The 58,154-nt window shown below is 41.3% G+C and overlaps 1 protein-coding gene across 1 annotated transcript; it reads left to right on the top strand.

Annotated features, from left to right (window-relative positions):
- Positions 1-5,020: 5,020 nt before the first annotated feature.
- On the top strand, positions 5,021-51,288 carry DSG2 (desmoglein 2). Its single transcript, XM_054017493.1, has 15 exons — positions 5,021-5,998; positions 25,961-25,996; positions 27,369-27,503; positions 31,585-31,746; positions 31,932-32,076; positions 35,271-35,425; positions 37,937-38,071; positions 38,224-38,409; positions 39,340-39,599; positions 40,082-40,224; positions 41,976-42,203; positions 43,778-44,008; positions 44,884-45,012; positions 46,968-47,497; positions 48,955-51,288. Exons 1-15 carry the CDS (start codon positions 5,954-5,956, stop codon positions 49,396-49,398), a joined length of 2,964 nt encoding a protein of 987 aa, XP_053873468.1. The 5' UTR covers positions 5,021-5,953; the 3' UTR covers positions 49,399-51,288.
- The last annotated feature ends 6,866 nt before the right edge of the window (positions 51,289-58,154 follow it).

The following is a 58,154-nucleotide window of genomic DNA, read 5'->3' as shown; positions in this document are numbered from 1 at the left end:
AACACTGCCTTTCCTATATCCATGCTGCCCAAGCAAAAGCCCAATTCAAAATTCATTAAAATCAATGGGAATCTTTCCAGTGGGCTTTGGATCATGCCATGAAAGCCAAGTTCTGCATTTGGCACCCTGTCCCGTAGTATCTCCCTACAGCTTCTCCCTGAATTAGAGGTAAAATTTTCTAGAATCATCAGCAGCATTCCCTTTGCAGCCTGCCGTAATCACTGAGCCCAAAGGATCAGAGTATGGCACAGCTGCTGACATCTAGCTACTCCACTCTATCCATCAGTGCCACAAAATACAAGGGTGACAAAGAAAAGGGTGAGGAAACGGACCGTAATTATGACAGAGAGAACATAAAATAGGAATGGGAAGGAAGATAAGTGGGAGAGAAAAGAGACAGAGATTGAGTTTGAGAAGAGGTAGAACAGGAGGAGGAGGGAAATTATTTCAGCCAGTGAAAGAGAAATAAATACCCTGAATTTATAAAAAAGATCTGAACAGAGGAGAGACAGACAGGATCAATCAAATACAGTTTACGAACACAGAAGAATCAGAAGCATTTCTGTATGTGTCCAATTATAATCTGTTTAGTAGAAAGTAATGACAGTGAACCACTCTTCCCTGTCTGTACTTTATACTTCTCAACCAACATTCTCACATGGGCCCCAACACACAGGTATAACTTTGTAATTAATGGGATTACGCCTGCTTAAAGTTAAACATGCTTAATGGATCAGGGCCTTAATATGAAAAGTTTTTCTCCTAATCCTTGATATCAATTATACCTTTAAAAACTGATAATAATAATAAGAATTAATTTTATACTTAGCCCTTATATACCATTTTCTATTAGTAACTCTCAAAGCACTTTACAAAGGAGATCAGTATCATTATCCCATTTTACAGCTGGGGAATCTGAGGCACAGAGATGTAATATTTAAACTCAATAGGTGTTAAAATTAGTGGCAGTTAGAAGCGAATTCTTGTGCAACCCTGTGAAATCTGGCCAATATCCTTTAATTGCAAATTCTTGGACAGATCATTGACAATAGTTACAAGAATAGTGCGGTAAGAATTTTAAAACAATGGAAGTGGAGTGTGATTTTAAGACAATGAAAAATATTCTCATATTACCTTAATATGACATACAATGAGCTTGGAGCATTTCATCACAGCTATACACTGGATTTTCTGCTGCAGCAGCACTTGTTAAATACTGTATCTGTTCCATTTAATTTCTTGATTTTAAAAAAATCACAGATGATTGTCGAGTCTTTGGTTTCAACACTTTAAAGGCATTATAACAAATTTTCATTGATTTCATAAGGAAGTGGGTTGGACCCGGGATGTTTTAATCTACCCCACCCTCCCTCATCCCCATCGCCAAAAAAGAAATTAATCATATAATAGAATTGTTACTGTAGCTTTACTCAGCATAAAATGGGAGAGGCACTTATGGGTGATCACATGAGAATGTTTCACTGGAAGTACACAGGTCTCATTACTGTCACTCATAAGATGGCAGTGGATGTGCTCATAATAAATAATACTGTGACTTATTACAAAAATAATTTTTTTAATGAAATTGTGTATTTGTTGTTAAATCCGTATCAGGAAAATTATATGGATGTTTAAACTTTTAGAAAAGAATAGCAATCTAGGGCCTGCTCCCATGCTCATTGAAGTAAAGTAGAACCTCAGCGTTATGAACACCTCGGAAATGGAAGCTGTTCGTAATTGAAATGTTCATAACCCTGAACAAAACGTTATGGGTGTTCTTTCAAAAGTTTACAACTGAACATTGACTTAATACAGCTTTGAAACTTTACTATGCAGATGAAAAATGCTGCTTTTAACCACATTAAATTAAATGGAACAAGCACAGAAACAATTTCCTTACCTTGCAAATCTTTTTTTTTTTTTCAACTTTCCCTTTATCTTTTTAGTAGTTTGTTTAACAAGGTACTGTACAGTATTTCCTTTTTTAATTTTAATTTTATTTTTATTTTTGTCTGAGCTGCTGCTTGATTGTGTACTTACAGTTCCAAATGACTGGTCTGTTTGTTACTCTGCAGTTCTACTGTAATTGGAAAGACTTTCACTGGCTTCCATGGGCTGTGGATGGGGCTTGGTCATTTGTAGATTTCAATAATGAACAGGGTGTTATGCAAAGGAACTCAGCCTGAGCTGAGCTCAGCTTTGGAGCTATTTCCTTATTGTTTTTTCAGCATGTTTGAACTTTGAGCTTATACCAGATAGCGGAAGGATACAAACACCTGTATCCTTGTATAGTTTACCTGTATCATGTATAAACTGATTTCCTGGGCCATAATTGCAGACCAGTTTTAGGGCTAATGTTAGTAAAAGTGCTGAGATCCTATTGTAAACATTTGTCATTCTTGAATGGAAGAAGCAAAATAAGTGCAAATTATTATATTTTTTAAGGTGTATACCATGTCTTGGAGAACAGGACTGAAGCCCTTAATATTATCTGTATTTTTAATTGGGTGAGTTAAAGGTAGATTCAAAGCTCTGGGTATATTATGATTGACAGCCTAAGAGCTCCAGCATCATTACAACGTAGATGAAAGTATCTCATTATGTCAAAGATATGTATGGAAAGCTGGGAGAGCGAGTTTACAGCTTTCAGAGTAGCAGCCGTGTTAGTCTGTATCCGCAAAAAGCACAGGAGTACTTGTGGCACCTTAGAGACTAACAAATGTATTAGAGCATAAGCTTTCGTGGACTACAGCCCACTTCTTCGGATGCAGCATAAATCAGTGAAATTGAGTGGATGGTCATGTGGTGAAGGGACTAGGTTGGAAACAGATAAATGTGGATTCAGCTCCTTGATCTGCCAGATGTCAAATGTGAACTTGGGCAAGTTACCTCCATACAATAGGGATAATATTTCCCTATCTTAAAAGGAAGTTGCTATACAGTTAAATTCATAAACATGTTTAGGTATGTCAATAATGAATGCTATAAAAATGATAAACAAGAAATCAGGAAGTTCAGCATTAGTGGTAACTGGAAGTATTTGCAGGAGCTTTGACTGACCTATGTGAATGTTCTAAGCATCACAAGGGCAGGTTCAGCAGAGGGAAGTTTCCGGGAGCACAGCTTCTGCATGCTCCCTGGCTCTAGCGGCTGATCTTTCTCTGGCTGGACTCAGGGGGACAAGAGTTACTGCTGCTCCCTGGCACCTCACTATTCCTGCATCTGGCCCTACTCCTACAAACACTCATGCATGTGATGTCAGTGAGATTACGCAAATGAATAAAGTTACACACTTGCCTAAGTGTTTGTAGGATTGGGGCCTCAATACTATACATGGAACTATTATTTTTAAATGATTTTAAATGGAAATGAAAAGGTTTCACTTTATTTTAACTTAGAAATTATTTTGATTAGTTGTAGAAATGTATTCCACTAACAAATGGTCCCAACAAATAATTAGCAGTTGCATCAAGGTTCCGCTTGGCTACATTAGAGAGCACAAAAAAAAATCACCAAAACATTTTGTAATAGTCTATTATTCAGCAAATGAAAAAGTTTTCCTTACAGATCTTTGACGTGAGACACATTCATTTACATTGTAATGATGCTGGAACTCTTAGGCCATCAGTCATAATATACCCAGAGCTTTAAATCTCGGTATAACTCACCAAAATAAAAACACTGTATATAGATCATATTAAGGACTTCAGTCCTATTCTCCACTGCAAATCTTAAAAATTATAAGAATTTCCACTTATATTGCTTCTTTCATTCAAGAATTACAAAACTTTAAAATAGGATCCCAGCCTTTTAGTAACATTAGGTAAGCCTCAAAGCATATTTGTGAGGAACAAAACTATTAATACACCCATTCACAAGTAGCTACACTTTGGCATAGAGAAGTTATGTTCCTTGACAAGTGAGACTGTTACTCAGTGGCAGAGCAAGGAATATAACACTGCATCCACTGCTCTTGGACATGTGGTATCACTGATTTTTTTCTAAGTAGCAAAATGATGTGCATAGAAAGGCAGCACATCTTTCTATATCACTATTTCCTAAATCAACAAATGTAAAGACATTTTGAGATAATGCTCAATTTATGCTCTGGCCTCAATTTACCATTTTGTGTCTAGCTATTGCAGTTGTTTCAAATGGAGTTATTTAGGAGATGCTGCATGTATAATGCAAAATGCTCCTGGGTGGCTATTCCTTGGAAAGAGTCCTAATTCTGTTCATGATATTACAATTGGTTGCTTCAGAAATGATGTGAAAAGATATTTACCACAGTTGAATCTGACCTGATCAACACTAATTAATCACCATCTAGTCACATAAAGGTGTTCCAATCCTTGTAAAAGTAGGAAGCATGCTTACCTTAATCTTTCCCCCTCATTGGGTATCATTAGGTTCTGGACTGGTCAGTGCTAATTAATCAGGTGGTATTGAGCAGACAGCAGTATCCGAAATGGATACAAAGGAAATGGCTTTCAGGTTATGGAACACAGATTAGGAGTATCAACATTGGCAGGTTGTGTTGGAGCAATTCTTTCTACTTCCCATGAGTCCAGGTTTTTACTGGGAAGCCACATTACTCATTAATGAAGTCTGCCTCTTTGTGAAAGGATTATCTGTAAAGCATACTCTGCTTGCTATGACTTGTGGTGCTCTTTCAATGGAAGGAGTCTTCCTTATATTTGAAATCCTCATACAAACACATGTTCAGCCAAAAGCTGCCCAGGGACAAAAGCATGACTCTGTATGAAGAATCCTTTATGAAAGATACCCTGCAGCGAGTGGGCAAAAGACTTGTGGTGTGAGAAGCAGATACAGGAAACAATCAAATAGATCAACATAGAAAACAAGTAACATGGCCTGTTTTATTAGAGAAACTCAGTACTGACCATGGTGGGGATTTTTTTTTGCCCAGATCCTAATTGGGAAAAAAAGTGGCTGCAATATATAAAAAAAAAAAAAAAAGAAGAAAAAAAAAAGAAAAGAAAAGAAAGAAAAAGAAAAAAAATGAAAAGTTCTCGTCCTAGAAAATCCCAGGAGCGACCAGACCTAGAGGATAAACAACCCCCTGATCCCTGTAAGTGGTCCCTCCAGGACGGGACGGAGGTATTGCCCCTGCCAGTGCTGTTGCTGTTGGGTGAAGGAACAGAGTCGGTCAGTGTCCAGGGCTGGCCAAGGCTATTCCCTTCCACGAGCTCCGCTGTGTGTGTTGTAATATACCGAGGAGCATCCCTGGAAACGAGCCCGGGCTTGCTGGGACAGCAGGGCCTTCCCAGGTAAGTGGCTGCGTTGTATATGGCTGGCGCTTCCACCCAGGCACAAAACATCCCCTTCATTCTTCGCTCCGTGTCTCGCTGTAGGGAACAAGGGGCAGCTGTGGCACAGCCAGTGTTTGAGTTGGACTTTGTCTCCCCTCCCCTATTTGTGTCTTCCCCCGACAGAAGCCCGAGCGAGGAGCGGTCCCACCAGGCTCAGCCGCGCCACGCGGGGGAGAGAAACACGTTCCCACACGACGCTGCTGTCTCTGGGAGCAGAGGCAGCGGCTGCTGCTGATGGGGTCCGGCAGCTTCCAACCCCAGGCTCTGGTTAGCTCGCAGCCAGGAGGGAAGCAGGGCGGCCTCTGCCCCTCCCCTTTCTTGAAGGGCCCTGGGAGATATCACCCCCCCCCCTCCCCTTCTTCCAGCCCTGCCTCGGAGGAAGGCGGGATTCACCTGTCCCCTCCCCCCAGGTGTACAAATATCAGGCCAGCCTCCCGGCGCGGCACACTCCACCCCTCCAGGCTGTCTCCTTCCGCACACCGCGGCCCCAGTGTCTCGGCTGCCGCAGCTGACGGGGGAAGGAATCCCGCCCCGGACTGAGTCTCGCCCGGGGGCGGCTGCTTTGGGCACAGGACAGTCGGGCAGCGGGCGCCGGGGGAAAGCGGGCGAGCGACTCGGCCATGGCGCGGGTCCCGGGAGGGCTGGCGGCGCTGCTGCTTGTCACGGTGAGTCCCGGGGAGGCGGAGCGGGAGCCTGCTGCCGGAGCGGCTCGGCGGGGGCAGAGGGAAGTGTAGCTCCTGTGCGATAAGAGCCTCGCAGGATTGCACGGGGCCGAGCGGGACTTGGACCGCTTCCCTCCCGTCACGCCCGGCCCGCAGCCGCACCTCGCCCCGGCGGGCTGTACCTGCCTTCCGCCAGCAGCGGTGGGAATGGGGGGCTGGGAACAGCCGGGCGCGAGCCCCGCTGCGTGTGGGGCGTTCTCAGCACTTCGTTCCTGGCGGGTTTGCACTGGTGCTGAACTGCGTTGAAACAAAAATAGTTGCCGAGCAGCCTGGGGTGCGTCTAGGAATGTGCCTGGCTGGCCGGAGCGGTTATTTTACTCCGTTTTCCAGCTGGTAAATGTGACCATTCCCACCAGTCCGAACACCTCACCCTGGCTGCTCTGCCTTCAGTGTTTGGACAGGACTCTTAACCCACTGAGGCTTCCGTAACCTTGCCAGTCCTGGTGGTTTTGTTTTCACTTATCTTGAAGGGATACTGCTAAGTTAAACAAAACTTTCCAAAGAAAGAACTCATTTTACTGACGTTATTAATAGCTTAGTTTTTTTAAAAAATCTCTTTTAATAAGCTAATTTACTTTTCAGTGGTTTTGCTGGCTGTTTATAGTCAGAGCTGGTTAGAAACATAATTTCCATCCTATGGAACCTTTTGGGGAGGGGAAGCTTGGGGGGGGGGGGAGAGAGGAGGATTTCGAAAATAATCCTGAATTGGGATGAAAAGTCAAAATTTCAAACAATGTCATGGGACTGCGCAGCCCATCAGGTGCGGAACTGGTTCAACTGGCCTGACTGCCTGCCTTCCATTGAAAGTTTTGATGAAATTGACACATTCCCATGGAAGATTTTGCTTCCACTGAAATCTCCATTTTCAAATGGAAAACTGTTCAGCTGAAATTTTTTTGACCCACTCCATTTATAGTTTCCTAAGCTTTAGACAGTAACAGCAAACTATAGGGATATCATCAACTTAAGTCACCTTTGTTGGAAAACGTTTTACTCATTGTAGTAAGAGTTACAATGGGTGAGCTTACAAATTTTAACTGGTTTGAAGTTTCCACTAGTTTTACCATTATTCCTGATCCTGGCAGGACAGACCATTGGCCTTTGCTAGACTACGAAAAAGGTGCCTTTTCTCAGTTGTTCACTCAAGCCATAGGCTATAACTAGGGTGACCAGATGTCCCGATTTTGGGGACTTTTTCTTATATAGGTGCCTATAGCCCCATCCCGATTTTTTTACACTTGCTATCTGGTCACCCTAGCTATAACCCAACTTGTTAAAATCAAGCTAATGGTGTTAAACGGTGCCTACATTAGTGTTAGATGGGATATTCCATCAAATAAAGCTAGCTCGATTGAAAAAAGCACCTTTTTTCCTAGTGGTCCATCTGAGCAAGTCAGATTGGAAGATCAGGGTCATTTTATAATATTATTTAAAATTTATTATGTATCAAGAAGGCATTGAAAGGTTTAGAAACAATAATATATATTTAAATTCTACATGTCCTCTACCTTAGAAATATCAGGAATGTGATCTCTTCTCTTCCCTGTGTTTGCTGAAGGTATCTTTGGAAAACTTGGCGCTTAGTGGAAGGGGCTGGTGTGTTGAATCTGTAACAAAGAAATCTCTTATTTTCTTTCGACATTTTGTCTCTCATCTGAGTCAGTGAGGACTAAACAAAAATAAGAGTTTTAAGGAGTGGCTAAATTATGTTCCCAAAACATTTGTTCAAGTTTCACTTCCTTGATACCTGTGATGTCATGATTGTAAGAGACATCCAGGTATCCATAGAGGGGGTTTGTTTGTTTACAAAAAAACAGGATGACAAGATGTGACTCTCCAATGTGAAAACATTTGGTGGGGCAAACTTTCAGGCTTTCTTCATACGTCCCAAGGAAGCAAATATGAGCTCTTTCCTTCCCCGCCTTTTGTTTTGTTTTTGTTTGTTATAACTTTGCAGGGCGAAAAGAGAGTTTTTACAGATTTTAAATTTGGCCCCATGCTGTCTCTTTAATAATATTAGTTCCTGTCACAGTGACTTGTAATGGGAATAAAACATGGTGACTAGGTTGTCCCCTTCTGTGTTGAAAGCCATGAGAGGAAACTATTTGCAAAGAAATCCTTGTGGTGATTTTTTCCAACAGCATCCTGTCAGGAGGGCAGTGTTTTCTCCCCAAACCCAGAGAAAAGCATCACCCAGCCTGATGGATTTCCCCAAGTTTTTCCCAGTTGTAGAGTGATATGTGGAGTGGAGTGTAAGCAGAGCCAAGGCTTCACACACACTAGTCAGCAGAGTGTGCTAGCTATGCAGCAGGGAGAGGAGTTCTCTAAACCCACACAAGAATGTAGCAAAGAGAACATTCCACTTATATGGCATAGATCTTGCTCTGGTTTGCTCTGCATCATCTCATCCCCAATAAAGGGCTGCACCTAGCTGGCCCTTTGTATGTCGAAAGTTGAGGCTAGATTCTGATCTTACAAACATCAGTGTGAATGGGGAGTAACTTCACCACAGTTAAGTATATTGGCACTTCCACCCAAGTAACTTTGGAGGAGTTGGTCTGTATTCACACCAGTGTAAGTGTATCTCTACACTCGAGCTAGAGGTGTAATTTCCAGCTCAGGTAGATTTATGCACACTAGCTTTGATTGAGCTAGCATGCTAAAACTAGAAGTGTAGATGCAGAGAGGTGTGCGGTTAGCCCATACACAAGTAAGTACCTAGGGTTCCATGCAGGATTGTACTCAGGGCAGCTAGTCACCTGCACTGCTATGGCCACACTTCTGTTTTAAGTGTACTAGCTGGATCAAAGCTAGTGTGTGTATTTCCACCCAAGCTATAAATCACACTTTCAGCTCCAGACATACAGTAAATGAGATCAGACTCTGATTCACGGTGTTTAAATAGAGGGCTTTGTTACAAGGGTGGAGTGTACTCATTCTCATCCTCCTGAATAGGTAATTTTTCTGTTAGCAATTCCCCGGAAAATAATTCTGAGCTTCTGAGTCCTTTAAGTGAAAGCCCTTCAGGGGTTTCCCTAGAAAATATGCTTAATTTAAGATTTCTTTAACAGAACACTGAAGAGGCCTGTGTACTGTGATTTTAATTTTAGATGCTTATGTGAAAACAGAGCAGTACATTACATTTTTTACTACTGAAAAATCTTTATGCTCTACCTTGTGATGTATACAGTTTCCTAATCCTCTGAATGCCTTTAATGCAAAGCAATACATTGATGTGAAAACAGAAATTCAGAAGTCAATACCTATTTGGAAACATCACTCTTCACTAACAAAGGAAGTGCCAATATTAAATCAACAGCCCTTTAAAAGTTTCTACCAATAAAAAACAAACAACAAAACAACAAAAGATCAGTCAATCGGATCAAATCTGTGCTTTCGGCTCTTTAAATGAAAAGATGTCAATCCCACTTAGCATATTTAACTGTCTGGTGTTTTGTTTCTATTTTACTGCAATCCATTGTTTTAAAAGTATCAAGAGAGGGCACATGGTTATTTATACACTTCAGACATTTTATATAATACAATGGTTTGCAAAGGTTCCCTATCAGGGCACACCCTGCCCTGAGCTTCCAATCTAGTCAAAATCGACACAGGACTCCTCTCACCTCCCACTTAAAAATATGGGTTAGAGCAGGGTAATTTCCCTCTTGACACCTATTTGTGATTTCCCTGGTAGGTTGCAACCTCCACGGGGAAAACCAATGGCCAGGTTCTGTTCTCAGTGCATCCGTGCTGTTTCACTGATTTATAAATAAACTTGTTCAGCGAAGATGCAAAAAGTTTAAGGAAGCAAATTGTCATACAGTTTAAGATTCTGTAGCTTCCATAATATGCATCCTTCATAGAACTTGTTCTCTCACTGCGCGTAACTCCATTGGCATGAACGGTAGTTACGCTGGCCTGTCAAATTTCAGAATATACTTTTTAAATATGTTAATATAAATGAGCCATGACAGTTCACCTGAAATCAGAGTGACTAGTTCATTTGTGAACTCAAAGCTGTGATTCTCTGGAGGAGCCCCTGGGGGTCTTCGTTAAAAGTTTGCTACCAAATGGAAGAGATTCTTTGGTTGAGTTTCCTACCTTTTAATGAAGTTCATTCACCTTGTCTTTAGTTACAGCAAAATTACTCCTGCCATAGATGTTGCCCACTTACTTGAGTGCCGTTCTGAGAAAGTGATATTGTTTAAATGGAAATTAATAGTTTCTTCAGTCCTGCATTGCTGGGAAATAGTTAATCACAGGGAAATTTTGTGGGAGTCCTACATTAAAATATTGTTGTATCACTAACTCAATGGAAATAACACAGGTATTTTAATCTGATATGATAGATAATGTCCGCATTAGCAAACAAGAATATGCAATGTATTTGGCTAGATTTCTAGCAAGATATTTCATATTATCACTACCTATAATTGACATGTTGCCTTTTGCTTTGAGTTCTGTTACAGTACCTAATAGTCTGAATGGTAATGTTTGTATGTCATTCAAAGTAATAGTGTGAATAATAAATTACAAACTAGGGCTCCAATCCAGCATCAGGCTTCATGCAGGCAGACCTCCTGAACCCATGTGGATGCCCACAGGCATAGAACTCCATTTGTATAGAACAAACTTCAGGATTGGGGCTTAGAATGGTCAGTATGTTGATTAAAAATTGTAATTGTAACAATTACAAGAATATTGAGAGTTCTGGAGATGAATTTCAAATATAGAATCTGGTTTCATTTATTTTTGATAAAAGTTGGCTTAATATTCGTATCAGAGGGGTAGCCGTGTTAGTCTGAATCTGTAAAAAGCAACAGAGGGTCCTGTGGCACCTTTGAGGCTAACAGAAGTATTGGGAGCATAAGCTTTCGTGGGTAAGAACCTCATGCTCCCAATACTTCTGTTAGCCTCAAAGGTGCCACAGGACCCTCTGTTGCTTAATATTAGTGTTACTTGAAACAACACTTTTCTGTTTGTGATTGTGAAATAGGCAAATGGTGTCTGTGGAGGATTGTTTCCTGTAAAACAAAGATCCATCCTGGAACAGACACTTCCTTGGGGTGGATACGCATCTTTCTTCAAACATGCTGGGGCTTGAGAGAGACAATGGGTCCATGGACACACTGGCCATGGTGCTAAGCGCAGGGAGACCACAACGGAAAGTGCTTTTAGGTAATGTCAGTTTCCTTAAACAATAGCCTGTAACTAAGTCTTGGCCACTTAGGGTATATGTACCCTGCATGTCCGCAGACTCATGCTAGTGGAGCTCTCACTAGTGTGCTAGAAATAGCTGAGTAGATGACCCTTTGACATTGTGGCTTGGGTTCTGAAGGCCTCCCCCACCCAGTCTTCAGAGCCCAAGCTCTAGTCCGAGCCGCAATGTCTAAACAGCTATTTTTAGCATATTAGCTGAAGCCCTGCTAGTACGAGTCTGTGAACGTGGGCTGGGAGGCTCGCTCCCAGATGCAGTATAGACCTACCCATAGGGGCATTTTTTGTAGTGACCTGCCAGATTTGATTTTAATTCTAATTTAATAAAAATATTTTGTTTAACCAGCTTTGATTTTCTTTTGTCTTTTTTTCCTCTATGCTGCCAATAAAACCTGATCTAATTTGTAATGACTGGAATTGGGTGTGGTGACAAATTTAAGACAGTGCCAGGTGGAGCACCTCAGAGATAGAACGTGAAGTCTGACTACCAGGGAGGCCGAAGGCTTATCTACATTTGAAGCGCAGCGTCTATATGAGCATTACCTACGCCAATAGGAGGGTTCTTGCATCAGCATAGGTAATCCACCTCCCGAGAGGCAGTAGCTAGGTTGACAAGAGTTCTTTTGTTGACTAGCGTATCTATATGGGGACATAGGTCAACTTTACTATATCGCTCAGGGTTGTGGATTTTTCACACCTCTGAGCAATGTAGTTGGGTCGGTCTAATTTTCTAGTGCAGACCAGCCCTGGGTCAGGAATAGCATAACAATGTATGCACCTACTCGAAGGTAACAGAGGTTGTGATCTCCGTCACCCAACAGTGCCAAAAAGGGGCTTGTGTAAACCATCAGATTCACAGGGAGAACTAAAACTCTCTCTACACTCAGAAAACCTCACCAAAACATTTAAAATGGTAACAAAAATGAAAAGGTGTATGCTTTAAAAGGTTTATTAATGAAGAAATACATAAACGAGTTAAGATTCTTAATCATTATTGGCTTGATTCACCTAGGTAGTAAGTGGCTTCAACTCTTCTACTGGTTTCAGTGGAAACTGAGTATGCAGCAATTCTCAGAATCCATCCTTACACACACATGTGGGTAGATATAAACTTCACATTGACTTAAATGCAGTTTTAAAACAATCTGTGCTCATTGGTATGAGAACTTAGCACATTGGTGTTTGTTTGGTTTTTTTTGTTTGGTTTTTTTATTTATTTATTTATTTTTACTTAGTCTTTAAAATGTATTGATTTAAAAAAAATCCTGTGGTGGGGATATTCTCAACCCTTCCCCCATTCCAAAAACATAAAGGCCAAACTTCAAAAAAATAAGACATCTGAGGCAAACCTATGGTTATATACATGGGTTGAGTTTCACTTTACTTGCACAAAGCCCAAGCATTCAGGCTCTATGGAAATAGAATATAGAGCAGTTAAGGAGGAAAAAATCACATGAAGAGCACAGTGTGGATGATCTGCTGCTGATGTGGCAGCTATTCCATGTGGCTGCAGCCACTTTGTATCAGTTTTGCAGGGTACTGGGGCTACTGGAACACTGTAAGCTCACCTCTCTCATTCATTCACATTATAGCCAATGCAGAGACTCTGTCTACAGGGTGTAGGAGATGCCCTCAACCTGAGGAGTTCTCATTCAGCCCTTCGGGGGGCGGCTGTAGATTTTAGAAGGCCTGGCACTGGCCCCAAGTCCAGGTTTCTCAAACTGGGGGTCAGGATCCCTCAGGGGCTCATGAGGTTATTATGTGGGGGGTTGCAAGCTGTCAGCCTCCACTCCAAACTCCACTTTGCCTCCAGCATTTATAATGGTGTTAAATATATTTTAAAAGTGTTTTTAATTTATAAGGGGAGGTCGCACTCAGAGGCTTGCTGTGTGAAAGGGGTCAACACTACAAAAGTTTGAGAATCACTGCCCTAAGTTGTACTTGTCAATTTCGTTATTAGTTGTCGTGCTAGTGAAAGCATCGGCAAATGGCTAGCTAGGCAGCTGATCTGGAAATGCCTGCAAAATCTTATATGTGGACCTCAAGCCTTCTTAAAAATAAAAAGTGGATCCAAAAGATTTTTTTCTGTTTTGTTATGCAATGGACAAGAAGAAGGTTAAATTTCTCATTTTAGTTCTTGGATAATCTCTCTATCAAAGGATTTTTACAGCCCCCTCTTGGCACCATCCAATACGCTGACACATGGAGCACAGATTTCACAGCACTAAGTAAAATCCTGTAAACACTTATGCATATGCATATCTTTATATGGCTAAATAGTCCCTTTGACTCTGATCCTGAGCCCAAGCCCAGCGAAAGCAAGCCCTCCATGCACAAAGTTAAGAACATGTGTATGTGTTTAGCATTATAGTAAAAAATTTGGACATATAAGAAAGAGAATTTTTGTGTTTGGAAAGGTCTCTAATCACAATGAGACTTAACTTCATTATGTCACAAGCTTAATTTTTTCTCGGTGATACTTGTAACACAAAGCAAATATGAAATATCTAAGTTTTAGAAATGCTGGAATTCTAGATTAATTTAATCCCTTTAGGAAAGCGCATAGGACTAATCTTAGTTTGATAAAACTCAATAGGAATTTTGCCTTTGAGATCAATGGGACTAAGTTCTCCCCCATAAAGCAGTCATATTCTTCCCTTCAAACTGCTTCCTTGACAAAAAGCCAGTGATATGGCTTTTGATAATGGATGCTATTTGTACTAGAGGTAGTCTAAAGGCTCCAGTTGAAGATCAAGATCCCATGGTGCTAGGCATTCTGCATACATAAAGTAAAAATACAGTTTCTAACTCAAAAAGTTTACAATCTAAACTTATGAGACAGATTTCTGGAGGCTTTGTATGCATTTTTAATGAAAGAAAATACAGTCATGATTGAGGCATGCATTTAATTTTACTTTGTAACAGCCTACTCATGTATCCTTCCAAGTGTACATTTTCTACTCATTGGGTGAAATTGTGACCTTACTGAAACCCGTGGAAAAACTCCTATTGACTTCACTGAGGCTAGGATTTCATCCATCAAGTTTGTTTGTATGTTTCATATTCTGTCAGTGAAGTGTGATTTCCATGGGCTGCATGCTCATTTGTGCTGCAGCAGATTCTTTTCTTTGCAAACTAAACTGAAATTAGCAGAGGGGGTAAAAGGTTTTGCTCTACTAAGCATTGTCTTGGGTTCCTGATCAAGCTCCCGTTGAACACATTGGAAAGACTTAAGAATAACCAGATCAGGGCCTTATGGCTCCAATCCGCAGCCCTCTACATAACCAGAATGCTATTTGTTTGCTGTGTGTCGTGACCAAGGAGCAAGGAAGTTACACAAAGGGGAACTCTGCATCTCCATCCCTGTCACAGAGCTGAGGCTCCACACCAATCTCTCCGTTGCAGTAGGGGATTAGTTGGGAGGGTAGTAACCTAGCCAATGTGTCCACAAGATGGTTGGATATGTTAGATGATATGTAGGGTGAGTTACAGCAGGCCTTTGTAGGCTACTCTAGTGCTATGGGCACTGCCTTCCAATCATGGGAGAGAATGCCATTTCCTGACTCAGCTGCATAGTTCCCAACTTTTATTCACTTCCAGTCTTTTGTTCCTGTATTTAAAGTTTTTGTGGGGTTTTAAAGCGTAGGGAGATGTTCAGCTCTCTCTGTAGGTCCTGCCAGCATTTTTGTCACTGTTCAGGTATTGCAATTGCATCTTCTGTTACCGTTTAATAAATGCATTGGTTGTTGCACCTCTCCCGATATCAGACTTCAGGTTCTTTCTTGGGGTGGCCACCCTGAATTTATACCCAATTTATGTTTCTGCATCCAGTTAGCACAAATTAAACCAGATTTCACTGGCAGAATTATCCTTCAGGATACATATGCCAGAAAAGCCCTCTTCAGGAACAGATTTTTGGTTCTTAACCTGAGACAACATTCAGTCCAATCTCCCAACAGCACCCACTAAATAATGTGGGGAAAGAAATAAAGCTTCCTACAGAAGTTGAAAGAATAGTTGTAGAGAAACCGAGAGCAACTAATTCTGAATCAGAGGAGAAATGAACTTGCAGAGCTCAGTCACAGTCTAGATCCCAGTTGAAGAGAAGACCAAGAACTCACTGAATGAATTGAATCTGAAATCATGCCTGTGATTGTCATATCATGGGTACTAACAAAGCCAAAAATTATTCCAGGGTGCCAAATCTAGGGGGCTAGAGGAAAAGAGTTAATCTAATCGCCCTCTTTAATAAAAAAAAAAAAAAAAAAAACTCAAATTTTCAGGGTCCAAAATCTAAATAATCTCAGTATCTCCAACAATTTAACTCCTTTGCCCTTAATTTCCAAATATCTAACATTGTTGCACCTTTTGAGGACTTTTGATGTCAAAATCTTTGGGACAGTGAGATAAATCTGGAAAAAAGGGTCAGGTGAACATAAGATCAGTGGTCTTTTTGACTTAATCTATTAACACCAGAAAAATACTCGGCTGTCTTCAGAAATGGAAGAAAAAAGTTCTCTAAAGTGTCAGTTTAAACATGAGGGGCCACATCCACAGCTGGTAAAACAGTGTAGCTCCATTCCCTTCAGTAACTCCTCACTTAGTCATCCCGGTTAATGTTGCTGATCAATTAGGGAACATGCTCGTTTAAAGTTGCGCAATGCTCCCTTATAACGTTGTTTGGCAGTCGCCTGCTTTGTCCACTGCTTGCAGGAAGAGCAGTCTGTTGGAGCTAGCCTGTAATCAGGATGGACCGGCAGCCCCGCATCAGCTCCACGCTCCCCTAAGTTCCCTGTGTGGCAGCTGCCCAGCAGGCTATCAACTGCTGGGCAGTTCAGCTGTCCCTCCCCCCACTGCCATGTGCTGCTCCTGCCCTCTGCCTTGGAACTGTTCCCAGGAGCCTTCTGTGTGGGAGGTGGCAGCGGTTGGGGAGGGGGGCTAATGTCAGGGTGTCCCCCTCCCTCTGCTCTTGCTCCCCACTCCTGCCCTCCCTCTCCACAGAGTGGGGGGGGGAGGGGAGATACACAACAGGGCTCAGAATGGAGGGAGCTTGCTGGCAGCAGCTGCTGTCTCAACTTGCTGATCTACTTAAAAAGGCAGTGTACTTAGAGTGGAGTCAGTGTACTTAAAGGGACAATGCGCATCTCTCTCTCTCTCACACACACGGTATGTGTCTCTGTCTGCCATGCTGTCTCCCCTCCCTCCATTTCTGCTGCCTTGGAGAGTGTGAGGCTACATTAACAACGATGCGTTAACCCTTGAGGGCTCAGCTGAGTGCTAGTTCATCATTTAGTAGTAAGGCATTCCCTGGGAAATATCCCACCCCCTTCCACCCTCTGACTTCACCACCTCAACCAAGCTTCACAATCACCATTGCTGTGTACAGTATTAAATTGTTTGATTAAAACTTATAGTGTGTGTGTGTAGTCTTTTGTCTGGTAAAAACATTTTCCCTGGAACCTAATCCCGCCTATTTACATTAATTCTTATGGGGAAATTGGATTTGTTTAACATCGTTTCGCTTAAAGTAGCATTTTTCAGGAACATAACTACAACATTAAGCGAGGAGTTACAGTACAATAGCTCTTAAATAACACCCTACACCCACTTGAAATCCATTATGTCTGTGTAGACAAGTATGTAAGGTGGATTTAAAACCAGAAGAGAAACTACATTATATCACTATTGGAAAAACATAATTTCAGAGATACTTAAGACCCTAGAATCTGTTGAATAATTGAAAGGGAAGAATATGTGTGGACATCATTGATCTTTCCATGTCTTTTGGGTAAACTTGATCTTTGGGTAAACTGTGACAGCTATAGTAGTTTCCTGTAACTATCCTTGAAAAATCTTATTGTATTAAGTGCAAAGTTTGTGTTGTTTTGGGCCAGGATTGTTTGTAACCCGGAAGATGTGATATGAGGCCTGAGAGTTCAAAGGAATTTTGAAAATGTGCCAGATAATAATGGACATTGGGACAATAAGTGTAAAGTGAATTTCTTGAGAAATACCTAGGAAGAGACTAATGCAAATTTTCCCCCACCTCTGGAAATGCAAAAATGCCATCTTTTGAAGCTTCACCCTGAGGAGTGAGTCGTCTGCTGATTACCTGTTTCCAGAGGCAAGATCAAAGGCTCAAGCTGTGTAAAGAACAGCTGAACTTCCTGGCCTGGCTTCTCATTCTAAATCTGAGACAGTTATGAACTTGCCAGAGGACGATGTGAAGGCCAAGACTATAACAGAGTTCAAAAAAGAACTCAAATTCATGGAGGAGAGGTCTGTGACTGGTTTCCCCTGGGGTGCCACCTGGAACTAGGTTTACCACTAAGCCCCCTGACCCACTAGCCTGGGCTACATTTAACACTGTACTGCTCTGACAAGCTACAAAGTCTTCCAGCCTGCACTTTCACCAGCATACATACAGGTAGGCATACACCCAGCTGCAGTTATATGCAGATGCTCTGACCAGCCCCTGCATGGGAGGGCTCCAGCTAGGGTACCTCCCAGATCCTCAGGCACTTACCATCTCTGGAGTATGAACCCAAAATTATACCGTCTTGCACTGCACAGGGAACCGTACAGCCTAAGCTTATAAAATTCGCCCCCTCCCTCAATGTGGAGAGGCATACGCAACAAGCTTTCTGCCCCCCAGTTATGATTCCCCCCCACACTGGTTTAGATAAAGCAAAAACAAGTTATTAACTACAAAGGTAGATATTAAGTGATTATAAGGGATAGAAAACAGATCAAAGTAGATTACCTAACAAATAAAAAAGGCAAACTAAGCTTAATATGCTAAATAGAGAGGGTGAGAATATGCTATTCATAACCAAAGAGATGATACAGGCATGATGCAGATTCTTAAGGGGCAAGCTGTACTTGCTTCCAGTTTAAAATCCCCAGCGTGTTCCATTCACAGACTAAAAATCACTTTAGCCTGGGTCCAGCACTTCCCCCAGTTCAGTCTTTGTTCCTCAGGTGTTTCCAGGAGTCTTCTTGGGTGGGGAGTCAATGAAGAACCCAGATGATGTCACTCTATTGCTCTGTATAGCTTTTGCATATGGTGGGAACTCTTTGTTTTAAAGCTTGGTTCCCATGCCAGTCAGTGGAAAAATGGAGTCCAAGCATCAGGTGACCTGGTCATGTGTCCCTGTAGAGTCACAGCAGCCATCCCCCATGGGCTGTTTGGAGTGTTCACAGGAAGGCACACTAGGTAGGAGCTAAGCTTCTCCTACCGCCTGTTATTTCTTCCTAATGGCTCATTAACCTAAATGGGCCCTTCCCAGCCAACCATCTAGACTGAGAGCATTTTGCCTAATGTTCACAGGAATAGCTACATGTGAAAAAGATATATAGTCAATATTCATAACTTTGGATACAAATATGATACATGTGTACTGTGACGGGTTCCCTCTGGGGTGCCACATGGAACTGGGGTACCACTGAGCCCCCCCGACCCACCAGCCTGGGCTCCCTTTACATTGTACTGCTGTGACAAACTGCCCATCCCACATGTAGCTAGGGACACACCCAGTTGCAGTTATATGCAGATGCTGTGACCAGCCCTGCAATGGGAAGGCTCCAGCTAGGGAACTTCCCAGCTCCTCAGGCACTCACACCCGCTGGAGTGTAAACCCAAAATTATACTGTCTTGTGTTGCACAGGGAACTGTATAGTGTAAGCTCATAAAATTTGCCCCCTCCCTCAATGTGGAGAGGAATACATAACTGCTTTCTACCCCGAGTTATGACTCCCACACACTGGTTTTAAACAAAGGAAAAACAAATGTATTAACTACAAAAGATAGATTTTAAGTGATAGCAAACAGATCAAAGCAGATTACCTAGCAAATAAACAAAAACACAATCTAAGCTTAATATACTACAGATCGGATATGAATAGCAAACCTTCACCCTAATTGATGATACAAGCAGGCTGCAGCTTCTTAAGGGGCAAGCTGCACTTGCTTATAGCTTGGAATCCCTAGGGTGTTCCATTTTCAGGCTAAAAGGATTTTTAGCACTTCCTTCCAGTTCAGTCTTTGTTCCTCAGGTGTTTCCAGGAGTGTCTTTGGGTGGGGAGTTAGTGAAGACCCATGATGATGTCGCTCCCCTGCCTTGTATAGCTTTTGAATGGGATGGGAACCCTTCGTTTTAAAGCTTGGTTCCCACGCCAGCCAGTGGAAAAATACTAATATCCCAAGATGGAGTCTAGCACAAGGTGACCTAGTCACATGTCCCTGTAGTGTCATAGCACCCATTACTTGGAGGTTATCTGCAGCATCCTCAGGAAGGCCCCCAGGTGGTAGATAAGCTTCTTCAAAGGCCTATTGTTCTCCCTAATGGTTCATTAACTTGAATGGGCCCTTCCCAGCCAGCCATCTAGACTGAGAGCCTTTTGTCTAGTGGGCATTCCCTAGGATAAACACATTCATAATACAGATACATAGTCAATATTCCTAACTTCACATACAAAAATGATACATGCATACAAATAGGATAATCATATTCAGCAAACCATAACCTTTCCGATGACACTTCATGTGCCTTATGTTGCATATCATATGAAGAATATGGGGTGCAGTGTCACAAGGTCCATCAATGGCTCTTAGCCAGGATAGGCAGGGATGGTTTCCCTATCCTCTGTTTGCCAGAAGCTGGGAGTGGGCGACAGGGAATGGATCACTTGATGATTACCTGTTCTGTTCATTCCCTCTGAAGCACCTGGCATTGGCCACTGTTGGAAGACAGATACTGAGCTAGATGGACCTTTGGTCTGACCCAGTATGGCTGTTCTTATGTTCTTACAGGCAAAACCCAGTTGTGGGTTTTGGAGAACTGACATCTGCCACAGCCTGAAGTTTGAGATGGGGTGACCTCTGATAAGCTTTTTAGCATGTATGTAGTTTCTTTATTGTTTTTAAGATGTTTTCTCGTCAATGCTTTCCTTTTAAGAATAATTGTGTTTGCTTAGAAAGAGTTGTGTGGTGACTTGTAACTGTGGGCAATTATACTGTTCACAGCCTTCAGAAGGAAAGCAAAGATGCTGGCCTGTTTAGGCAGTCTGACTTTCTGGGATTATCACAATGTAATGCAGGGAGCTGCCTTTAATAAAAAAAAAAAAAAAAAAAAAAAAGAGGGAGAGAGATGGGGTCTTAGCCCAAGAGAGGAGCTGGGAGTCTTCAGTGGGTGCCCTTAAGGGACCACAGAGGGGGAATGCAGGTGCAGTTCCCCTGAACTGTGCACACACTATTGACATATGTGTTTGGAAAAAATATCTAATACATTTTAGAGTATAGGATTTGGAGTTGAAGGCTATTATTGTAAAGGTTTCTAGGCACAGAATTACCTCTTTCACTTCATAAGTATAAATGAAGAAGTTATTTTGATATATCCTTGCCTTAAGACATTACTTGAAACCTTTTTGATGCTCCTACGTGATCCCTGGCCTAACAGGGCAGAGGTACTCCAGAAGAGACAAAGGTTCACCCTAATACTGCTGGCTTCAGCATTATGGCCCTGATCCTACACCCTTCTAAGTCAATGGAAGGCTCCCATTGACTTATTGTTGAACCAAGAGGTGATCACTTATACATAAGAAGAAGAGAATTAATGAATTCTTGCTTGCTTCCTGCTTCTCTTAAAAGAGAGGCTTGCAAAGATCCTAACCTTATTTAATTTTCTAATTATAAAATATTTGTATACTTTATAGACTGTGAGTAAAATTTTCAAAAGCACCTACATGACTTGCAATCAGGATGGATAAAAATCAATTATTTTTTTTAAAAATCATTTTTTTTAAATTTTTTTATTTAAATTGGATTTTTTTTGATAAAAGGTTTTTTCCTCAAAAAGCATATCTAAAGATAGATACATTATAGCTCAAAGATATCTCAATATGGAATAGGGATTATAAATTCTAATTATAATTAATGGAGATATCCCATCTCCTAGAACTGGAAGGGACCTTGAAAGGTCATCTAGTCCAGCCCCCTGCCTTCACTAGCAGGACCAAGTAATGATTTTTGCCCCAGATCCCTAAGTGGCCCCCTCAAGGATTGAACTCACAAGCCTGGGTTTAGCAGGCCAATGCTCAAACCACTGAGCTATCCCTCCCCCGATATAATATAATTCTATAGTATGAGACAATATAGTCATGTAATATTTAAGAAAAGTTTTGTAAAGGAGTTCCAATAATTCATGGATTAGGGATCCAATCTTATGGGGCTCCAAAGGCTTCTGTATAGATGACTTAGGTTAATCTTTCTATCTACCCATTGGGTCTGTCTAGAAGCTACCATCAGAGATGCTTAGTTTTGCAGTTCTCAAACTGGATTTGTGTCTCTAGAGATAACATGCTTGTTAACAGCAAAAATGTTTTTAAATCAATAAATAATATATAGAGGTGAGAAATAACTGATATCAACCCTATTGTCCCTATGCAAATTTATGTACACAGAGTCAATCCCTTACCTCTCTCTAAAAGTACAAAGTTTCAAAAAGTTCAGTGAATAGAAGATTGTTGGGGGTGGAATAGATCTGGACAAGGAGAAGAAGTCTGGAGATAAATGTGAGAAGCATGGGATAGGCAGTAGAAACAAAAGTGAAACTGTTTGAGCAGCATATTCCAGAAGTCTTGAGGTCTTTCTGAGTATAGCCTTCATTGATTTGAGATCTACCAGACCATTCTCTTGCTAGAAGGGAAAACCTATAATGGCAGCAGGCAAGGTAAAAGAGACCCTCTACCTGTGGGTAAGACAGGCATGTGTGCAAAATGCAAACAGTGCAACAAAGAAATGCAAAACCTGGTTGCCTGAATGAAACAACATCATGAGAAGTGTTCCTTCTCAGGAAGAAGCTGCGTTGAAGATGATGAAAGGAACATGTCTGAACATGCAGGATCTTCAGGTTGGTAAACTTTTTTTATTTCATACTTCTTTCTTAACGACTGCCTGTCTTCCTTCTGGACTATTCTTGAATTCTCATGTTTGAGCAAAATATATAGTTGTTACTCTATGGTACTATCATTTTAGATGCAGTTGTGATAAAAAAATAAATAGCTGAAATAGGCAGATCTTCCTTTTACAATTTCACCTTTAAAGTAGTACTGTCAGTGAATGCAATGAGTAATACTAAATGAGCAGTATGGTAATAATAATTAAACAACTGCATTGCCTTATTTTGTTTAGGAGACTCCATCCTCAACATACAGGATTCTGAAGACAATCTACCTTCAAGATCACCATCATTTTCTATAGTTTCAGAGTTATCTGCCAATGATAGTGTTTCAGTCACATCATGTATATCACATAGCCACAGTATATCAGCTGTAGCAAAAAGAAGAAAAAAACATAGATAAGTTTGTGATAAGAACCAGCAGATTACAAAAAAAGATAATTGATGAAAAAATTGCCCGGTTTGTTTATGCCACAAAGTCTCCTTTCTGTATGATTGAGAACCCACACGTCATTTAACATGGTTCAGTCATTAAGACCAGGATACAGTCCACCCAACAGAGCAGATGTCACAGGCAAATTGCTGGATAAAGTGTATGAAAGAGAAATTGAACAGTGTGCCAAAGGTCTAGAGGGTAAAATTGTTAACCTGAGTCTTGGTGGGTGGAGCAATGTCCACAATGATCCTGTTGTTTGTGCTTGTGTGACAATAGAAGAGGGAATGTCTTCCTTACAGAAACAATTGATACATCAGGAAATACACAGCAGAATACTTACAAAAAGTAGCAGTAAAATCTATAACAAACTGAAAAAAAATTCAAATGTCTAGTACGCAGCTTGATCACAGACAATGCTGCTAATGTATCCAAGATAAGAAGAAATTATTTAGAAGAGAGTGAAGAGAGTTCCAAGCTAATAACATACGGTTGCAGTGTTCATTTGATGCATCTCCTAGCCAAAGACTTCAGTGTTCCCGAAATAAAGGCTAATGTTGTTGAAATTGCAAAATACTTCCATAACAACCACTTTGCAGCAGCAGCTGCTCTGAAAAAAGTGAGAGGAACCAAGCTAACTCTCCCACAAGACGTGCGCTGGAACTCAGTAGTGGACTGTTTTGAGCACTATGTCAATAACTAGCCTAATCTGATAACAGTTTGTGAACAAAATCGTGAAAAAATAGATTGCACTGTCACAGCCAAAGTTCTCAAAATTGGGCTTAAGAGAAATGTTGAACACTTGCTGAGTACCCTGAAGCCTATTTCTGTAGCCTTGAACAAAATGCAGGGAAATAGCTGTTTTATTGCTGATGCTGTTGAAATTTGGAAGGAACTGAGTGAGATCTTAAAAAGAGAAATCTGCAATGACTGAGTTTAAACTACAAGCATTAAAAAAACGAATGGGACAAGCACTATATCTAGCTCATTTTCTTGCAAATATTCTCAATACTCGGTCCCAGCGTCAAACCTTAACTGCTGAAGAAAAGGAGCTGGCTATGACATGGACATCCAGCAATCATCCCTCCATAATGCTGTCACGTTATTGATTTGAACTGGGACCATATATAAAATGGTTGCAACCAAAGTCCTGTAGTGGCACCAAATCTTGTATAAAGGGGGTCAAATTAGGTGTCTTAAGACAAGGTTATGGTTTGCTGGTTATGATTATGCTGTCTATATGTGTGTATCAATTTTGTAGTTGAAGTTATGAATATTGGCTTTATACTGTCTCTATTTCAAACTTATGCTATGCTTCTGGGAAACTTCCCAGACAAGATGGTGTTAGCGCTGTCTAGCCTGCTTGATGGCCCATTAAGGACCATCAGCTATACAATTAATCCATTGAGACAAGGCAAATACACCTTGCAACTCAGCAAAGTATGCAGGGACTGGCCCATGTGACTCCAAACTCCATTTTGCTGTAATTTTCCACAGTAAGGACAAGGAGGTGTTCTTACACCTGGAAAAGACCAGAAAAGGCTGATGCCTCTCCTCCATCTTGTCTTCAATCCTGCTTCTTACCTCTGGAGGGACTTTGCTACAAACAGAAGCTCTACACAAAGGACTGATGACCCATCCCAGCTGGGGATGTATTCCAAAGACTTGATTTTGAACTTGCAGTTTATTTCATCACTGTTACAAGCCTGAACCAAGAACTTTGCCATTACTGTATGTAATTGATTCCATTTAACCAAGTCTAGCTCTCCTCTCTATCTTTTTCCTTTTGTGAATAAACCTTTAGATTTTAGATTCTAAAGGATTGGCAACAGCGTGATTTGTGGGTAAGATCTAATTTGTATATTGACCTGGGTCTGGGGCTTAGTCCTCTGGGATCAGGAGAACCTTTTTCTTTTATTGGGGTATTTGGTTTTCATAACCATTTGTCCCCATAACGAGTGGCACTGGTGGTGATACTGGGAAACTGGAGTGTCTAAGAGAATTGCTTGTGTGACTTGTGGTTAGCCAGTGAGGTGAGACCAAAGTCCTCTTTGTCTGGCTGGTTTGGTTTGCCTTAGAGGTGGAAAAACCCCAGCCTTGGGCTATAATTGCCCTGTTTAAGCAATTTGTCCTGAATTGGCACTTTCAGTTGGGTCCCGCCAGAACCAGCATCGTTAGAAATGCCAACTATAATAAACTTCAGAGCTAAGGGTGAAGCATTCAAGAAATATGTTTGATGATGATGTTTTTAAAGAAAGTCACACCAGTGAATTGGTGGAAGTCACTTAAGCACTTGGATTCAGACACTGTTGAAGCTATAATCTTACTTTTAGCAGCAGTAGCTTCTTCTGTTGGTGTAGAAAGAATATTTTCTTCCTTTGGACTAATTCATTCCAAATTGAGAAATTGTTTGGGACCTGAAAAAGCAGGAAAGCTTGTTTTTCTATTCCAAATTATGAACAAACGGGAAAATGAAGGTGAAGATGACTGAGTTAGCTGCAGAAGCCAACATTTTAAGTTTCTCATGTTGACCTGGCTGACATAGTCGATGTAATTTTTTTTAAATTTCATTTAACTATTTTAGTTAAAAACAATTTTTACAAAAACGAACCTGATAATAAAAAAAAACTTGAATGTTTAACTAAATTCAAAAATTCGTGTGCTTGTTTTGTTAAAATATTATATGTTTGCCGTTGAAGAAAAAAATCCAGAATACATAATGTTGTTGTTTTAGTTAAATAAAACTATTTAAACGTCTGTCTGGTGATGTTCTCCTCCTAATACAGCATGGCAAGAAAATCCTCCAAATATTAATGATTAACCTGTTGAATTGGAAATAGTTCACCTCCCAATGACTTCATAAATATCTGCTTCAATTACCTTTTGGTAAATGAAATTACCAAACAATCATTCAATTTCTGATATAGCTGTAAAACGAATCTGAAAAGTTTTCAGAATAAATCACTTAAAAATGTATAGTGTGTACCTTCTAAAAATGAAACCCACATCTATCTCTGAATTGTGAAAAACGTAGTAAGGTAATAACAACCAACAAGAATGCACTTTTATGTAGAAATCCATGATTAAATCCATGATTAGTCTTTCCGGACTAGTGATTTAAATCCTGATTTAAATCAATTTGATTTAAATCAAATCCACCCTGCCTTGCAATATCAGACACTTACTTGTTTTTATATTTTGAAGTTTGTTTTGGGTGCAGTTGTATAAGCTGTACCTTAATGCCATTAAATGAATGCAGAATGAATAACGTTTACTATGTCATTTATTTGACAGATCTGTTTGAACTTTGGAAATGGACTTCACATAGAGGTAGGCAATGGCTGAGAAATAAATACAATGTCCATGTGTAGAAAAGGTTTTCTGAGCAAACTGTAAACAAGAAAAAAACACTTTCCTTATAACTAGTAAATAGCTTGAGTTGCTTTGATGTCGACACAACACAAAAGTCAGTATATCTACTGCTTACTGCAGAAATATAGTTGAATAGGCCCAGTCCTAAACCCATCAACATTAATGCTATTTTCCATTGGGAGAAAACTTCCCTAGAATATTATGGTTGTGATTAATCAACTGAGAGATTCTCTGAGTTAATGGTATTAAGGTGGCTGGTATCAAGGTGAGATTCACAAGGGGGACTTAGGCACTTCACCACCACCATCTTTTGTGCAGTTTTAGTTATGCATAGAGCATTCCTACTGCACTGGGCCCTGAAAGCACAACAATGGGGGAATACCTAGTCTGAGAGTCCCACTGGGGCTTAGGCACGAGTAAGGAACCAAACTGCTCAGCAGTGTCAAGTTAGGGAGATGCCTTCATGCTCAGCAACCAAAATTTAGGCACCTCTGGGATTTTAATGGAGGAAACTTGGGTGCCATGGGAGTTTAAGCACCTCCAGGAATAGGCAGTAGCTAAGCAGTGGTTTTGTGAATGCCAGTGGTGTCTGTATGTTGAATTTAGGCATCGAGCTGCCATTTTAGGACCTAAGACTCCGTCATGAATCCCACCCCAGATCTGAATCTGGATACTGAGAGCCACTGCACTGAGTAAGCCAAGCAGTGGGACAAAACAGGTGGGTCTCCATGGGAAAGAGGATAAGGTAGTGGAAGCAAGTAGTTCACAAGTCTCTGAGTTTGACAAGATTATGGCATACGGGTGACAAAGAGCGAGTGGGAGGATGAATGTGGAGGGCTCTGGCTCTATGGACAAGGTGGAAGGAGCAGCAAAAGAGAAGATGGAGGTTATTTGATGGGGTGAGGGAGGTTTGAGAGGAAGGCAAACAGGAAAATGTGAGAGGACTCTGAGATCTTTAAAATAGACTGCATAGATAACTTTCTCCTCTGGTCTGATAGCCACCACTTTAATTCACAACCATTCTGAGAGATTTGACTAATTCCCAGTGATCTCATAATTTATATTTATTTATTTTAAACCTGGCCTTTTTAAGTGAGCGTTTAAAAGAAAAAGACATATTTCTTTCTTACGTGGGTTTTCAGGGAAGAGTCTGACCCTTATGATTAAAATAAACCATACTTATTAGGAAAAACAATCAGCCTGTTTAATTAAAATTACATGCAGAAAATGACATCCAGAAGTTCTAGACACAGCAGTGGTCAATTGAGAAAAGTATTAGTGTTTAATGGCTAAAATGTAATGTTGGAATTTAAACCTGCTTTTTTCATAGGTTTTTAATCAAGCTGCCAAAAATGACCATCTGTCTAATCAGAATAGTAAAATCAGACAAAAGCGGGAATGGATTGTTCCACCTGCTAGAGTTTTGGAAGAGGATGACAGTGTGACGAGAAAACCAATTGCTAAAGTAAGTCAGAGAACAGCTGAAACACAGTAAGATGGGAAACATTATTGAAAGTACATTGTTGCATGTAAAATATGGCTGGGGCCTACTCTAAACACACAAACCATTAAGAACACCCTCCAATTCTTTAAGCCAGCAATTTAAAGAAAATGTTACCTTGGCAATGATCCCAACAATGGTATTTTGAGCATGAATGCTTTGCAAGATTAGGCCAACAGTTGTTGCTCTTATTATGCCTTACAAAATTGGGGTTTTCTTCACCAATGTATCTGTTCAACAATGAATAATATGTAATAAATAACTAAAAATCAAACAAATGTAACAGTTGCTGTAGGTTCTACACAACATATGAACAACTTTATTTGTGCGGTACTTAGTATATGTGTCAAGTTCCTGTATTTTACAGTGTTTCTTTGAATGTTTTGTTGTTGTTGTTGTTGTTGTTTTTTAGAAAAGGTGTCTGTGGACACTGCTTAATGTTGGTTGGCCTTAAGTTGCCCCTCCTGCCTTCTGTGTATGCATTATGATACAGTATTTAATTACGTGATCAAATAGTATGTTTTTCCACATGACCCTGCCTCATTCGGTGCACAGGAAGGATGGTGCTTTATTAATGAACTCTGTGTGTGTGTGTGTGTGTGTGTGTGTGTGTGTGTGTGTGTGTGTCCATTATTAAATATGTGGCCTCAGGTCTTATTTACTGCACACTGTTCAAACTCTGTTCTGAAGAAGGAATTTTTAATTTTCCATTGGACTTTTATATGGTGCTCATCACTAGAGTATCTGAGAGCTTCACAAACATTAATCTATCTTCATAACACTCTGTGTGGAGGAGTGATATCCCCATTTTACAGATAGGCTGCAGAGGCACAGAGAGATTAAAATCAAAAGTATTCATTATTTTGGGTGCTCCACTTAAGAACATAAGAATGACCATACTGGGTCAGACCAAAGGTCCATCCAGCCCAGTATCCTGTCTGCTGACAGTGGCCAATGCCAGATGCCCCAGAGGGAGTAAACCTAACAGGTAATGATCAAGTGATCTCTCTCCTGCCATCCATCTCCATCCTCTGACAAACAGAGGCTAGGGACACCATTCCTTACCCATCCTGGCTAATAGCCATTAATGGACTTAACCTCCATGAATTTATCTAGTTCTCTTTTAAACCCTGATAGTCCTAGCCTTCACAACCTCCTCAGGCAAGGAGTTCCACAGGTTGACTGTGTGCTGTGTGAAGAAGAACTTCCTTTTATTTGTTTTAAACCTGCTGCCCATTAATTTCATTTGGTGGCCCCTAGTTCTTATAGTATGGGAACAAATAAATAACTTTTCCTTATTCACTTTCTCCACACCACTCATGATGAATAAGATGCGTAAGACCTAATTTTTCAGAGTACTTAGTATTATATAGCAACCAACTTCTATTGACTTCAGTTACAGCTGTCAGTGCTCAGCACTACTGCAAATCAGAACCCACAGTGTCAAGTTGGGCACCCAGAAAATGAGGAATGCACAGTTAGTGACCACGAGTGGAAAAACTTGTTTTAAGTGGTCCGGTGGAAAAAAATATCATGTAATTAAATACTGTCATAATGCATACACTCGGGGAGCATTTCCTGACTTCTGAGTGCTTGACTTTGCAGCCTTAACATGTAATTTCTTAGGTTTTTAAAAAAGCAAACATCAGAAACAGAAATTCCATCATGTGGTATAATGACAACAGCAGGATTGGAATCTTTAGATTCACTGTGCAGTTCTCTGGCACTTGAGCTAAAGGAGTAACTGATAGCAATAATAGTTTTTCGTCCTTTGTGTGGATCAGAACTACAAGGGAATGAAACGCACATTTGACAGTGGCATTCACAGATATTTGCTGACAGCAGAGGACTGGTGAGATTCATCAATCTTGGATTCCATTTTGGTCTCTCAAGGGAGGTGTGCTGTGGTGAATGTAGACCCTTCTTGTTTCCTTCCCTCCCCACTTCTGTCCTGTCTAATCAAACTTGTCTCTCTTTCCCACCCCAACCATGTCCTTATCCCAGTCTCCACTTATCAGGTTTCGCATCCCAATCTCTTTGCTCAATCACTTTTGTCTCCCACTCCAGGCTCCCCATCTGAGTCCCAGGCTCAAGCCTCTCCTCCCAGTCTCAGTCATCTTGCCCAGCCAGTCCTAGACCTTCCCCAGTTTCCTAGTTTTTCATCTGATCTTAGTGTTCCTCCCCCCCATGCACGCCAACTGGCTTCCAGTCATCCCCTCCCCAGCTCTGTCTCCTTGACCAAGCAGGCCCAGTCCCCCTGCCTCCTCCCCCCACACTCAGGCTCCCTGTCTAGCCAGTCCCCAGCCTCTCCTTCCCCACAACTTCTAGTCAGAGTTTCATTCCCTCACCCATGCCAGTCTCATCAGTTCCTTGTTCTGATCTACTCCATTCCCTCCCCATTGGGTCTGGCTCTTGTCCCCTCTGCATTTGAATTAGGCAGCTTCCTCCATCATGCTTCCTCAGTGCCAGCAGGGGATGGTCATTGACAGCCAGGTTCTCTTCTCTCAGTTACAGTGCCCGGCATGATCCCAGCCCAGAGTATTAATTACAAGGGAAGTCTGACTTTGCCCTTTTAGCGCTGGGCTACCAGAGCATGCTCAGTCCTTCTGTGGTGATGGCACATGATAATACTCCACCATACATAGGAACCGTGAGGGGATGAAGCATGCTCATTAAGTCTGGAATCTTCAGAAGATTCAGCTACTAAACTCTAAGAAATGTCTACTAAGCATGGGCATGAACTGATATTTTTCAAAGGCTTTTCACTTGGCCAAATTTGGACAGTTTTTCATAAGAACTGAAAAAGGCATATTCTTGACATAAAAACAACCTTTCATACCAAATTTTATGCCCCTGGTCCCTAGCACGAGGGCACGAGATCCATTCAAAAATAGATCCTTAGAACATTTTAAATATTGCAAAATATTTTTCCCAACCATGTTCTCAGAAATGGCTGAACTGTTTTGGCTGAAACTTTAAAAAAAAATTCAACCTGATGAAAACACCCAACATGGAGAATTTTAGCCAAATGGTTTAAGTTTGGCAAAGCTATAAGCAACTGAAAAGAGGATCTTATAATAGGAAGTGTTGGGCAATCTTAATAATAGACAATGATGGCAATTAATTTGAAAAGTTGTCAGCCCTGCCTATAATGACATAAAGCAAAAATTTTAGGACCAGATTGTATAATTTGCATTGTAGGTACAGCTCTGAGAAGGATTATGTCTCAGGCCTGGTCTACACTGGGGGGCAAGCGAGCTAAGTCGGTCTAAGTTACGCAACTTCAGCTACGAAAATAACGTAGCTGAAATCGACATACTTACAGCTACTTACTGCGGTTTCTTCACTGCAGTAAGTCAACTGCTGATGCTCCCCAGTTGACTCCGCCTGCGCTTCTCACTCCGGTGGAGTACCAGAGTTGACAGGAGTGCGCTTGGCGGTCGATTTATTGCGTCTTCACTAGATGCGATAAATCGACCCCCTGCTGGGTCAGTCGCTCCGAAGGTAAGGGTAGACATGCCCTCAGGAGGCTCCCAGAGACACAGCAAAGTGCACAAAATTGCTACGTTCCTAATGATGGTACAGAACATTCACTGTGACATACCCAGTTAGTTCTGAGACTCACTACAGAGTGGTGGGAGAGGCCGTGATTCTCCTCTTCCACGCCCCTTTTGGAGTGGTTTGTGCTTCTCAGGTTTTGTAGGAAGGAATAGTACCTGCACTCTGTCCTTGCACAGGACATGTGGGGTTCCAGCTCCTTGCATCCTTCACTGCCTCTTTGCACCCAAAGAAAGGCCAGGCAAAAGCTAGACCTTAATTTTGTAGTTGCTCATATTTTTACAATAAATAACTAGCATCTTTTCTTGTCCTTTTTAAACATTTTTTTTCCTGAAAATTAAAGAGAATGCACCATAACTTCCTTTACATAGTTGGGGCATGTACTATAACTTGCTTGTTGTCCATAGTATGTTTATATATGTTTTTTAAAGAACTTCCATTTACTGAGTGCAATTAACTCTGTTAATTCCTGTTGTGTTCCTGTTAGATAACTTCTGATCGTGAATACGAGCCAGGGGTGGTAATTACTTACACAATTTCTGGCCAGGGAGTGACAGAACCACCTTATGGATTGTTTGTTATCAATGGAAAAACTGGAGAACTGAGCATAACAAAAAGAGTTGACCGAGAAAAAACTCCAATGTTCTTGGTAAGTTGAATTAGTGGACTATAACTTTCTTTTTTCTATATGTGCTCTCTTTTTAACTTTTCAAATTAATTGCCATCTCTTTGTTTTAATGTCTCTTGACTTTTTCTCCAATGCAAAGTGATAATTTAACAATTTATATCAATGGGGATATTCCTATTTTCCTGTTATTTATTTGTCTATTTCAGGTTAGAGGTCATGCACTTGATCAAAATGGGAGAAAAATGGAAGAGCCAATAGACCTGACAATTCAAGTTGATGATATAAATGACAATTACCCAGTGTTTTCAGAGAAAGTTTTTACTGGCTCTGTTGAAGAGTTAAGTGAATCAGGTAAAATACTATTTTTCTAATTGTATTAACATATTAAATAATGGTGCTATGTGGTCACTTAACCCCTCCTGCCATTACTTTTTTTATAACAGTCCTGTATGGTATGCTTTTCACCACTTCCTAACTAGAGCAGTATATTTGGTTTTACTTATTCTCTCAGGAAAAAGACTCTTGAAAGTAGACAGACACAAACTTTTTAGTGACAGTTAGGGTTGCATCAGGACACACCTCGTCAACTCAAAACCTGAAAAGCATGGAAATAATTTAAAGGAAAAGTCTCCTGCATTCCTTATCATTTCATATAGCCCATAGCACTCTTAACACTACATAAGGCTTTCATGTCCACCTCCAACAGATACTGAAAAGCAATAGGGACTTTTGCTTCATTAGGCCTGCAGTATGATACAAAATCTTTATCGTGATCCCAGACACTTTTGTATCAGCAGATACAAGCACTGTCACGATGTCTGGAGTGGCTCACGATTCTGAGTGCCAATCTCAGGGCAGACTGTCAAAAAGCAGGCAGACACCCCAAAGGGGTTGTATGTTCTATAATTAGATTTCACCAGCTCAGTAACAGATGTGAACTCCTGAAACACTGTAACAGCCTTACCATAGAGTTACAGACACTCCAGTCTATCTTGCCATCCAGGCAAGCTGGATGGATTGATACTTCGTTGCTATACACCAAAGATCACAAAAGATTCAGGTTGCTTCCAGTCCTAAGAGACCAGTCACTTACTCCAGGTCAATTTGTACCTTAGATCTCACACTAAAGACAATATTTATAGCTGATCCTATAGTAAACTAACTAAGGATTTATTAAGTAGGAAAAAAGAAATGGGAGAGTTATTTACAGGTTAAAGCAGGCAACATGTATACACAAATGAGTTACAGTCTATGGTTCCAATAGGTGACAGAGTTGTAATCTGTTAGCATTGAATGTCTTTTAGGGCTAATCCAGGTTAGCCCTTGAGATCTCTGCTTTTGTTTCCTAGCTCCAGCCCTGTGAGAGTCCAAACAGCAAAGAGATGAAGATTTTTTTATGTCAAATATGTTTATTTCCTTCTTCCAAAATTCAAGGTGATGGGATGATTTTTCTTGCACATAGCACCTTCATGGGTGTAAGAGTGCCATTAGCCCTGTCTTTGTATCACAATATTCTACAATAGCACACTTAGTTTTGATAGTCCTTCTCGATGGGCAGGGAACCCCCTCCTTCTGCCTGGGTTCACAAGTTCAGAGCAGGCATTTTTACAGTTATAAAGTAAAAATTACATATTAACTTATAGCATGGGATAAAGATGTTACGAGTAAAATTAATAATGCATGCTGCAACTTACAAGTATTTTATAGAGTCTAAATGCTAAACACATCCTTAAAAGTCTAGCATCTATCTTGAACAATACTAACATACAGGTGAGCCGGTATGGTGTGCAGGGATTGCAGCCCCATTCCAATTCAGCTTTCAGGAGTGGATCACATATCCTCATTCCCATTTCAGTTCATCAGGCAAAGCATATTCACTTGCATGTTTAACTGCAGGTTAGAGAGGAATATTTCACCCCTACCAATTGCTGGCCTCATCCAAAGCCCATTGAAGTCAATTACAGTCTGTCTGTTGACTTCAGTGTTTTCAGATCAGGCTTCTGGGAGGTGAAAACATCCTGTTGTCAGTAGTTAAGAAAAGAGTGTTTTGGGAAAACAGTTTGATAAATCCTTTACACTGTATCCTTTTCAGCCTGATGGTGATCATAAGGAAGAGGTTATTGAGGGTCTGCTCTTGTGAGGTGCTGAGCTCCCTCAATTCAAATGGGAGCTGTTTAGTGATCAGCTTTGAAAATCAGGTAGGATTCAGGCAAAATTAGATATAGACTTAAGTGTCTAACTGGATACCCCAGTTTGAACTAAAATCCGCCTTCTTCAAAAGCACAGACTCCTGACACTTGAGCTAAAAGAGACTTTCCATCATATGCTAGCAGTATAAAGCCTATGATATATAAATGAGTAGTTCTGACTATGTATGTGTGCCACTGACATCAGAGGGCAGTGGCACACATACATAATGGTCAAAGGACTGCTTTCAACAGGTAACCTGTTTTAGAGAGTCAGGCATGGGAGATAGGGCAGATGATTTAAACGGACTTTTTTGTCTCTGTTTTCTGTTTGTATTAAATTATACCCATGCAGTTTCTATCATTTTTTAAAAACTTTTAGTTAAAGGCCACCCATATTAGGCCATTTGTCTTTTCTGATCTACTGAGGCTTTAGTACAGAGGTGGGCAAACTACAGCCCGCGGGCTACATCTGTCCCGCGGGACCCTCATGCCCGGCCCCTGAGCTCCTGGCCCGGAAGGCTACTCTGGCCCCTCCCCTGCTGTCCTCCCTCCCCCCGCAGCCTCAGTGCGCCGCACTGCCAGCGCAACACTCTAGGCTGCCAGGCAGCACAGTTGCAGAGCCGCAGCCTGCGGTTCTCTGTGCTGCATGGTAAGGGGGCAGGGAGCAGGGGGGGTTGGATAGAGATCAGGGGAGTTCGGGGTGGTGGTCAGGGGGTGGGGATATGGATAGGGGTTGGGGTGGGTCAGAGGGCAGGGAACAGGGGTCAGATGGGGTAGGGGTCCCAGAGGGGCAATCAGGAATGGGGGGGGGTTGGATGGGGTGGCAGGGTGCAGTCACGGATGGAGGGGCCGGGGGTGGTCGGGGAGCAGGGGGTGGTGGATGGGGCAGGAGTCCTGGGAGGGATGACCGGGAACAGGGGGATTGGATGGGGCAGGAGTCCCGGGGGAGCCGTCAGGGGGTGAGAAGCTGGGGGGTCGGATAGGAGGCAGGGACCGGGCCACGCCTGGCGGTCTGGGGAGACACAGCCTCCCCTAACCGGCCCTCCATACAATTTTGGAAACCCACTGTGGCCCTCAGGCCAAAAAGTGTGTCTGCCCCTGTTTTAGTATGTATATCCATGATGTGCATTTGTTTGCTTGTACACACTATCTAATGACATTGTTGAAAGTGTTAAATAAGACATTTCTCCAACTCTTAATAAAAGCAGTAATTAGAAGTACAACACAAAACAGTTAAGTGGTTCTGAAAACTCTCCATTTTGTATTCTATAAATGATACTTGCCAATACATAAACAAGGGCAATATAAATCTATTTGGGTTTTTTGTTTTGTTTTGTTTTGTTTTTTAATTCTCAGGTACACTTGTGATGAGGATAAATGCAACCGATGCAGATGAGCCGAATAATCTAAATTCCAAAATTGCTTTCAAGATTCTTGAAAATTCTAATTCATTCAGTATTCTAAAAAACACCGGCGAGATTATAACATCAACATTATACCTTGACAGAGAGGTAAACTACATTTTTATATTGGCTCTTTCCCAGAGTTTTAACAACACTATATCAGCCCTCTTCCCTCATTGCTGCTTCGTCCTGTTTACTAGATGAGGACTGGATACATAGAGCTTCTGACCCACAACCTCCATCTCCATGGCCCTCCTGGAAGTGAAGGCATAGCCCTTTTCCTAGATCGGCTTTCTCCCTCTGTGTCTGCTCAGCTGTGCTGGCTGGTGCATTTTTTTGGGTTAAGAGTTAAGGCTCTGCTCACCCAGTCATACTCAACTGCACAGGAGGGGAGTATTGGCCCAATAACAGCTTGTCTGTCCCCACTACATTGTTGCCCACAGTATGAGTAGCAATCACAGGGGGGCGCAAGGGGGTCTCCTTATTCCATCATGTGAGCAAACTGCAAGGATCACGATCTGATTCTGTAAGACTGCTGGTACATAGAGCTGGCCCTAGATTTTGTGGGTTTATATTACAAATTAAGACATGGATTGCCACAGGCAGACTTCTGTAACCCACTGTTAACATGCAGTTTTTAAGTGTTAGCAACAACTTTATTGAACCTACTAACTTGTATGTAATGCTACATATTCTTATTGGCCAATAGGTGGTGCTCCTTCCATTAGCTATCTACATGTATACAAACCTGCTGTCTTTATAGAGCACTCTTATCACACCCACATTAGCATTCTGGTGGTGGGAGGATATGGCAGGAAAGTTTGTCATTAAGGGGATACACCTGTTGAAATGTTTTCAGCAGTTACAGAGGTGCTTATTGTTACTTGGCAGGAGTGTCAACAGAGGGTTCTTCAGCTATGAGGGATGGAGGACCTGTGAAATTTAGCCCCTCAGTTCATCTTTCAGGATACATTGAGGGGGTGATGGTGGTGGGTCAGTTGGTAGAAGTAGTCCTGGGTGATATTGGGAATTGATGCTGACAGAGTGACATTACCACCTACACCACAGGAAATGTTTTTGTCACCCAGTCTGCAACTCCACATGCCCTCCACGGGTGATAGAAAGCATGAGTGTACTAGCCATTTGCACTTGCTTTCACAGTGAATATGTTCTTATTACAAAAACATAGTAAGTACAGCATGGTACAGTTGTGTGGGCCCAGATCCATAAAATAGACATAGGCATTGTGATGCTGAGCATCACGGTGCCTAATTTTTAGGCATCTAGAAAATCACAGGGACAGTAGTGAGATGCACAAAGCTAAGTGTCTAGACTCCTACACAATAAATAGGGAGAGAGAGGAATCTTAGAATGTGATCCATAAAGCCAGCATGGGAAGTGGGCAGCCACTTAAGCTAGCCAATATAAGATGCTAAGCCCCTCCCCTCTCTGAGTTCAGTACCCAAGTCCAGACTGTAGAGAGATATCTAGCTTTGCTTGTGATTCACAAACCAGGGGCAGATTGGCATTCAACTGTATGGGCACCTCCCATATAACCTTTAACCCAGTGGTTAGGGTACTCACTCGGGCTGTGAGAGACCCCCAGTCAAGTCCCCCCCACTGCCTGATGAGGAGAAGGGATTTGAACAGGGATCTGCCATGTCTCTTAAGTGCCCTAATCACTAGGCTATAACGTGATTTTAATTCTCTCTGGCTCATTTAATGTTTAATTACTCAATTATTTAATCTCTCTTATTGAAGTTCCACTTTGAGGAAGCCCCACATCAGAATATTCTGTAGGCCAGTGGTTAGAGAGCTCCCCTAAGAGGTGGGAGACCCCTGTTCAATTCCCTTCACCTCATCAGGCAGAAGGGGGCTTGAATAGAGGGCCTCTCACATCCTGGATGAGTACCCTAACCACTGGACTAACGGTTATAAAGGAGGTTCTCCTCTTTTCCTTCCCCCATCTGTTTTGTGTGGAGTTAAGCGGGCTTTCTGCACGCCTACTGGATTGGGCCAAACGTACAATTCAGGCAGGAGAACATATGTATTTCCCCTCATCTGTGGATCACTTTGGGGCATAGGGGGGAGACAGGCGCCTGGGTGCCTAGAATGAGGCAGCAGTGCACATGCCCAGAGGGAAATAACTAAACTATTAGTATAAATCTTTACTAATTATTTCTGTAATCTGTGTATAATAATGTAACAATAATTATTTTATCATATATAGTATACACTATAACTTTCCCTTTCCTCCAGCTATGGAGTGACCATTTTCTAGCCCCAGTTAAAGAACAATGATAAAATTCCCAAAGCCCTTTGTGCTGGAGTTGTTACTCTTGTTTCTTTTATGTTTCTCACATTGTTTCCATCCTCCATTTACTAAGTTATTTGGAAAAATGCTAAGGGGATTCCTGAGCTCAGGACTCTGGTGGAACAACTCAGTTATCAGGATGGTTATGATGAATGGAATTTAATATTAATTAAACATACTGCCATAGTCAGCCATTCCATATCAAAGAAATAATAGAGATAATGTACCAGAGCAAAAAATGTTTTATATAATTTTGTAATTGATTTCTGTATAGATTTAAACACTTATTTTTGAATGTGACACAGAAACAAAGTAGCTACACTTTGACTGTAGAAGCAAGAGACAGAGGTGGAAGCGAAATTGGGCTAGCTAAAACCAGTACTGTAAAAATCGAGATTTTGGATGTCAACGACAATATGCCTGTTCTTGAAAGGGAGACAGTAAGTATGTTTGTTTGTTAACAGCCTCTGTGTGTTCCTATGTCTGGTAATAACAGATAATTTACTATCACCAGGCGCACAAAGGACTCATTTTGCCATAATGAAATACAGCAGACTTAACATTTTTTAAAAGGTCTATTGTTTGATTGCAGTATGAAGGCAGTGTTGAGGAAAACAGAGCAAATGTGGAAATTATGCGACTGCAAGTATCTGACAAAGATGAAAAATTCTCTGATAATTGGCTGGCAAACTTTACAATTGTCTCTGGGAATGAAGGGGGTTATTTCCGTATAGAGACAGATGCTCAAACAAATGAAGGAGTTTTGACTCTTGTGAAGGTAAGTGTATACTGTAGAGTGTCTTTTTTTTTTTTTTTTTTTTTAATCATAACAAGACTTTTTTAAACATTAAAATTAATATCCTATGTAATTTATTCTAACAAAAACTATTTACATTTTACCAGCGTGTGAATAGCAAATAATTTACATGTGGAACACTCCTCCACTCCTCTATATTTTACCTAGATGTACTGAGTATGTACGTAATATAAAAACAAAGGAAAGCATGTTTCCCTTCCGTTTAGGAGACCTGGGTCCCATTCTTGACTCTGCCATTGATTCTGTCTGTGACATCAGGTAAATCATTTAGAGCCTGATTTTGCAGGCTGCTGAGCATCCCCGTCTCCCCTAAAGTCAACATGAGTTGAGGATGCTCAGCAACTCTCAGCATATCTCTGTGCTTTGGTTTCCCTTTCTTTAATGTGTGGGTAACAATGCTTAACTACGTTTATCAAGTGATTTAAGCCCTACAGATGAAACACACTTTCAGTGCTAAATATGATAATGATTAGAGGGCAAAAGCTAGAATATACGACAGCTAGTATGGAACTGATGCATTCTACTTCCTTTTTCCAATTGTGACGCCTGGAGTGAGAGTCCATCCCCAAGGCCAGAAGATAGGGTTGTCTCCAAAGTCAGCGACCTGAAGCTATTACTTTGAATTTATCCATACAAATGACAAGATATTGTATTCTTATTCTGTATACTATTTTACGACATTATATATTAAAAGGAGACTTGACAAGTTTAAATAACACTTATTTTTTCTGGTGCTGTCAATTGGGCACCTTTAGCTAGCCTTAATCCCTTCATTTTTTTTAAACAAAGAAAATGTTTTTAAAGATTGAACTTTTAAACATTATTTGGGTGTCAAATTCTGTGTTTACTTTTTGAGTGAAGTTTCGGTTTTTGTGTGTGTCCTTTTTGCAGGAGCTCAATTATGAGGAAATGCAAACCATGAACTTGAGCGTTGTCGTTACAAATAAAGCAGCATTTCACAAATCAATTAGTAATAGTTACAAAGTAAAACCAATTCCAGTCACAATTAAGGTGAAAAATGTGCTAGAGGGCCCTGTATTCAAACCCAGTACAAAGGTGATTGAAACAAGTGAGACTATGACGATAAACCAGATTATTGGGAGATATCAAGCCTTTGATGAAGACACTTCAAAAGTAGCAGAACATATTACGTAAGCATCATATTTTTATTAATTAGCAACATTGCCATTTATAGAATGTCACATTAAATCTTTGTATCAAACAAACACTAGGTTGAAATTACTTCATAGTCACGCTGTTTGATAGATGTGTCTAATTATTACAGTATGAATGAGATGGGTATTCTATAGGGTTTTATGTAGAATGTATGGGCTTTTTATTTTTTAAATAATTTTGCTTTTGTGTTAGTTCATATGATGAGAAGTGCATCTCCCTACAGAAACAATCTGTATTGATGTATCCATTTAGTAAATCTACAAGTATATCAATGCATGACACTTTTGGTTTCAGTCTGTGGACTGAGGTTTAGGATGAAACCTGTAGAAATCCCATGAAAATGGAGATACAGTGGTATAGAGCAAATATTCGACATGTGTGTGCGTGCAAAGCAGCTTCAACCCCCGTGGTTGTCTTGCTCATTATAATTTGATTATTTTTTTTAAATTTCTAACAGATATGTCAAAAAAAATGATAAAGATAATTGGATCATGATAGATTCTACTACAGCTGAAATCAAGCTAATAAAAACACCTGATTATGAGTCCTCTTATGTAATTAATGGTACCTACACTGCCACCATTCTGGCCATAACTAAGGGTAAGTTGTGAGGCATTAGGTTTCTTCATGTCATATGCATTCATAAGCCTTTCTTTACAAACTTTCTGTATTGCTGAGGCCTGAACCTAATGTTGCACTGCAAGAGAGCAGTCTTACCATCTGATCAATACCCATTTAGGGCTAAATATTACAGCCTTCTGTTGATGAGCACTCCTATCAAAATGAAAGCAAGTGCTCACCAACATAAGCTGTATAGTCTAATCCTTAACAGTGTAAAAGTCAGGTTCTCTAGCATAAGCAGGCAGGGCTCCTTTGGCTGCACTGTCTATATATATATATTATGGTCACTTCCTTGTTTAGTTTGAAGTCCTTATGCTATCTGGAAGACGTTTTTGCTGTCATTTTTAAAACCACATATAAATATAAAAAGGTTTCTAAATTCTGTACTTTGTTTTATTTCAAAATTTTGATTGTTTCCTTTTTGTAGTTGTTTTGCAAGATGATTAGATTAAAGCGTAAGATTCCCACTCAACTCTGACCCCTGTATGCTAGGTAAAAGCTAGGAACAGCGAAAAGGAGCTCGGAAAGTCACAGCTCCAACTGGGGAGAATTCTCCTGGCACAAAAACTGCAGAAGACCCCCTTGCAAGTACTGGCCTGAGGTGACGGTGGGGCTACAGCCCATATCACTGCAAAGATTCTTCACCTGTAGACAGCCAGGGACAGGTTGCCATAACACAGACAGTTCCCCAAGACTGTCTAAATTATGCTGGGGTCTGTTCTGGAAGGGGCTTAAAGCCAAATAACGCTTCCTCCCTCTGGGCTGCAAGTTATGTGCTGTGCCTCTGAAAGGTGTGGTTAACCACAAATGATAGCATGATTGTAGCACAGGTAGGCCATACGTGCACCAGTTTTTAATCTAGTTAGCACAGATAACAATAGCAGTGAACATAGGGCAGTATGAACCCTGGGCTCAGGCCAGCAACAGAAGTACCTAACCAGGCAGGCTTCTTTCTGGGAGACTAGCCCCTGCCAAAGCTCATGCCACCACATCCTCACTACCACTGTTACCTGTGCCCGCTAGATTAAAGATAGCGGAGGCATGCCTACTGGGCTGCATTCATACCTTCATTTGCGATACAGACATATCCAAAGAGATGCCTCTCAGAATCTGACCTGAAGGCTTCCTTGACAGGGAAAAAATTTAGTCTGGTTGGTTTTTGTTGTTGTTGTTTTGGGTTTTTTTGTTGTTGTGTGTTTGTTTTTAATCGGTCTCTTGATCCTAAACTCTTTTTGCTTAGGGACTATTACCCATTTATTGATAGGACTACATTGCAAGAAATGTTTGTGTCCAGAACAGGCTTAATTGAAATACTGCCTATCAAAATGGAAGTGTTGAAATCTCTCAGTAATATGAGTAGAAGATTTGAAAAATCTCAATAGTCCTATGCTGTTTGAATACAATGCAAAAAGAACTCTCAAATACATGGTCTTTCTCATTTGTTGTTTGTAATGGTACTTTTGAACTATAGTTTTCTTTTACTTAGTTTTTAAAATGTATTATATTTAGAAAGTATAACCTTGCAGATATTTCTGTAAATATTAAGAGTTAAATCCTGACCCCATTAAAATCAAAAGCAAAACTACTATTGACTTCAATAGAAGCGGGATCGGATCCTAAATTCATATTACTGCTTTTTATAATCCTGAAAAAAATATGAAATATTATTTTTTTAAAAGCAAAATTTTTTGCACACACAAGAATTTAAGCTTTCACGTTTATATTTGCAGATTATTCTAAGAAAACAGCCACTGGTACCATTGTAATTCAGGTTGTGGATGCCAATGATAATTGTCCAATCATTGTGACTCCAACACAGACTGTGTGTTCAGATGCAAAGTTCTTCAGTTTTACAGCTGAGGATCGAGATGCTTATCCAAATAGTGCTCCCTTCACTTTTACTGTCATTGATGAGCCTGAAGGGATGACAAAGAAATGGGTAATTGGAGAGACAAATGGTAAGAAGGTATCAATTTGACTTATAATAAACATTTTAGTAAAATCTTTTTCGGTTCTTTGCAGTTCTGCATTTATGTCACATTTTGTTAACTCTGGTCAAATCAGAATTTTAGGGCTTGATCCAGCCAAAAAGGATGTGCACATCTGTGCCACACCAGGAGAAGCATCAAGCGTTTGAAGTTTGCCTCCTCCCCCTTTCATTTCTAATGGCCATAGAATACAGAATTATGTATTTTGGAGTTGAAGTGGTTCTGTGTAACCTGATCACCTGTATATTGTAATTGGGCTCTTGTGAATGATGTTGGGACTAAGACCCCTTCCCTCCCCCTGTCCCCACAGCATTCAGGTGACAGATGTTCCTTTCTGCGTGACTGAATTTGCAGCCATATAGCTGCAGTCAGCTGCAGGGCTCACATTCCTGAATGGCAGTTCAGGAGCTGAGCTATGGAGAAATAGGAAACTGCCATGCACCCTACACATCAACTAGATCCTTAATCAGTTGTCCAAGATACTCCAGTACTTTAGGGGGAGGAAGAGGACCCTCACAACGATGTCCATCCGGGTGGGGAGTCCTACTTTGCAAGAATATATTTGCAATATGAAGTTGTGTCTGTACTCTGATTTGGGTGAGGCAGGAGCGCCCCCATTCACAGTCTATTTTCTTTAACCACATCACAATGTGATGAGCAAGGCAGCCTCTCTCTGCACACTGCCACACCCAAATACCCGTGCAGGTACTTAGAAGAAGTGCTCCAAGTAAATCAAAGAGCTCTTTTGCTCAACTGCTGATCCTCCACTTCCTAGGCAGCTCTACAATTCACCACTACAGAGCTTTGCCAGAGGGCTGCCAGAGCAGAGTAACACCTCTCCAGAACAGATTAGCTTGCCTGCTGCCTAACTAGCATTTACAGTTGCTGTAGCCCTGATAGCGGCAGCTACATTGTTTTGGATGGTATGTTAAACATGTCCGTATTATCCAGAATCAGCCCCGCAGTGCCAAGCCCAAATAATACACGATCTCCATGAGGGCCTGACTGGGGAGAGATCCTCCAAGCACTTGTGCTCACATCTAATCAGGAAATGAGGGTGAATCCTTTGATTCCCATACCCACTTCAAAAAATCAATGCATACAGACATGTTGCAGAGCTGTTCTTCATTATACCTATAGGGATACTCCTAGGAACCTGCTCCCACCTTCTCAGCACAATTGCAGTGTTTCCATTATGTCAGGACCCTTCTTACCTTCTGAAAGTGGGAGAGGACTAGACAACTGTAACTTGTTATAAAGACAAATGGTATTTTGTGGGGGTTCATACAGACAATTCAACTTTTAACCAGGCTTTTCCACAATCTATAGAAATTTAGAAATAAACGTTGGTTATATTTTGCCAGAGTGTGAATTATATGATGAAAATAGCAATTGGTTGTGAATTAAAGTCAATTCTATTGCATTGGTAGAATTCTTTTTTGTTTTTCTTTAGTAAGAGACTGTGATTTCTAACTTTCTCTCTCTACCCAGTTCTTGTTTCACTGATTATGTTTTTCCTTTACCCTGATCTTGTCCCCACAAAGCAACAAGCATGCAGCTGTTACTACCACAAGATGTAAAGCCCAGCACAAATCAAGTTCAAATTTTAGTGAAAGATATGCTAGGTTTAAGCTGTCCTGAAAAGCAGATCCTTACACTGACAGTTTGTACGTGTGTGAACGGGCATTCCTGCCAGGACAGACAAATCGGCTCTTCAGTTGGGCTGGGAGCTGGAGCAATTGCACTAATTATCTTGGCAATTTTATTATTGCTACGTAAGTAACCGTTTTATGTTATTTCTTAAGCACTGCATGTTCTATTGGTACAATACGAAACACCAAAGAAGAAAAGGTCCCTACCCCAAGGGGTTTATAATCTGAGTATACTTTGTGGGTGAAATCCTGAGTCCACTGGAGTCAATGGCACCATTCCCATTGACTTTCAGTGGGGCCAAGATTTCACCCTGGAAGTATTAGAACTAGTATGTGGCAACAGGAAACTGTTTCAGTCTTTCCAGTGGCTTTTAAACAAACAATTAACATTTGCTTATGATATACTAAAGGACAGATGATAAAGCACTGAGAAATCCTTTTGGTTTTTCTTAGGGCTCCTCTTCTGGTCCAATGAATCACCACCAGGCCCTTTCCATTCCCTTCAGATAACGTCACCAGGGCTGCCCCTCTCCACTATTCTGGCCCCTTTTCAAAGTGTCAACTCTTTCCTTACTCCAGTAACACAGCTGAAAACACTTGCTGAATGGGGTGGAATCCTCTACTTTGGAAGTGGCAAGATGATGTGTATATCAAGTCAGCTATTTATAGCAAAAAAAAAAAAACTGGAGGAGGTGGACTTAATGGTATTTATGGCTCAGTGTGGCAAGGTGGTGACTTTAGTGGGACTACTTATATGTACATAGTTAAGCAAATGCATGAGTATTTGCAGAATCAGAGCCATAGTACACATTCATTATCTATTGACCATAACTAAATAAACTCTGTATTATATTCCTGAATTTCTAGAAAACTTGCATCTACCCTGTGTGCATGTTCACATAGTCCAAATGTTTATTACCTAACTACAGACAGTTACCTAAACATGATTTGAGTTCTAGTTATCAGACATTTAATGATACATTGTGGTTCCCCTACAGTTGTGCCACTCTTATTGCTGTTTTGCCATTGGGGATCTGGTGCTAAAGGATTCACAGCAATACCTGACAGTAATGAAGAGATGTTACATAAATGGAACAGTGAAGGGGCAGCACCTGAAGACAAGGCAAGTGTACCTTAGCCCAATATCATCTTTGTTTTCTTTTAATTTAACTATTTCAGTTTCCCGCTTGGTGTCAGTTTTAGATTGTGGGTTGAGATTTCAAAGTAGTGCAGGAGATTTAGCTACACGTTAACATTAATTACTTAAAAAAATTGTGTGGCTAAATTCCATACACCGCTCTAGAAATATCAACCAAAGTGTCTAAATTGCAAAGGAAAAGAAGAGTAAAATAATCAAGCAAATAGTGAGTCTCACAGTTCACGACAATTGCACCTGTATTTCCTCCTCGTGGTCTATCAGTGGCACCTGCTCTTGGGCTTCTGGCTCCCCATCCATCACGTCTCCTGGGTGGAGACCTGCGTCTCCCTCCCTCCTAAGGGTTTTTTTTCCCCAAGCTGCGTAGTTCCCTGCCTACACTGTGAGTTCTCCAGCAAGCCAGACTGTCTAACAGGCTATGACCAGTTGCAATGGCCCAGTTATAAGTTACCACAAGCTTTTCCTAAGCATGCACGTGTATTCTTAAGGTGAAAGCATTCCGGGTGCTTTTATTGTTTTTACTAATATGTTTACCAGAGTTCACCACCCCCTGCCCCCAACAACTCCAGTAGTAGCGCTGGTAAATGTCACTCCTTCAAACCCGTCCACAATGATTGGGCGCCCTCTCCCTCCTACCTAACCACCTTGGACAAAAGGTCATGTCTGTTTGCTGGATCAGAAAGAGGGCCCTGAGAGTCAGTGTAAACTCAGGTTATTTATTCAAAAGACCTTTGTTGTCCTTTGGAAAATCCAGTTTGAACCAGTATATGTGAGCCTTTGCAGATGTTGGTACTTCTAGGGAGGTGTTACAACCTGAGTGAATTTGCCGAATCATCCCTCGCTGTTCTTAATTCCTGGAAGAGCTGTGGTCATCCTATCCCATGGAATTGCATACAATCCTGGGCCCACAATGACACCTGTGGGGGATTTAAATTTATGTATTGCAGGAAATTGTCACATCTGCCATGGTGATACTATTTTTCTGAGTGGAAAGTGAGGAAGGGGAGTGTGGGAGAAATACTGGTGTGCCCAGTACCTGAACCACAAAAGAGTTAAATATTTGCATTCACTAGGGGAAGTGTCAATTCCAATCAGTGGGTGTATTAATTCAGCAGAAAAATGGTGTAATGGGAAGCTTCACAGCCTCTTAGTTTGGATACAGCCCTCAGACTTTAAATTAAGTGCCCAGTGCTCCCTTTCAGTGAGGTATGGAGGAGAGCAAATATGATTTAACTAGATCAGAAATGGCTGCAAGGAGGAGAAACTGAGGAGAATAGTGAATACTTGGCATGCTGGCTGCCCCGCAAAGCCCCAGTGTGTCTACTGCATAAGGCTGAGGCTCAGGTGGGGTCTGTGGAGGATGGGTGAGTAATTACTAACATTAGCATCCTCTCTCCTGACTCTGGTAAATATCCAGGTGGAATCAGTGGGGCATTAGCTTTTCCTTAGCGACTGCATTCCCCTTGGAAAAGCTGCTGTTGAAAGAGAAAGTGGCAATATGGGCAAGCTGCCATGAGAGAGAAGAAGGGCAGGTAGCATCACAGAAGGGCCAGCAGACCCTGCAGAGGCTCTAGGATCTGAGGGTTTAAGGTGCGGCATGCGATCACGTGCCTTTCTCACTGAAAGGAGCATTTGGAAAAATTTTGCCAGGTGAACTCGCTGGAGTTTCCTGCTGTTTCTTACTTCCCCTCTCATTGGTTTTAACAGGGGATGATACAATGTTGCCCTAAAATGGATTTTTTGAGCTTCCTTGGCTCAATCATTTTCAGGGCACGCTTTGCCCTTTGTAACAGCGCGTCTAACGCCAAATCAAACAATCATGCCAACCACCTCCCTCCTGGACTCCACTCAGCCCAACTGCTTAGAGAATTCCACGTGCAGCACAGAGCACATTTCATGTTGTATTTTAATTATTGTTTTAGGCAGTGCTAACCCTCATCGCTCCCACTGCATTGGACAACTCAGCAGGAAATGTGCGTAGTGGAGCAGCAGCAGCGATTGGTGCAGGGGCAGTTGGTATAGGAGGAGGCAGTTCTCAATTCCATATTGAAGAACGCTATGGTAATGCTAACGTGAGCAATGGGAGATGGGAAGAACAAAGACATCTTTTTTCTGGTGCAAAATATGGAGCCATGGCAGCTGGCGGGGCCATGGCAGCTGGCGGGGCCACGGCAGTTGGGGAGGCCATGGCAGCTGGCGGGGCCACGGCAGTTGGGGAGGCCATGGCAGCTGGCAGGGCCACGGCAGCTGGGGAGGCCATGGCAGCCGGCGGGGCCATGACAATGGGAGCTGGAGGGACCATGACGATGGGAGCTGGAGGGACCATGACGATGGGAGCTGGAGGGACCATGACAATGGGAGCTGGACGGACCATGATGATAGGAGCTGGACGGACCATGACTACGGGAGCTGAAGTGGGCATAGATGAAGAATTTTTGAGAGACTACTTCAATGAGGTAAGAATCCTGCTTGAGAATATCAATATATTAATGTTATTTTTTTTAAAGTAAGTAAATCTTGTGGAAACAAGTTGTTAAAGGCCATTAATTCTATTTCAAACCTAAAAATATTTTATCAGGATTGTTTGATATGCATTTTGTTTTAAAAGACGATTAGTCTTCACAATCTGCCATGTTTTCCTTAGGCCCAATCTGGCAAAAGACATAACCATGTGCCTAGCTTTATTTTGGCTTCAATAGGATGATTGCCATGAGTAAAGTTACACACATTAAGTCTTCGCAGTATCGGGGCTTTAGTGTTACACAAATGCTACACATTTAAAACAGAATGCACTGTTTTCCAGTTCGAGCTATTACACCTTGTATAAACTGAATGATTTGAATACATCATAGAAATTATTGATGAAAAGCATCAATTAAGTTTTCTAGCTCATCTCCAAAAGAATTAAGGGATACATTTTTGGGGAGATGAGGGAAGGAAGAGCATAAATGGACACCAGTGTAATAATAGTGATTTGCTCCAAAAAAGTGACACATTTTTAAGGGCACTGAAAATTTTAAATCACTCTCTAGTGAGTGCAAACTGGTTTTAGCTACGGTCTCTGAATCTTGCTGATCATTTTAGGGGATTTAGTCAAATTTTTCCATTTGCTTTACATTTTTTCCTCCACACCATCAATTGCTCTGTGAAATACTCACTTACAAAGAGGAATCAGCAAACTGACTGTCACCAACTGCTGCCATCTACACAAACTGAAAGAAATCTTCTTTTCTTCGGTTATAGTATACCGCGGTCCAGACGCGGCAGGAAGTCTCCCCCCGTCGATGCCGCGTACTCCTCTCGGCGAGCTGGAGTACCGGCGCCGACTGTGAGCACTTCCGGGATCGATCCGGGATCGATTTATCGCATCTTAACCAGACGCTATAAATCGATCCCAGAACATCGATGGCGTGCCACCAGACCAGCTGGTAAGTGAAGACTAGGCCTATGTTGAGGGTAAGTCTGTACTACAAGATAGGGCTATGATTCCCCTGCTCATGCACACATACTTGTACTAGCTCTCCCCAAGGTAGGATGAAAATAAATAGCAGTGTAGCCAGGGTTGTATGGGTAGCAGCAATGGAGGCAAGTATAAACCCACCAGTTTCAGGTGGGTTTGTAATCAGTACAGCTTGTGACTCTGCTGTCACTACCTGTGCTACCATGGCTACACTGCGATTTATACTCCTCCTAGAACACTGAGAGCTAGTGCAAATACGTGTATGTTAGCAGGGCAGTCACACCCCTAGCTCATAGTTTAAACGTGGCCTTAGATGTTACTTATAACAATAGTGAGTAAAAAATGTTCCAACAAAAATGCAGTTGTTTTTTAAAAGTTGGTAAATGACCCTTTAAAGTTTTGAAACAATACTTGTTAAACAGTTTTTGTTTGCTTTTGTTTCCTTTATTTTAGAAAGCTGCCACTTTTGCTGATGAAGATGAAGCTCAACTAGCAAAAGACTGTCTCTTGCTTTACTGTCAGGAAGAAGCAGGCTCCTCACATGGTTCCATTGGCTGCTGCAGCTTTATTGAAGATGACTTGGATGACCGTTTTCTAGATGATTTAGGAGATAAATTTAAGACCCTAGCAGAGATCTGTCTGGGCAAACATGCAGAAGTGGAAACCAGCCAGCATAGTTCTCATGGGCTGCAGGCCAGTTACACAACTCTGGCTGAGGTTTCAGGGTTGCAAAGCATAAGAGGGCAGACCACCATTTCTGGACCTGGAAGGCAGGAGCGTATACTAATCACAGACCCCCTCTTTAACCAAACAGGCTTAGGTTTGGAAGAGTCTTCTACCATAAGTAAGTCTTCAAACGTCACAAAATACAGCACTGTGCAGTATACTCGCTCATAAAATATATATCCCTCAGACAGCTCTGTTAGGCATCATTTATATCTCTACCAGCAACACTGGCAACTTTTTAGTATCTCAAGATCTCCATTTTCTTGTGCTTTTAAAAATAGACTGCATTTTCTTACAGTAGTTTCTGTAAATAAGAAATATGACCAGGGAAAAAAGCAGCTGACTTTACAGTGTTTTATAGCAATGCTTTCAAGGTGGACAATTAATAGGAATAATGTTTCCTTGTTTTTTCCTTCTACTACTGTATAATTTATCACATGTAAGATAATGCTGGTGAAGGCTAAACCCATCACTCACATGCAGAGAATGATATAATTAGAAAGCCAGAAAAGTCTTGAAAAAAATTGTAATGACCAACTAAAAACGTTGTTAAACTAAATTTCTATGAACTGTTTGTCTCCTATGTTCTAAAGTGTCTTGCAGGCACTCTGGAACTTAGTCATCAATTTCATTCCCTCTCATCTAAAAGGGCCAGAAACAACTTTTCTCCACAGAGATGGGGACTGTCTGTATATGCAATATCCCAGGCTCCAGCAGATTTACAAATGGAAGAATTTGTCAGAATTTCAGAAATAATTTGAGTCAGATAATGATCTCTAGCTGTGAGGTGCACACTGCCTCAGAGCTAGGAAAACCTGTTCCTGGGAATTCACCCCAAAGAGCAGTAGGTTTGCTGGTGTTCGACACATGTTCACCTCACATAGGAGGACCAGAACTTTCGACTTCTAATCTGAATTTTGATTTCTGTCCCATCTTTCCATTACATAGTTACCTTTTTAAGGAACATTTAATACCATGGCCTTGAAAATAACTAAACTTGAAAAAGATAAAACTGTTTAACATGTTACCTTGAAAAATTAATTTCCATTGGGTAGGGATGATGTCCTTAGCCTCTGTTTGCCAGAAGCTGGGAATAGGTAAAATTCCTGCTGACTTTACTGCTTCATGCCTGGGGCCTTGCTTATATTTGGTGAGAAATGAGGGAGCTCACTACAGTTTGTACAGAACTTTCAGTTAGTCATTTCATTTTTTTCTTGATATTTAAATGTGGGAAAAAGGGAAACACATTTACTCAGAAAAAGGAGGGGAAAGTAATGTAGTATGTATATATCTGAATGTAAATGCTTATTTTTATGAAATTTGGGAAAACCCAAGTGAATTTTGTTTAAAATCTAAGCTGGAAGGTGCTATGAATAGGAGAAGCCACCTTAATGCTTTTTGGAACAGATATGGTACAGTAAAAATATTACAAGGGTTGTTAATTACCATTTAATTTTGCACGTGAAAGATATGGGACTGGTTAAGTGAAGCAGATGTATAAGTATGTGAAGAACTGGGGTCTTGGATTGCAGAGATAGAACTTCAGTGGTTCTGATTATTACTTTCAGTTTCATTTCAGTTTCCATTTCTATCAAATTTTCATCCAATTGCATTGTTGTGTATTGCCATATTATTTTCTGCCTGAATTTTTTTTAAACAAAGATATATTTGAAACAGGGAAAAGTGTGTAGAAAGCAATGTAAAACAGAAACTTGTATTATATTTAAATAGGAGAAATATAAAAATGAGAACTATAGTCTTTGTTCATCACGGGTAGGTAAGCACTTGCCTAACTTAAGCACATGAGTAGTTCCATATAAGTCAGTGAAAATACTCATGTGCTTAAATTTGGCACATGCTTAAGCACCTTGCTGAATTGGGATCTATATCTCTGGTTTTATATGGCATAAACTTGTATTTCATTCCAAGCATGAATTTTGAATGGATAACTGCTCTTTTTTCCTACAAGTAGAGGAAATGGATTTATGCTGGTTTTATATGTGACCTTTTTTAGGGTGACTTCTATATTTTTATGGAACTTCAAATAAAGGAAGATGCTGATATTGTCTTTTTCATTATTTATTTAGTTTAAAATACAGCCACTCAAAACAAAAATAGTGACCTTTTTATTAACCTGTTTTTTTAAAATTCCTTCGGTTTATAGTAATGAACGCTGGGTTTTTCAAAGGTGAAAAGTGGCCAGTGCCCAAGTCTCAGTGAAACTCAATAGGAGCTGCGTCTCCTACACACATGCTTTTGAAAATCTCACTCTACCTAGTTGTTGATAATATTACTTAGCACTGATTTAGAGCCCACTGAAGGCACCAGAATGCTGCATATTGACTTTCATGGTGTTTGGCTCACAACCATATAGGAGTTTTACATTTTCAGCACACTTTACAAACATTAACTTTTCATCACAACACCTGCTGAACTGGGCATTATCTTCCAGTTTACAGCTAGGGAAATTAAGGCACAAAGACTTGAAGTAACAGGATGATAACACAGAAGATCCTGATTCCGTGTGTGTGTGTGTGTGTGTGTGTGTATGTGTGTGTATATAATATATATATATTCTGAATTGCAGTTTGTCAACAATCATTGTACAGGATCTTGTGACGAATGCTGTGAATAGCTCGTTTACTTTTAATTTAAAAATCAACTTGTTTCTCACATTGGTTTAGGCAATCAGAAATTAGGGATTAAAAAGGACTGCTGATATAACTAACTTCCAGAAGTTCACAATCACAACATCTAACCAAAAATTCTTTTTTTTTTTCTTTCTTCAGAGTTCTATGGGTAATTATTAACTTACTCCATTTTCTCTTAAAGTTTATTGACTTTACATAACAAATGCACAGATGTCTGAAGTGCAGAAAAGCAGATATTCAGAGCTAATCGGTATTGAAAGACTGGTGGTTCATAAATTTAATCAAAGTTCTGTATAATCAAATAAAGATATTTGCCATTTCTATATTGCATTTCGTTCAAGGATCCCTCATTCACAAAGAAGTTCAGAGAGTTTTTCCAGTAATTACCTTCAGTACAGAGTATGTGAGTTGCCTACCACTTCTGCTACTCTTTTTGAACGAGAGACATTTTAGCCAACATTTTATATAATCTCTGCAAACTCTATTGCAAGCAGAACATCTACTAGATTTGACATTTTGATTTGGATAGATCTTTGTGTATCTGATTATACTGTGGGAAGAATTTACAAATTTAGATGAATGGAAACATATGGTCAGTGTTCAGCCACTTGTTAACTCTGTATCTGGGACCACATACGCATGTATCTTTATTCAAGATCCCTCATTCTGTCTTTAAAGATAATACAAGAGCTCTAATTTTGTTATCTAAAACTAACCAGATAGTCTTCAGAACACAATTATATTGATGAAATATCAGTGGCAGGAGCTATAATCCAAATTATTGTTCAATGATTTCGTTTTCTGGACAGTATTGACGAAGCACATCGTAGTTCACAAATGTAACAGGAAATCTACTCTCATACAGCAAATTAGCCGTGTGCGCTTAGCAATGCAAGAAGCTTGAATATACTGTGTTCAGATGGCAGACATCTTTAAGTAAACCTGTGTTCAAAGAGAGCTCACACTTAACACGTCAGGAGCTGACATCTTTCCTTCTCAAATGTCCTTTATTTATCAATAATGGGGTGTCTATTCTAGTCCTTGTTTTTTAGACTCACAACTTTGGTATCATTCTCAATAGCTCTCTTATCCACACTGCTGTCATTTTCTTCCACAGTACTGACATTGTCACTAAATCCTTCTGGTTATCCCTGTCCAACATCTCCACAATCTATCTCTTTTTCTGTTTCCATTGCAAAAACTCAGATCCAGGCCCTGTTTATTTCTCTTGTTGGCCACTACAACCTACTCACTCGTTGCCTTCTTTCTTCAAGCCATTCAAAATAGAGCTGCAAAAATCAACTGCTTCACTTGCTTCTATGACTAGAAGATCATCCTATTCTGCCCCTTTTCAAGGACCTCCTCTGGCTTAGTTACCCTCATTAAATTTGGACTCCTTTGGTGAAATCTGGGCCCCACTGAAGTCAATGGCAAAACTGCCATTGCCTTTAGTAGGGCTGGGATTTTATCCCTTGACTCACCATTAAAGCGCTACACACATCTTGACATTAAGGTACTATAGTAATGGCAGAGGGTGAGGTGGTGTATAAGTATACATATTTGCTAACTGTGTTGGTGTTCAGTATATGTGATGCAGGATTTTTAAACAGTTATCTCTTGATCTATAGTACAGTTAGTGAAGCCCAGCAAAATGGAATTTTGCTGTGTGTGTGTGTGTGGGTGGGTGTGTATATAATGTCGTCCTAGTTGTTTTAGCATTTTTTTCTTTAATTATTGGAACAAATGTGTAGTATAATTTTATTACCCTTTAAATCAATGATCTCATTTTAAAATATATATGTTGCTTGAAACTTGCAAGAAAAAGCTTCTTCATACGAATGGTAAGGTGGCACTAGACTGTACTACAATAGACAGTGTACGATTTGGAAAAAGTAGCTGAGAAATAGATAGTTTCTTGTGCAGTGTGCTCTCTTGGCCTTTTATAATCCCCATAATTTAGCTGTGACATAGTATTTAATCAGTCCCTCTTTTTATTTATTTTTTTTTTTTAAAGAATCTATTATCTTGAGTAAACAAAACCCAAAGTTAAGCTATGAAATATCCTGGTGGTGAAGCAATTGAAAGAACTGATTCCTTGGTTAATTATTCATAAAAGGTGTTTGGACCATGGATGAAGTTTAAACTCTCTGGGAATAATAGAATGTTAGAGGACATTCTATATCTACTTAAAGGGCCCTTATCACTGTTGTATTTGAGCACCTCACCAACATTAAATGAATTCATCCTTACTCCCCTCCTTTGAAAGTATTATTAACCTCCATTGACCGATATTTTTACATTGGTACCTCTCAGCAAGTATTGCCAACTATTTTTTTTAACCATTTCATCCAAAGTTTTAATGAAAAGTAAAATTAGATCTACAAAACATACTGAGTTACATTGTCACGGCTTTATCTTTCAGACAAAGCCAAATTATGCCTCCCAGATAACACTTTATGTCAGATGGAAATGTGAAAGGAAAATTTTCTACCTTTAGACGTGTGGACCGCAATGATTATTGGCATGCAGGAGAGTTTTTCTCTGTGCGCACTGGCACTCAGAAGGAGTCTGCTCAATAATTTTCCCAGTGTTGCCATTTATCACCTGAGAAACACTCAACATTTTGTCCTGCAGCCAAGAAGTTTAACTTTCTCCTAAAAGAAAGATGCACCGAAATATTATGCAGAAGGTCAAAAAGTATCTCAGCTGCCTCCTTAAGACAGTATCCCTGACCGATCCTGCCAGGACAATATGAGTGTGAAATGTGCTTACTTGCTGCCTGTACTACCTTTTCTTCGGTTCCTATAAGAACGACAAGGGAGCGTTCATAGAGACCTCTGAGGACTGTTCTAAAAGAAGATAGAGGAAAGGTACTATTGTTGCATGCATAGCTAGAAGAGGGGCATGGGATTAGAGCCTCATGCAATTGGGATTTTTTTATTAACTAGATGTTTTCCATTGAAAGTTTCACTTTTAAACATTATTATTTTATACTCTTATGAGAAGGCTCAATGCTCTAGCGGAGTTTTCTAACAATTGACGGCAATATATTGTGATTTGAGATAACATGGCCGAATGAAGTAAAGTTTATAAAAAGTTGTTTCCACAGTGTATATGCTGAATGTCCCTCTTTGCCTGAGTTGCTATAGTTTATTTTATAAGTAATGTGGAAAAACCAGCTGCTGGGAAGGTTTCCAGCACTGCCAGTTCAGTTTGTGAACGCACTGGAATTAGGCCTTATCACAAATGAAGCACTATCCAGTGCCATGACTATCCAATTCCTCTCTTTCCAATAAAAAGCTCTCTCTTTCTTAAGAACAGGTTTCAGAATAGCAGCCGTGTTAGTCTGTATCCGCAAAAAGAACAGGAGTACTTGTGGCACCTTAGTCTCTAAGGTGCCACAAGTACTCCTGTTCTTTCTTAAGAAAGTTCTCTTAGGGTATGTCTACACTACGAGAGTAGTTCGATTGTACTTAAATCGAATATGTGGAATCGATATTACAAAGTCGAACGTGTGTATCCACACTAAGGACAGTAATTCGACTTTGTGAGTCCACACTAACGGGGCAAGCGTTGACATTGGAAGCAGTGCACTGTGGGCAGCTATCCCACAGTTCCCACAGTCCCCGCTGCCCATTGGAATTCTGGGTCGAGCCCCCAATGCCTGCTGGGGAAAAAAATGTGTCGAGGGTGGTTTTGGGTAACTGTCGTCATCCAACCGTCACTCCCGCCTTCCCTCCCTGAAAGCGCTGGCGGGCAATCAGTTCACGCACTTTTCTGCTGAGTGACATAGCGGACGCCACAGCACTGCGAGCACGGAGCCCACTGCGACCATCGCTGCAGTTATGGCCGTTGTCAAAACCTCGCACCTTATCAGCCACCTTTTCCAGAGGCAGATGTTGAGAAATCGGGCGAGGAGGCTACGGCAGCGCGATGAGGACATGAAGTCTGATAGTGGCACAGACCTGTCACAAAGCACGGGACCCTGCGCCGTGGACATCATGGTGGCAATGGGTCATGTTGATGCCGTGGAATGGCGATTCTGGGCACATGAAACAAGCACTGACTGGTGGGACCGCATAGTGCTGCAAGTCTGGGATGAATCCCAGTGCCTGAGAAACTTTCGCATGCGGAAGGGAACTTTCCTTGAACTTTGTGAGTTGCTGTCCCCTGCCCTGAAGCGCAAGGACACCCGGATGCGAGCAGCCCTGACTGTCCAGAAGCGAGTGGCCATAGCCCTCTGGAAACTTGCCACACCAGACAGCTACCGGTCAGTCGCGAACCACTTTGGCGTGGGCAAATCTACCGTGGGGGTTGTTGTGATGCAAGTAGCCAAGGCAATCGTTGATGTACTGCTGTCAAAGGTAGTGACCCTGGGAAACGTGGAGGTGATCATAGATGGCTTCGCAGCGATGGGATTCCCAAATTGCGGTGGGGCCATAGATGGAACTCACATCCCTCTCCTGGGACCGGACCACCAGGCCAGCCAGTACGTTAATTGAAAGGGCTACTTTTCCATGGTGCTGCAAGCACTGGTGGACCACAGGGGATGTTTTACCAACATCTACGTCGGATGGCCGGGCAAGGTTCATGACGCTCGTGTTTTCAGGAACTCTGGTCTGTTTAGACGGCTGCAGGAGGGTACTTACTTCCCGGACCACAAAATAACTGTTAGGGATGTCGAGATGCCTATAGCGATCCTCAGGGACCCAGCCTACCCGCTAATGCCCTGGCTCATGAAGCCCTATACAGGCACCCTGGACAGTGAAAAGGAACTCTTCAACTACCGTCTGAGCAAGTGCAGAATGGTGGTGGAGTGTGCTTTTGGACGTCTCAAGGGGAGATGGAGAAGCTTATTGACTCGCTCCGATCTCAGCGAAACCAATATCCCCATTGTTATTGCAGCTTGCTGTGTGCTCCGCAATCTCTGTGAGAGCAAGGGGGAAACCTTTATGGCGGGGTGGGAGGTTGAGGCAAATTGCCTGGCTGATGATTACGCCCAGCCAGACAGCCGTGCGATTAGAAGAGCCCAGCGGGACGCGCTGTGCATCCGGGAGGCTTTGAAAGCTAGGTTCCTGAGTGAGCAGGGTAACCTGTGACAATTTTGTTGGTTTACAGAGAAGCAGAACCTGCCCCCGTTTCTTTACCCAGTCACTGTTCACAATCCTCTCCAGTTTCATACCCCGTTCACCCCCTTCCAACCCACATTTAAAAATAAAGTCACTGAAAATTTGTTAATGAACAACGTTTTATTTATTACTGTTTTCGCGGGAAAGTGTTGAAACTGGGACGCAGACTGTGGTGGGGAGCGGGTGTAGTGTACTCATGCAAAGGACGCTTCTAAACTGGAGGAATGCCAGGCTCCTGCTTCTACAGTGGTCCGCACTGGCGGACTGATTGTTTGAACGGAGCCTGCCACCCCTCCTGTTTGGGACTCTGTGTGTGGGGGCTATGTGACTTTGTGGCAGGGGGAGGACGGTTACAGATTCCCTGCTGCATGGCTCCGTGATCCAGGATAAGGACTGCTGCATAAGATCTGTAACCGCCCTCCCACCACAAAAAAATCTCATAGCCCCCCGCCCCCAACAGACAATGAAAACCACCTCCTAGACTGACCAGGGTGCCTAGTGACTGCACTGTGTGTGTGACCTGCTGCTGAACCTGCCCCTGTGTCTGTACCAACCACCTTTCCCCCCCTTAAAACAGACTGTCATCTAAAAAAAACATGATGGAAACAGCAATTAACAGAAACGTATTTTTTATTAGCAAATGGACAGTTAGGGGATGAAACTGGGATGGGGGATTGAGTGATGCGGGAAGGAAAGGACTTATCAAATTTTGGGGAATGACAGCCTCCTGCCACTTGAGCAGTCTGCAGGGGTAGAGTGACAGTTTTCACGGGCTCTGCAGCCCCTCCTTCTTGGTACTTTCGGTGAGGGGGGTATGGGACTTTGTGGCAGGGGACGGTGGTTACACATAGACTGCAGCGGGGCTCTGTCCTCCTGCCTCCGGTCCTGCAGAACATCCACAAGGCGCCGGAGCGTGTCCGTTTGCTCCCTCATTAGTCCAAGCAGTGTTTGAGTCGCCTGCTGGTCTTCCTGCCGCCACCTCTCCTCCCGTTCGCTGTGTGCTCGCTGGTATTGGAACATGTTCTCCCTCCACTGACTCTGCAGGGTTGCCTCGGCTCGGGAGCAGCCCATAAGTTCTGAGAACATGTCATCCCGTGTCCTTTTACGTCTACGCCTAATCTGCGCCAGCCTCTGGGAGTCTGATGAC

This window comes from Malaclemys terrapin, chromosome 2 (genome assembly GCF_027887155.1).
Source record: "Malaclemys terrapin pileata isolate rMalTer1 chromosome 2, rMalTer1.hap1, whole genome shotgun sequence".
NCBI classification, from domain to species: domain Eukaryota; kingdom Metazoa; phylum Chordata; order Testudines; family Emydidae; genus Malaclemys; species Malaclemys terrapin.
The sequence above is the reverse complement of the archived record's forward strand: the minus strand, read 5'-3'. Positions and strand labels throughout refer to the sequence as shown.

Bases quoted from the DNA above. Each gene is read 5' to 3' on its own strand.
- DSG2 (XM_054017493.1), top strand. From the start codon at position 5,954: ATGGCGCGGGTCCCGGGAGGGCTGGCGGCGCTGCTGCTTGTCACG. The intron at 44,009-44,883 runs GTAAGTAACCGT...GTTCCCCTACAG, and splicing joins GGCAATTTTATTATTGCTAC to TTGTGCCACTCTTATTGCTG. The intron at 47,498-48,954 runs GTAAGAATCCTG...CCTTTATTTTAG, and splicing joins TGAGAGACTACTTCAATGAG to AAAGCTGCCACTTTTGCTGA.